At 40.4% G+C, this 60,797-nt stretch overlaps 1 protein-coding gene across 2 annotated transcripts; it reads left to right on the top strand.

Annotated features, from left to right (window-relative positions):
* Nucleotides 1-25,690: 25,690 nt before the first annotated feature.
* Nucleotides 25,691-47,539, top strand: kita (KIT proto-oncogene, receptor tyrosine kinase a). Of its 2 annotated transcripts, none has more exons than XM_069699251.1 (21): nucleotides 25,691-25,948; nucleotides 29,769-30,023; nucleotides 30,949-31,233; nucleotides 31,392-31,531; nucleotides 32,080-32,251; nucleotides 34,333-34,519; nucleotides 35,246-35,361; nucleotides 35,615-35,729; nucleotides 37,463-37,647; nucleotides 39,045-39,151; nucleotides 39,316-39,442; nucleotides 39,984-40,088; nucleotides 40,432-40,542; nucleotides 40,711-40,852; nucleotides 41,018-41,112; nucleotides 41,219-41,349; nucleotides 41,730-41,852; nucleotides 43,969-44,080; nucleotides 44,174-44,273; nucleotides 44,492-44,597; nucleotides 46,787-47,539. In XM_069699251.1, the coding sequence occupies exons 1-21, from the start codon at nucleotides 25,894-25,896 to the stop codon at nucleotides 46,967-46,969; spliced, it is 2,952 nt and encodes a 983-aa protein (XP_069555352.1). In that variant the 5' UTR covers nucleotides 25,691-25,893; the 3' UTR covers nucleotides 46,970-47,539. The 2 variants fall into 2 exon arrangements, with proteins under 2 accessions (XP_069555352.1, XP_069555351.1); XM_069699250.1 differs by having other exon boundaries at nucleotides 32,059-32,251.
* Nucleotides 47,540-60,797: the final 13,258 nt, after the last annotated feature.

The raw sequence follows: 60,797 nt of genomic DNA, 5'->3' as shown, positions 1-60,797 counted from the left end.
ACATGCCCTCCTGAGGTTTACCACTGTGTGTCCTGAGGAAGATAGATAGATAGATACATACATACATACATACATACATACATACATACATACATACATACATACATACATACATACATAGATAGATAGAGGAAAAGCAATAAAACAACAGAGTAAAAAATATAAAATATAAAAATGCATAATATATACAATAAAATAGAATAATATTAAATTAAATTAGGTGATAAATTGTATAGTCTTATTGCAGTGGGCAGGAATGATCTCCTGTATCTGTCCTTGTGACAGCAGAGCTGGAGGAATCTTTTGGAGAAAGTGCTCCGCTGTCCCTGCAGCAGGTGGTGGAGAGGGTGGACCGGATTATCCAATATGGATAATAGTTTCCTCAGCGTCCTCCTCTCCACCACCTTTTCCAGACTGTCCAGTTCGCAGCCAATGATGGAGCCGGCCTTCTTCACCAGTTTGTTAAGTCTGTTAGTGTCTCCGGCTCCAATGCTGCTCCCCCAGCAGACCACAGTGAAGTACAGTTCACTGGCCACAACAGATGGTAGAACATCTCCAACATCTCGCTGCACACGTTGAAGGATCGAAGTTTCCTCAAGAAAAAGAGTCGACTCATCACCTTCTTGTAGACAGCGTTGATGTTGGTCTTCCAGTTCAGTCTGTTGTCGATGGACGCACCAGGTACTTGTACTCCTCCACCATGTCCACCTCCTCTCCCAGAACTCTCAGCGGTTGTGGAGCCGTCGTCTTCCTCCTGAACTCCACCCCCGTCTCTCTGGTCTTCACGTTCAGAAGCAGCTGATTCCTACATGCTCACTCCACAAGGTCCTCCACTACTGCCCTGTACTCCTCCTCCCGTCCATCCCTTATACACCCGACCACTCAGAGAACTTCTGCAGGTGGCATGACTCCAAGTTGTACTGGAAGTCAGTGGTGTACAAGGTGAACAGGAAGGGAGACAGAACAGTTCCCTGTGGAGCTCCAGCACCACTGACCACCGCATCAGACAGCACACCGCCCAGACGGACAAAGTGTGGTCTACCTTTTAGGTAGTCAGTGATGATGCATGAGGAGGGTGCAGCTGTCTGTGGCATCAGTGCACAGCTAAGATACACATGCAATTTATTTAAAATCATGTCATAAGACCAACCTTTCAACAGCTTTAACTTAATAAATTCTGTTCGCAGACATGCTGCTTTACAGCAACTTTATTTTTTATAAAGCAATAAATTACATCATGTTAATAAAAAAAAATTATTTTATAACTTTCCCCACATCTGCACACTTATAAGGCATTAACAACAACAAAAACAACAAAATGTTCCCCTTGTTTGACCAACAAATGCAGCCTTGTTTTGCTGGTTTTGCTTTGTTCCTCTGCTCAAACTGTCAAACCCTGAAGGCAGAGCTGTGCTAGTACACAACAGGGTCAATATCGGTTCCAAACCACAGCTGCAACGTCAAGAGGAGTTTGCAAAGGAGCTTCTACTGGATGGACAAATGGTGATACTCAGAAGAGCTGTGCTTCGGGCTGTCAGGAAAGGTGCTTTTCGAGCTAAGGACCAACAGTTTGTTTGCATGCAGATTTCATGCTGCAGAAGTAAACTAGTGCAGGAAACAGGGATATTTTTTTTAAATGTATTTATGACAAGCACACCTGTCCCAAAAATAATGAAAAGAACCTTCACATCTTGCATTCAGTGATATAACTGAGGGAGTCTGTAAATGTTAGACATGAACTGCTTTCTCTCAGCAGGGGTTTGCCAAAAGAAATAGTACATTTTCATTAAAACCACTTAAATTCAAATAACGTCAGGATTCTAATATATTCTAAGATAGTATTCTAAGTTATACTCTTATTTGAAGAGAAGTAACTGTGCCCTGATCTCCATGTGGCTTGTTTCCTCACTTGCTCTCTGCTAGGATGGTACAAGATTGGATCAGTGGGAGGGACGCTCTTCCTGTGATTGGTTGTTACATTGCAGCAGGGTCAAGGTTATGGCTAGGATTAGGGAGAGGGTTCGGGACCAGTTAAATAACCCATCACAGTGAGTGGTAGCTAGCTGGGTCAACTGATCCAAACAAGAGACTGACAAGGTCACAGAGCTATTCCACTAGTGTGTCTAAAAACTGTGAATTTGTGGAAAGGAAAACCATTTATTTTAGACCCTTGGTGATACCAGCTACAACACCCAACAAAAACACACATAGTCATCTCTCCCTCAGAGGACATTATATTTTCATTTATCTCCTGGGGATGTACCCCAACAATAACCACAGCCTTCCTGACCATAACACTAATTCTGATGTACAAAGCGATGATGTACCTTGTGGGGATTTGCTTTTGTCCCTAAAAGGGAGGAGAGTTCCCACAAGGCTGCAGATTTATGTCCTCACAACATGAGTATTACTCATTACACATACAGACACATGCAGTATACTTGCAGTTAATGTGAAGATAATCTACCAAACAATCTCACGTAACAGATGTACAAATGTGAAATGATAAACATCTTGCTGAGGGAACGACCCAAAGACACACATTATTGATTGTGTCAACACTTGCTTATTTATGAAGTGATGTGACGTGCTGCTGATATCTTTCACACTGTTTTTCTTGCATTCAAAGAGACACTCGGAAGAGTTGGCGACCTGCCAAAATGTGTCGGAGGGGGTACACTCAAACTCATACCATAAAAATAAAAAAAACTACTTTTGGGCAAGTTAGCGTGCAGCAATATGTAACAAATCATTTGACAGTTGTCGACCATATACCTCTCCATACGAACAATTCATCACTTTGAGTTGGTAAAGCAGGACTGAAAAGCACATTCAGTGCGTCGTAAACAAGCCAATAACATGTGGTGGCGGTGCATCGACCAAATGCTTTAAAAACCAAATGACACTAGATTTGATTTAGAATGACAAATAAAGATCTCTTTTAACAATAGGGAGAGACTCAGTGAGACCTTACCAGATCATAAGTCATGAAAGAGATTGAGGGAAATTTGATTGTATCGTGTTTTACTGTGCGAGAGTGAGAGGGAATCTGATTTTGATATATTTGGCTGCGTGAGTGAGTGTGAGACAATTAGATTAGTAATCTCTTTGGTTTGTTTGATATGTAACATCAGTCTCCTTGGTGAAATCCGACGCCTTGTTGCCGTCCGTGCGGTCTCCATCCTCCGCTCCTAGGGGAGAGCTGGTCTACGAGCGATTCAGGGTTTGGACAGATATGTTGTAAAACTGAATTGTCTCTTGGCAGCCTTGTGTCCCCTCGGCCGGTGTCTCGTTTCAAGGTTTTACTCGGAGGGACCTGCCCTGTATGTGCTTCCCAGGCTTTTTGTTTAACAAGAGGGGGCATCATATCTAGATTAAAACACCATCCCTGTAAGAGATATTGCCATTGATTTGTCACACTAGGATGGGAAAATAAACAGCAATCATTTTACATAAACAGTACTTTTAGCATAAGCTCCTAAAAAGACCCCCACAAACTGAATACAGTTGCTGTATATGCTGTAAAGACCAAAGAAAAACATTGATCGAAATCTCTAATTTATAGCTGTAATAACATTGGCCCGGTTGTTGGGAACTTGCTGCAAGCCAGGAAAACATGCTAACTCATGACTATGAGAGTTTGTTTTCCGGAATCATATGAGAAGGCTCCAGGCTGGCACAGCACAGGACTCCAAACAACACTTTTACAATTTATTTTTATACTTATTATCCAACTTTTGTTTGGTCACATATTTATCTTTGACTACTTACTACAAGACAATTAATTCAAATAGAAAAGTTCTTTTTTTAATATTTATCTATCGAATATCATCTCTTGTTTAACGTTCAAGAGAGTTCAAAATAAAATGTTGTCATTGGTTAACAAGTGAAACTTAACAATACAGACACTTTCTCTGTCTGATTAGTAGCATGTCCATGTTGGGTCAGCAGCCAGTGACAGCAGACTATAATTTAGTATTTGTCTATTGTGTCATAAATATGTTTATTTATTTCCATTTCATCAATTACACATTATGGTTGAGCTATTTCTGTTTATTATTCAGTCATTTTCCACAACTAACCTCTGACTCAGCGTCTCAAGATATAATGTCCTGGCTTTATTTTGTTGTTTTTCAGATTTTAAAGCCTGTAATTGAGCTGAGGAACAAACAACCCATTCTTATCCTAGTACACACAGGTGCCATTGATTTAGGCAACAAAAAAAAACCCCACATGGTTAGATTAGGAAAAGATTGAGGTTTGCGTTAAATTATGTTTTTACTTAAGTTCAGTAAGTAACATCTGTAACTTCACATTATGGTTTATAGATGAATTAATCCTGCTGTGCTATCTTCTGCGTCTCTTTTGCTTTCTCACGCTGTCAAATCACTCATTCATAATCTTGTCGTCACCATATTTTTCCAATAATCTCAGTGCTTTTGAGTCAATCAGTTTCTCATCTCTGTTCTGTAAATATCATTGTAATTGTGTTATTCTGCCTTTCAGACCTCCTGATACACAATCCTCCTCCTTCCTATCAACATCTCATCCATCTGTTTTTTCCAGGGAATCTCCACTAAAGTTTCCATCAGTCCCCTCCGATCTCCCCTCTCCCCAACTGGTCGAGGCAGATGACCGCTCACGTCTGAGCCTGGTTCTGTCAGAGGTTTTTTCCTGTTACAAGGGAATATTTTCCTTCCAGTTGTCGCTCATGTGGGATTTGTTGGGTTCCTGTCTTAAGTGCCCTGAAATGTCTTATGTTTTGGCGCTACATAAACACTCATTTCGAAATCAGCATACCCCACTTCACCACTTTTTGTTTGTATAGTCTGTGTGTATTTTTTAATTGTTCTTATTTTCTTTTCTAAAATAATAAAAAAATGTCTATCTCATTTCTTATATGTTATCTGTGTTTGCACATTTTTTTCATATTGTGTGTGTGGTTTTTCTTTGCTGCTGTGACGACCGAATTTCCTCACTGTGGGATTAATAAAATAAAATCTAATCTAGGCTCCGAGGATTCCTGTTTTATCACCTAAATCCATCTGGGACATTGCTCTAAGAAGCGACCTCTAATCGTCGGAGTCCAACTGCCAAAATCTATAACTCAAACTGTCATTAATGTCACTTACAATACATTATTTTCCATCTCTCCTTGTTCAAATGTGACATGGTCACAATTTAGAGTTACACACCAAAACTACTGAGTTAGGGTGAGGAAAAGCTCGTAGTTTGTATAGTTTGGGTTGAAATTAGTAATATTGAACTCCAATGATATTATTTTAGCCACCGTTCTTTATTAACTCCAGTTTTACTGGTCAACGTATATGCCCCCAATTTTGATGATGTCAACTTTGCCCAAACTTTATTCAGCAACCTTCCTTTTCTAAATACCCACCTGCTCATATTGGAAGGGGGCTTAAATTGTGTTATTATACCTGCCTTCGCAACTTCTCTCAATTTAACATGTCTAAAGCTTTCTCTGATTTTATGAATCACATAAAGGATTTATTGTTCCTTGGAGATTCTGTAATCCCACAGCTAAAGTATTTTACTTCCTCTCTGAAGTACACCATCCTTACCATAGAATTGATGATTTTTTTTTCCGTAGACAATTCACTAAATTCATGTGTGAGTTCTGCTAAGTATTTAAGCATTATTATTTCAGATTACGCCCCCTTGTACTTAGATATCAACTTTCCCGGTAATACTAGAAGCCCTCTTCTTTGGAGATTCAACCCCCTCCTGCTATCTGACAATAATTTTTGGGAGCTCGTCTCAAATTCTAGTGACAATTTTCTCACTCTAAATCAGAAAGATTCCATGTCTTATTCCATACTACGGGAGAAACTTAAAGCATATATCAGAGGGAAAATGATTTCCTATCCAGGGCAGTTAAATAAAACACCCAAAGCGAAGCTTCATGAGGTCACATCTAAGATACTTCAGCTCGAGCAAAAGTATGCTTCAAACCCCTCGCCTGAAGTATTTAAAAAGCAACTGGACCTGCAGGCTGAATTTGACCTCATCTCTACCTGCAATGCAGAGCAGATTCTGTTAAAATATCGTAGCACTTATTACGGACATGGTGACAAGCCGGGACATTTGTTAGCCCACCAATTAAAATGACGTGCTGCATCTCATCTGATTCATCAAATTAAAGATCCTTCTAATAATCTAATCTCTGATCCCATACAAATTAATAATATTTTCAAGTCATTTGATGCAATGTATTTCTTTATTGTAATTTTGACTTGTTTATGTTGTTGTTATCTATGGTACTTCAATTATTACTACTTTTCATTATCTCTATCATATGTATGTACCATTTTCTGTAAGTTTGAAAATATTAAAAAAGACTTATCAAAGGGCACCTTCTGCGTATGTCTCTGACGGCTTTGACAAAATGGCAATATTTGGCATCTTGGGAATGAGAATGGACTCGTATAAATCAGTTTATTCAATGCTAATATACTGTTGCTCAGTCGACTGTAGCCAATGTATAAATGAGAAGCAGGTTTTAACATGATGTTAATTATCCATGTAAGGTAAGTTCATGTGAAATTTTGACAGCTCTGCTTTTCAGCACTTGGCATTCGACTGTAATGGTGATTGCTGAGGACACAAGACACGCTTTAGCCGCACGGTATACATCGTTAAACATTAATGCAGCCAAGCTGCCTCACGTTACAGTATTTGCTGAGTGATAACTCGGACTGATTCTACTCATTTGATGTAAACGGAAAATGTTTTTACCAAAAATGTTTCTTCACACAGAAAAATCTTCAGTAAACTCAGTAGCTGCTCTGACCGGTTCTTTGCCTTGTGTGCCCCGAAGCTACATGTAGAGAAACAAGCAGACTGTTGCTTCCAAACAAAGCAACAAGGCCCATAGCATCTGTATCACTGCCACCCCCAGCCCTCCCCCTCCAAACACTCACAAGCGTCTTGGTAATTCTGGACAGAGTGATGATTGTTTTCAGTTTATTTCATTTTTGTACTTAACCCCCTCCCCATCTCTATTTTATGGCGTTCCATCTGGAACACTGCACCTCTTGCTGCTTAGGGCTCTGACCTGGATACAACAATGTTGACTCAGCCATTGTGCATGTGACTTGTTTTTCAACTTCTGAGGGCTTTTCATTTTGTATAAAACTGTTTTTGTGTTTTACAGTATCTTTAGTCTCTTCGTCTTTGCTCTGGTGTGTCTGCTTTTCTTTGCGGACGAATGTGGAATCACTCGCTGCCAAGTCAATGTAGTAGTCATGTGCTTACTGACTTGTGCCCTTGGCCTGGGGTTGAGACCCTTCCATTCATGTGATCAGTGACAGTGGGCTGTAGGAGCCTCAGGCTTAACTGACATCCTCCTCTCATATGCCAGACTGAAAGTAATAAACTCTATCAAGTCACCAAGAGTGTATCTTCCAAAAATGTGGCAAAATCTTTTTATTAGCCAGACTAACTACATATTCTTATGTTGTTAGTCTGCAGTTTTCAAGTGATCTTTAGCCCATTTTCAACTGCCAGCACCAACTCCGAACAATTCAACTTAACTCTACTAGCTTTTTTGTTTTTCTGTTGGGCCAAAGTTGTGGTTAGTACCTGGTATCTGGTACAATGTCAACATAGAATGCTTACAATGCAACACGGTATCACACCAAAGAGCGTAATACGCTTGTCAATCCACTTCAGGATTCTGTATCAGTGTCTAGTTTTGCCTTACCTGGGTTTGAAAAGTAAGACCCCTAAGATTTAGCTACCAAGGTAGGAAAAACATAGTTGTTTCAGGTTTGAAAAAGTTTTTCTTTAAGAAATCCACATCACTTTCTAATGGACTCTTCTAATGTTTTGTACCCAATCTAACTCCCTGCTTGGACTTGACTGCTTTGGTAAATGACCTCCATCACATGACCTCCGTCTTCGACCCTGGTCACACAAGTGTCTTCTTTTCACGCCTTGGAGAGGCTGAAAGTCACACTGACAAGGTAACCTCTTGTGGTTTGACGAGTATATTCACCCTTTGGCCTGTCTAAGCGTGACAGTTACACGTTTTCCTGTCATGGACGAAAATGAAATCTACTGCATGCGTAGAGCCATGTGATTTACATGTGGTTGGGGTTAATAAATAAGCACATGGTTGGAGGCACCAAAAACATTTTGGTGTTGTGGACAAGCATGTCTATTTCACGTTTTGCCGTGATTGCACTATGACTTCACACGTGATGCTGGACATTCTGCACAAACCCGCCATTGTTAACTAGCCAAACAACTATAGCGTCTGCAATTTTTATTATTTACTAGACTACTCAATGGCAATTTGCAACCTGCTGTGACAAACAGCTACATAATGAGAATCAAGAACAGCATCCCTTCTGTGTGATTGTCTTGTTGAAGATGACGTCAGGGTATTTTCAGGCGGCGTTGCTGTAGTAACAACTCAACACTGAGGGTGTATAATCTGCAGTGGAAATCCAGAAAAGTACCTGCTATAGTCCGCAGTGAAAATGGGCTCTAGTGAAAGTGGTTTTAATCCTGCAGTGATTGAGGACAGCTATAGCTGCAGCTTCTGTGATTCACCACAGACAACACTCACATTGATTTTTAACAAACAGAGAACACTGCCAAGGAAAACTTGACATGAACTTTATCTGAACTCCTAGTGACAGGACGGTGACACTGTCTTTAATGGGATTACTTGATTCCCATCCTTATCAATTTGAAGTTGATGTAAAAAAAACAGAACTGGTTGCCTGAGTTACACAAAATATTTTCTGTGATAATTCTAAAAGAGTCAATTCATACTCATAAAATGGTTAAAAAAGATCATGTCATAATGAAGAATGTATAAAATGTGTTCAAAAAGGGTTTTAAAACAGCAAGAACTCGTAGTGTGCTAAAATAGGTTGAAATATAGAGAAACTGTGATTTATTCATTGTTTATTTCATTCATTTTTGTTCAAAGTTGATACACCATTGCCTTATCAATCATCTGCTATGTATCCTGATCAGCTATTCTGAGATCGATTGTTTTTGTCTTCGCCTGCATACCCGGGGAATTCGCAGTGTTTTCCTCATTCCAGTAAATTCTGTTTCACTTAGGAAACATCACCACATCACTCGCGTGATTATTTCTCCCTGTTTTCAGGGGCATAACACCTGCAGATATCGTCTATCTCTCACATACTCCCCACAGGATACTGCTGTGCCCATGAGATTTTTTGTGAAACTTTGCTGTCAGTTTGCTTGAAATGGTAAATAGCATGGCTCTGAGAGCTCAACACACTGTAACGTAGAAAACATGCAAGTAGACCAGGTAAAAGCACATAGGAAATAGGAACAGGAAACATCATTTGACAAGACATGAGAAGCACTTTGCTTTGTGTTGTCTTTATTTGTACCTTCACTATTTCCATGTTTTCACCACAAACACCTTAAGTTTGAAAAAAAAAAATACCTTGAGTCATTCAGTGTCACAATAGATCACTGAAACGATTGGCATTAGTGATTAGCAGGTTATTGTTGATTCCTTCTCACAGCTGCTGAAGTGGGTTTTTTTTTACACGTGACACTGTCTTTGCATCAAAAGTGTCTCATTGTCCACATTAACAGTGACTCTGTACGGGAAGAAAAACATTTTTCACAGAGGAGCATCTGAGGCGCTGCAGCTGCCCAAAGCAATCATAATGGTTCAGCTACAGTGGAAAAATCCATGAAATTGTTCAGATTTCCATGTTATGATTGTCTTTTAGCTACAGTTGAGGTTAATTAATAACTTTTTCTTCATTCATTCATTCATTCATTCATTCATTCATTCAATTCAATTTTATTTATATAGCGCCAAATCACAACACAGGTTGTTTCATGGCACTTAACACATTAAAGTCCTTACAGTGGAACTTTACAACATTATACAGAGAAACCCAACAATACAGCAATTCCCACATAAGCTAGGAGGGAAAGAACTCATCTTTAAGGGAGGAAAACCTCCAACAGAGGGAAGGAAAAACTCCCTCTTAACAGGAAAAAACCTCCGACAGAACCAGGCTCAGAGGTGGGCGGCCATCTGCCTCGACTGGTTGGGGTGAGAGGAGAGCAGAGAGAGAAAAGGACAGCATAGGGATACAAGAGAAGAACTGTTGGTGGAGATGACAAGCGCAGGGCAGAGACATGCAGCTCCATGACGGGACATCTGCAAAAGAAAGAACAGAAACTACGTGAGCGAGGGAACTGAATGGAGACAACAGATAATAAGCAAAAACTATGGGAGAGAAAAAGATGGTGAGGTATGAGTCTATAGAGAGTTAAAGAGGAGGAGAGGAGGAAAGGAAAGAAGCTCAGCGTGTAACGAGGTCCCCCAGCAGCCTCGGCCTATAACAGCATAACTAAGGGTTGGTTCAGGTCTACCTGAGCCAGCCCTAACTATAGGCTTTATCAAAAAGGAACGTTTTGAGTCTAATCTTAAAGCTAGAGAGGGTTTCTGCCCCTCAAACACAAACTGGGAGCTGGTTGGTTCCACAGGGGAGGAGCCTGAAAACTGAAGGCTCTGCCTCCCATTCTACTTCTGTAAACTCTAGGAACCACAAGTAGACCAGCGTACTGAGAGAGAAGTGCTCTGCTAGGATTATATGGTTCTATAAGATCTCTGAGATATGATGGAGCCTGGTCATGTAGAGCTTTGTAAGTCATCAAGAGAATTTTAAATTCTATTCTTGATTTAACAGGAAGCCAGTGAAGAGAAGCTAAAACTGGAGAAATATGATCTCTCTTGCTAAATTCCGTCAGTACTCTTGCTGCAGCATTTTGGATCAGCTGCAGGGTTTTTAATGAGTAATTTGGACATCTTAACAGCAAGGAATTACAATAATTTAGCCTAGAAGTAACAAATACATGAATGAGTTTTTCCTGCATCACGCTGAGGAAGGATTTTCCTGATTTGCCTTCTTTCATCTATGGAATATTAATTCCATAGATGAAAGAAGGCAGTCCTGGAGACTTGCTTTATATGGTGGCTAAAGGACAAGTCCTCATCAAAGATGACTCCAAGATTCCTCACAGTTTTGCTGGAGGCCAAGACAACATCATCTTGAGTAACTAAGTGATTAGAGAAAGAGTTTCTGAGGTGTTTAGGACCAAATACAATAACTTCCATTTTGTCTGAATTTAGAAGCAGGAAGTTTTTGTTCAGCCAGGCCTTTATGTCTTTTAGACAGGCTTCAAGTTTTACTAACTGATTAGTTTCATCTGGTTTTATAGAAAGATATAGCTGAGTGTCATCTGCATAACAATGGAAGTTGACGCAGTGCTTCCTGATGATATCTCCTAATGGAAGCATGTACAAAGTAAAAAGTATTGGGCCTAACACTGAGCCTTGTGGAACTCCATAACTAACTCTTGTTTGTCTGGAAGACTCATTGTTGACATGGACAAACTGGAATCTATCTGATAAGTAGGATTTGAACCAGTCTAATTCAGTTCCTTTAATCCTCGTAACATCTTCTAATCTCTGTAATAAAATCGTATGATCAATCGTATCAAAAGCAGCACTGAGGTCCAGAAGAACAAGTACAGAGATGAGTCCATTATCTGAGGCTAATAAAAGGTCGTTAGTAACTTTCACCAGTGCTGTCTCTGTGCTATGATGAACTCTAAAATCTGACTGAAAATCTTCAAACAGATCATTCCTTTGTAAATAATCAAAAAGTTGATTTGAAACAACTTTTTCAAGGATTTTAGAAATAAACGTCAGGTTAGAAATTGGTCTGTCGTTTCCTAAAACAGCTGGATCAAGAGTCAACTTTTTAAATAAAGGTTTAATTACAGCCACTTTAAAAGCCTGCGGTACATAGCCGGTTACAATAGATAGGTTGATCTGATCTAATATGGAAGTACTAATTAAAGGGAAGACTTCCTTAAAAAGTTTAGTTGGGATTCATGCATTAATCATTTCATTTTGACTGATTGTGTTGCATTTCTGACTGGTTGAAATGATTAAAGGTGTTCAGAATGATAAAAGAACAGCTTTTCACGATGCAGGTTAAATTCACAATTTATATTCTGATTTGAGAGAGAATATTTGAAAATCTCTCAGTAAATAAATCTCTGCTATATAGATCACTGTATGCTACTTGCATGCAGATCTAGTTTAAGATCATGCATAGAGGGTAGGAAGAAGTGCGGGCAACACTGTGGGAACAAATTACACTCAACTAAACTGTAAGAACATTGGAAATGATCTGGTAAATATTCAATAAAAACGTTTTTATAATATCCATGACATGAAAACTACTTTTGGCATGTTAACTACAGTTGATTACTACAGAAACAACCTAAATATAAACTTTAATATACCCTATAACTGCACTATAATTACAGTGAAAAGGTACCATTCGGTTTTACAAACCTGCATACCTACTGCCATTTCCCACAGACCAATTAACCCCCTTCCTGAACACACCCTGTTATCTTCATGCACAAGCCAGACTACATTACTTGATATACTCCAGGAAAAATTCCTCTACATTGACATGCAAAATGTATCTTAGCTCACATTACCCTTGAGCTCTAGGGACCCTGGACAACACATCCTTCAAACTCCTGCGAGTGATATGGTCAGTGGTAAGAGCGGTATGAGATCATGAAGCCTTTGTCCTGGTTCTGATTATATACGTAACAGATGGGTAATTATAATGGACTTTATTGCCTCTCATCCAAAATATATTAACTTTCAGCAATGATTATATAGAAGAGAATATTATCCTTTATGTCTATGGGCAAAATTACTACTTTTCTGTCTTGGTCCTGAATGTGATTTAGATCATCCGTAATTGAACCCACAATATGTCATTTGTTAGTCTTAATATTAAGTTTCACAATGATATATTGTTCCAAAAGAGGTTGCTACTTTGTATTTCTATACCTGGGATGTTACACATTTGCATTCCATGGCTATGCAAATATTGATATGGATCAACGGCACCTGTAGGCAATGCTACAGAAGGCTGCTGAAGCTTATTCCAACATGCTTTTTTTTTTTTTTTTTTTTTAACCTGTCCATAGCTGAGAACATTTGAAACAAAAGAAAAAAGGCAGTAGAGGTAATTACAGAGCTGCCTGATTTTGATTAATGTCCAAGCAAGCTTTCTTGCAAACCCGCCTTATAGAAAACTGCCAAACTGTCTCTTCTCTCAAAGCTGCAATTTTCAGTTATGTCTACATCGTAAATATGTCTGAAGTCTACAAACCAAACAAACAGCCTTCCCTCTCTGGGAAACAGTTTTTTTTAACATCCACAGGTTGATGTATAAGCGGCAGCTGCACCTCCCCATAGTGCAAGTGTGGTGGAGACAATATGAAAGTATAGTTGTGTCAAACGGGCTACTTCCTCTCTTGTAACCCTCAGAGGTTCATTGCAGTCTGTTAGTCTCATACTGATAGCTTTATGGCCCATAACAAACAAAGCATTATATTTGGAAGAGATTACAGCAAGTTCATGTGACACATAAAAATGAAGGAAGGGCAAAGTTGACAATTCACATCAAAGGGTGCTACAAGTGACAAGTGCTCATTTTTCATTCTGGGGCCTTTTTAATGGCAGCAGTCAGTCTGTCCTGGGAAACATAAGGGGGCCACTGAGGAGATCACTAGCAAAATAAAAATTATATTTCCTAACGATTGCATTTGTGAGATGTTCTATGTATATGGACATCTTGAAAGTTGTCAAATATTTCACTGACCTTTACGCTCTTACTTCAACTGACAGGTTGTTAAATTTGTTGTTGTGTGTGGAGGTACGGGGGAAGTTTTTACCTTACCTATTAGAGGTATGTTATTTTCAGTGGTGTTTGTATTTGTTTAATTACTTTTACATAAATATATGGTCTTGGACAGTAACATTAGGTCCCTCTTGAAATGTGATTCCCAATCAAAACACCACTCCAGGCTCATTGCCCAAGGCTTTTGAAGCATTTCAAGGGTCTTCAATACTGATTTCCCAAGTTTGACAGAAATGTTGTTATGCGGTCTCGTCTCATATCCATGGTGACACAGCAAATGTGCACATGCCAGGTGTCACAAAAATAATGCTAAGTTGGAATGAGATGGAACTTGGAATACTTACTCACAGAGGTCGTAGCTTTCCCCTTCTCCGTTCACGTCATGGTGCTGCATGCATACAACAGGAGCAGTCTCTGAACTTTTTGATCCACCCTCATAATTAGGAAAAAAAAAGGAGGAAGACTTGAAACAAAAGTTGAGTCTGTCCAGTAATTGTCACATCAATTGTTAATCAGATAACAATTCTGCCTTGATTCCTCTTCCTAATTGTCTTTTGTATCAAAGGAGACCAAGTAATAAACCCAAACCGGGAATATTTTTGGTCTGCTGCTTCCCTGGATCTTTGTAGTTACAAAGGAAGCCTCACTTAAAAGTTTCTATTGTTTATGAAGAGTATAATATTGCTAATTGCATCTCTGGAAATCTTACCATATTTTCTTTATTAATAGTCAAGTGTTGTATAAACATAATTACATCATCAGCATATAGTGAGAGCCTGCATCTCTACAACAGTGCGATGTCGAGCTTTAACAAAAAGGTTGAAACCCGAAAGTGAACAATGACTGAGAAAGAGAACATTAACAGTGTTTGTGTTATTGGCATTTCTGTTGTAAGATTGGTATATCCAGTATCTATAATCAGAACCCATTTGCGAATGATGGTACTGAAGTCATCCAAAGTATCATACTCCATCTCCACCTTCCAAAGGGTGAGGCTAGAGATCCTTAAAATTGTACATGGAAGTACAGGTATAAGCGATGGTGAAGCAGCAGCATGGGCTCAATATACAGTAAGCGAGCCATTAGGAAGATTAGTTGTGCAATGCTCTAAAAAACCAAGTCAATCGGAAACAAGTTTAAGATCCAGTTTTTCCGAATTCGTTCACTCTTTCTGTTGGGATCCAGGAGAAATAGTCTACTGCATGCCTACTGCACCACATCATATTTTTTCCAGGTATCCACTTCAAGTTCCACTTTGAGTTTGAGTCCAGGTTTTAGGAGAGGCGCACTTTCATTGGTGTCATAATGGTGCAAAGGGCAATAGCAAATGCCATGTGTAGAGGGACTGTCAGCAACAAATAACTGCGCCTATTGAGGAAGTCAATTACTTTTCATTGACTCAGCCGCACTCAAGTTCACTGAAGTGCACCTTAAAGGCTTCTCGCCACTGCTACAGAACGGCAGCTGTTTATTGTCTTAAGGAGTTCAAGTTCCCAGGCTCCATCCCAGAAACTACACTCAAGCCAGATATGGCCTTGGTGTCCAAAACAGAAAGGCAAGTGCCACTGCCATCCCTTGGCAGGAGGAGGCTATTTGGAGAAAAAGGGTCAAGTGTGCAGGACTGTGCTCTGACCTGATCAACCCTGGTTGGAGTTACCTTAATATGGGTGTCTGATCTTGAACAACCTAAAACACCTGGAGACTCAGGATACACGATTGATGATGTATCCAAGTGCATTGCAAGATGTGTGAAAGAACAAGCTAACATTACTTTGATATTGCTCAGTTACTGATTTCTTTTCACTGCCGTTATGATTCTTCTCCTCTTACGCTAGCTTTATGCTGAAAATGTCCCTCATGACCTCAGTGACCGTTCAAGAAAACTTCCCATGGCTTCCTTTAATAAACACTGATCAAAGAGACTCTCTGTAGTTCTATAGTTTCGTTGGTTTTATATTTATTATAATTAAAGCCCTGCTTGAGGAAAATCCTTCTAAAAAAAACTCAATGGTTTCAGATATCGGCCAAGATGTATTCACATCTTGAGGAGAAGTCATTCATAGTTTTTGTCCTCGTTAATATTGTCTCTGGTTTGTACTCCCAACCATCCTCCTTTGAGTCTCTATGTCAGTTTCTTTGTTTTCCCTCAACATTGTGCTTACCGAATGTTTAACTTTAATTTCTCTGTTTTTCATCTGTGTTTTTTTCTGAATGCCAAAGTGTTCTTCTGTTAACCAGGATGTGCCTGTGACCTAACAAAACACTTCCATGTTTTATTTTTGACCAAAAGTCAAATCATGGGCACTTCAGCAGCCCAAGTGAAAATTACCTTCTGGTCAGGCCAAATGCCCTGTTGTTGGCCGATGTGCAACTCTCCGAGAGCCTGTGGGAAAAATAAAACATAACTGTAAACATAATGCTTTGTACAATAGAAATGCCTTTTCTTTTTTTTGCTCCTGACCATGAAAGCATTTTCTTCTTTTTTATTCGCAGACTTCATAGTTCTATTAAATTATAGACTGAAATAAAGATGGCTGTAGCAAGATGTGATGCCACTAGGTGATTTACATTGAAGCTGTTTTGAAGAGTGAAGTTTTTCTGAGAGCTCCAAAAATTCCCCACAAGAAGTTGCAGGTGGATGTGGCACGGTGGTGTAGTTGTTAGCACTGTCGCCTCAGCCTGTGCCTACAATAGTTTTCTCCAGGTATTCCGGTTTCCTCCCACTGGCCTAAGAGGTTAATTAGTGGTTTTAAAATGGCTTTTCGGTGTTGGCCCTGTGACAGACTGGCGAACTGTTCATAGTAGCCTCGAGTTCGGGTTTTAGCAGTAACCATCTTGCTAGTTAGGAGCAGTTTAGAGCCAGAAGTGACCATAATTAGACGCGCTGGGGGTGATCGAGCAGGGGATCTGACTTGATCTGATTGGAATCCCAACTTTACTACGTCCCGTCCAGCGATGGTCGTGACGTGACTGCATCACAGTGCTGTCAATCAAAAGACACGCCCCAAAAATACAGCTTTTTGAGGCTTATTTTTGAATTATTGACGGGATTATTTGCAGTTCAGGTCGTTTGCACTGAATGTTTTCCCCCAGACACCCAAAACGTCAATTGGTTGCATGCCTGATGGAATGCACCTTTTTCAGTCTTGGACAGTGAAGGGCCAAGACCAAAGTGCGAATGCCTCTGAAAACCCCTTGCCCTCCTCATTGTTTCATTGCTTTCTGAAGCAATGGGTGCTTCAGCAATGGGTGCCTCTGTTGCTGATTTCCAGAGTTTGCTACAAACTTTAATGTGTGCCCTCCTGAGCAGGGAGAAAATCGCGCAGACACATCCAGAACAATGCTCACAAAAACACGTGTAACTCAGGTGCAGATGTTGATCACAAAACTTGGAATATTTACACATGAAGGTTGTAACTTCCTCCTGCCCCGTGTACATCATTGTGCTGCAGACCGTTCATGTGCAACGGGAGCACTCTCTGAACATTCTTTCATCTGTCTCTTGGGAAAACAGAATCGTCTTTCACATCCTAAAACAAATCACTGTCTACTACAGAAAATGTGATTAAAATCAAATCTTTCACTTTAACAATTATCCCACTTTGAGAGAACAGAAAATACAACAGAAAAATAGCACTAACTTGCTGGTGCTTTCTTCAATGTTTTATTTAGCTTTCTAGGCAGCTCTATATTCAAACCTATGTGTCTTGCTGGTATCACAGACATGCCTTCGCTAACCGCAGCCCCTCCACTCGCCCACAGACTTGCCTTTTCTGTCAAGCGTGATGTTTAGCCTGAAGTTTAGACCTTAAAGAAACATATTGTTAGATTCATATATGAATATATAATGTGAGCCACATGACATGCTGTTGAGAAAGTCCCTGTTCCAAGGCTTTCAGTTAACACAAATGTCAAGGAAATTCTAATGTTTTCCAACATCTGAAACAACATTTCAGTATTTTAAAGTTTCTCAGGAAAGTTTTCCAGTTTTCTGGAAAATTCCCAAAAAGTTCTCTAAGAAAGTGTCCTTGCTTACTAAAAAAATGTCCCCACTTTCGCTGTTCCCTGGAAAGTTAGAGAAAAGTTCCCTCGTTTCCTCGAGCATGTTGGAACGCTTCCATGTTCCTGCAAAGTTTCCCTGTTTCCTCGAAAGTTGCCTGGGTCATCCAGTGGAAAGTTACAGGTTTCTGGAGAGTCTCCTGGCATGTTTTAAGTTTCCTGCAAGCTTTCTGGTTTCTGAAATACTGAAGCTATAAATGTGCGTTAAATGGTAGATAAACAAAACGGAATCATTTCGATTTTTTGTTCGCAACCTTTCATTTCTACAAAGTGTGCAAAATAATTTCTAACAAGTATTTATATTCTATAGAATTCCCATGTACCATTATAGCTCTTTTATAAGTTAGTACCATAATTATTTTTCATGAGGCCATCTGTGAGTCACACAAGACAGCCATCACACTGCAGTGCTCCTCGAACTCTATAAGTAGGAACTAATACTTTTGCAGGAAATTGGTAGAATATTTCCCCCCTGCAATCTACCTCAACAGAAACAATTTTTTATAACATAAACTGCCACAGCCGCTGGAATATGTAATCATAGTTAATAGGGTTATAGTGGCTCTTTGCCGTTTCCAGCAGCCAACAACCAAGACATTATATCAGATTCAATACTGCATTGATAATAATAAAGGGGATCCTATTGTTAACCTCCAGGAGTTGTGGCTTTGGGTTTTACCCTTATACAACTCTTACCATTGATTAACAGATCTAACAGACCTCCCTTGCAATGTCGTAATAAATTAAGTAAGAAGTTTTTCAACAGTGTGTTTCTTCTTCCTTGAAGGACTGACAAAAACTAAGATTCGGTGATTTGATTGTATAACTGAAACCATGAGTGAAAACTAATTTTATCCTTCACAAAGCATGCACACATCCACATTTATACAGCAATTAGCATGATCGATAGAAAATGAGGCCAAAATACTGCCAGAAGTCAATGGGTATGAATCAAGGGGGCACTGAAAAAAGACTTATTGTGAGGAAGCTGCAGGCATGTGATGTGCCATGCCAGAGGTAAAACAAAAAAAATGATTTAACTGAATGTCACTTTGAAATATAGATGGAGATGCATCATCCCCTTTAAACACAGGCAGACATTGTACGCATCTGCTTAACTGGAAATGAAATTGGTTGCATGCAGTGCTAAAGAGACAACTTTGGGTTGCCTCCTACTTTGACCACTGGTGAACATGGAGTATAACAAAACAGAGATGATGCTTCCGATGCGGCTTTTGCTCTGGAAGTGCATGAAAATTTGTTTTCACACTTGTATAGCAATGCATGAATGTAAATTGGAGATCATTTTATCTGAATTTCAGGAGCAGGACCACACCTCAAACGCTCCCCTTCCGGACATGCGCCTATAAATACCTGCCCATCCGGCACTTCTATCTGCTCCCGATGTACGTGCGCTGCTCCCGTTGTTCATGCCCCATCCACCCTCCCTCTCGTCCTTCTATTTTCTCTCCATGATTCTCATAGGTACCAAGGGGATCTGCGAGGCCCGAGAGCCTGTGGATTCTCAGCTGAGCCTTCCCCAAACCACATGTCTTGCCCAGCTCCAGTGCATTCCACCATATCATAATTGTGGAAGAGATGGAGGTCCTTGCTAGTGAATTGCAGCATAGAGACGAGCATCAGTGTTTGTGTCCTGTCAACTTATGTCGACTCCTCTATTGAGTTGTACACTACACTAACAGCGAGTGATTACAGACCACAATGTAGATGATTACAGATACTCAAGTGACAGAAAGTTGGCGCCTGCCGGAGCTGGTTGTGGTGAAAGCAGATATACAGTGGGTACGGAAAGTATTCAGACCCCTTTACATTTTTCACTCTTTGTTTCATTGCAGCCATTTGCTAAAATCAAAAAAGTTCATTTTTATTTCTCATTAATGTACACTCAGCACCCCATCTTGACAGAAAAAAACAGAAATGTAGAAATTTGTGCAAATTTATTAAAAAAGAAAAACTGAAATATCACATGGTCATAAGTATTCAGACCCTTTGCTCAGTATTGAGTAGAAGCACCCTTTTGAGCTAGTACAGCCAAGAGTCTTCTTGGGAATGATGCAACAAGCTTTTCACACCTGAATTTGGGGATCCTCTGCCATTCTTCCTTGCAGATCCTCTCCAGTTCCATCAGGTTGGATGGTGAACGTTGGTGGACAGCCATTTTCAGGTCTCTCCAGAGATGCTCAATTGGGTTTAGGTCAGGGCTCTGGCTGGGCCAGTCAAGAATGGTCACAGAGTTGTTCGAAGCCACTCCTTTGTTATTTTAGCTGTGTGCTTAGGATCATTGTCTTGTTGGAAGGTGAACCTTCGGCCCAGTCTGAGGTCCAGAGCACTCTGGAAGAGGTTTTCTTCCAGGATATCTCTGTACTTGGCCGCATTCATCTTTCCTTCAATTGCAACCAGTCGTCCTGTCCCTGCAGCTGAAAAACACCCCCATAGCATGATGCTGCCACCACCATGTTTCACTGTTGGGATTGTATTGGGCAGGTGATGAGCAGTGCCTGGTTTTCTCCACACATACCGCTTAGAATTAACGCCAAAAAGTTCCATCTTGGTCTCATCAGACCAGAGAATCTTATTTCTCATAGTCTGGGAGTCCTTCATGTGTTTTTTGGCAAACTCTATGCGGGCTTTCATATGTCTTGCACTGAGGAGAGGCTTCCGTCGGGCCACTCTGCCATAAAGCCCCGACTGGTGGAGGGCTGCAGTGATAGTTGACTTTGTGGAACTTTCTCCCGTCTCCCTACTGCATCTCTGGAGCTCAGCCACAGTGATCTTTGGGTTCTTCTTTACCTCTCTCACCAAGGCTCTTCTCCCACGATTGCTCAGTTTGGCTGGACGGCCAGGTCTAGGAAGAGTTCTGGTCGTCCCAAACTTCTTCCATTTAAGGATTATGGAGGCCACTGTGCTCTCAGGAACCTTGAGTGCTGCAGAAATTATTTTGTAACCTTGGCCAGATCTGTGCCTTGCCACAATTGTGTCTCTGAGCTCCTTGGACAGTTCCTTCGACCTCATGATTCTCATTTGCTCTGACATGCACTGTGAGCTGTAAGGTCTTATATAGACAGCTGTGTGCCTTTCCTAATCAAGTCCAATCAGTTTAATTAAACACAGCTGGACTCCAATGAAGGAGTAGAACCATCTCAAGGAGGATCAGAAGAAATGGACAGCATGTGAGTTAAATATGAGTGTCACAGCAAAGGGTCTGAATACTTATGACCATGTGATATTTCAGTTTTTCTTTTTTAATAAATTTGCACAAATTTCTACATTTCTGTTTTTTTCTGTCAACATGGGGTGCTGAGTGTACATTAATGAGAAATAAAATGAACTTTTTTGATTTTACCAAATGGCTGCAATGAAACAAAGAGTGAAACATTTGAAGGGGTCTGAATACTTTCCGTACCCACTGTATACCTGGCTGCAAGAACAAATATAATAAAACAGTAAACACGACTGTGAAAGAGATTCATGGATTTCAGGATACTTCTAATAAAGGGCAGCAAAAGGGATTGAGAAAAATTACAACAACAGGGATTTATTACCCAATAGTCCATCTCATTCAGCCCCTGCAACATTATGATATACGTTAGGCCTTTCTGACCCCTATTTTATTTTGTTTATTATTTCAACAGGTCTTGGTGAAATATGTCTTCATAAGAACTCACGAGAGGAGGAGTAAAAGAAAAATGATGCATGTGAGGGAGGGTGGAGGTTTTCTGTTATAGGCAGGATTATCCTCCAAACAAGAAACAAAGAGCAGTTGTTCTGATATCAGATTGTGTGAGGGGTTGTTGACGAAGTCACACGCACAAGTTCTGACAAGCCTTTGATCCCTGACAGAGACCCTCTCCCATGCATTATCCTTTCATCTGCATATTTCCACATGTTGCTTGTAGATATGCCTGTATGCGCCTTCATGTCACCAACGCTAGTCACAGAACTGGTAGCGACGACTCCTGACCGAGCACTTGACGCCGGTTGCTAATAGATGGGAGGGTAACATGCGTGCACAAACATTATGTGGCATGATGACAAGTGTCTTTTTCCTGATTTTCTTCTCCAGTGTTTCTGTGCCTCCCCTGCTCTTTTATTGCCTGCTTATTACAGGAAATATTTTGGACTCAGAGACAGTGAAAACTTTGGTTTAGAGGTTTAGCAGGGAAACTGATGCCTCCTTTATCTGACCACAGAATAGTAAAAAAATTATACTTTTACAATCATGAGTTTGCGGGTGGAAAAGGAGTTCTGGTTCAAGAGAAATAAACAAATTGTAGGTTTGTGCATTACCTATGTTAAGACCTTTATTAATGAGATAGTGGTCTATGTCTTTTTTACAGTTATCATTACAAATGCATTTAACAGTCTCTTGTATATGTGAAAAAGGTCCGCAGTGTTACATTACTTTAACATCACCCATTAATCTAAATTGTGAGATTAATGGATACCGTGAAAGCAATGGGTCCACAGGAAGCTGGTCCTGCATCAATAATGTTTGGGCTATGCTTCAAAAAAGAATGTGTGAGCTATTACGTTATTTTTCCAGGTCAAATTCAATAACATGCTTGAAAGATACACGCAAAGTATTTTCTGAATTACAAAAGAATGGACTGATGAGTAATTTCCAAATAAATACCAAAAGAAAATCTCCGATTTGACAACAAGCTAGTTTATTTTCTAATGTTGATCAGACAAAAATCGTTTTCTGTTACCCTAACAGACATTTATGTAAATGAAAAAATCAATGTGTGATCATTGATGGGTCTTTTACAGGAAGTAACAGGAAGTTAAATTAGAGATTTGGTTTCAGCGCGTGAGCAATTTGAGCCTTTAAGAGTGGTCTGCACTACTCATGTTATGAGAAATGATTATGGAAGCTATGAAATGACAAAGGAAATCTATTAAGGCTTGAATTTATGATTCATACCTTTTGTGGTGTTTAGACATGTTTGCATGTACATTTCTCACTTAAGTACTGATTTTTGGGACTGCTCACAAGTTGAAAACAGGAGCACATGCAGTTTGATTTCTCCACATCAGTTAAAACAATGTGCCGCTGCATACTCAGCGTTTATATGTTGTACCATTTAATTTGCTTGTTATTTCAAACGTTCCTCTTGGGAATCATGACAGTTGGCAGAAATCTAGTTTTATTAACACAGAGATTTTCTGGTTGATGCCAATAAACACACAACTGCATGGGCAGCTACTGCACCACTGTGAATACAGAGATTTTCTGGTTGATGCCAATAAACACACAACTGCATGGGCAGCTACTGCACCACTGTGAACACAGAGGTTCAGTCGATAGACACAACTTTAGTCAAAATACCATGTGAAGTTACATAAATACATCAACCATGTCACTTCAGTCACATTTGTGTATTACTTGCTTCCGAAGCTTGTGTATCCGTCTTCTGGAGAGTTGCTTGAAGGGGTTAGCAGGGACATTTATGGCCCCCAGCCTGCGTGAATACATTCACCAAATGAATCGTACAGTGTTTGTGGGGTTTGGGTTATGTGAAGAGGAACTTTGTTAGTTGTTGTATGGAGTGGCATGAATTGGCCAATAAACTCTCATGCAGTGGTAGGTGGGTGAGGGAAATGCATGCAGGAAAGAGTCTGCTATCCACACATCAACTTTCCATCTGTGTTCAGAAACCTGTAAGTATAACTGTGTGAAGAATACTTCTGTATTTCAAATGTGTATTGGTGATTTAAATATGTTTAGTTTGGCATCACACTGTGTTAGCTTAAAGTCCACTAGCTGTAAGCTGACACTAGCCACATGCAAACACTGACAAAAGTGTTGTTAAATCAGCAGGTGTATGTGCCAATATCATTCTCTACAGTGACAATGATTTTCAACTAATGTTTATTTTGTCTTGTAATAATTATGAATGGACGGTCGTCCAGAGTTATGAAGCATGCAATTAGTAGGCTTTTTGTGAGCATTAGCTCTACTCCCTGTTTCTGATCAGTAGGTTATTGCCACTGTGTGCTCATGTTTTTCTTTCTGTTTCTGTTTTATTATAAAACCATACAGACACGCACACACACAATAAACAACATTGGAGGTAACATCCTTGCATTCTTGCGGTGACACATCTCCAGCTGGCAATAAACATCGAGTTGTCAATCTTTCATTACAGGTTATTTCCATGCGGGAACCATATTTTTTAGAAAATGTGAAGGTACGACTAATTATGCAAATAAATTTTTTTTTTTTAAAATACATAAATAGAACAGGGAACAAATAATGTAAGCTTTTAAATCAGACTAATGTTCAACTTTTCTTTCTTTTCAATCTATTAAACAGATTTTTAAAATCATGATGAATTACATCAGCATGAAATACATTTTTTGTTTGGTTTCTTAAGGGAGGGGTGTAAATCAAATCCTACAGCTTTGATTGGATTGCTCAAAAGGGGGCGTGGCCTAGCAAAAATAATGCGCTAAAATCATGGGGACTTTCATTTCTTTCTTTCAAGTTATGTGGAAGCAAGCTGCTGAAAATAATGTTACATTTTGACGAAGGAGAAAGGCAATTGGTCTTTAAAAAATAGGTTACAAAAAGTTGTTTTTATTGACACTTATATTTTTAACATTTATTAAAAAGGATAAGAATTTATTATTGTATATATTATATAACAATATTATTTTTCTCTTCCATTTTACTGTGTTAAGAAGGACACTCCATCAGTTTTACACGTCAGTGTCAGTTTATTCATCAAGGAGTGCACTCCTCAGTGTCTTCAATGGCTCCAGAGGAAGCTTCATAAATAACCCTGATCGTGACGTTAGGGTTATCTTAAGTTACGACTCCAGGTAGCTGTTTGACAGAAACTCCAGGGCAGGAACTTGGGTCATGGAGACTGAAACATTAGGGAATTAACAGGCTAGAAGGGTCCTCAAAACTTCAAAGATTATATAAAGGTGCTTCATGGGATATGTTGGAGCCAGTGTTTTTGGAGATGTATTTTCCCCCAACTTTAAAGGAGTGCAAAACTAAATCCTTGCAGAAGCTCTTTAAAGTGTTTTTGACCATTAATTACAGTGATAACATCAGAAGGAAGGGTGTTTTGGTCTATTGGTCCAAGAATTAACTTTCAGGGTAAAGTTGATGAGGATCAATAGTGGATCATAAAGAAGTCCAAATATAATCGGTACTTACTTTCAAAATATCAGAAAGCAGTCATCATACCTGTTTGACAGCCAATGGAAAACTTGGCTACCATGGGAGCAGTGTGGCCTGCGTTTAAAAACATGTCATGTGATCTATGTCGAAATGCCAGGTCGCTATGTGGACCTCAAAAATATATAAAACAACAATAAAATAAACAAAGAAAGATCATTTTAAAAAAGAAGGCCTTCTAAGTGAACTCTGTTATGATTGTATCCCGGGAGATTAAATTGATGGGATTTCAATGATGCGTGAGGCTTCAAGTTAAACCAGTGATAAAAAAAAACATGTGGAGCAGTTTTCACTGGGCTTCATTCATTTGTAAAAAAAAAAATAAAGTTATCTCCAGCAGGATGGTGCTGGCTGCGTAATTGATATTTTGTTATAATGAGTGATTGACCAGAGAGGATCAAACAGGCTTGTAAAAACCGAACTGGCTTTGTGAATCTTTTTATTGATCTGCCTCGTTTTTTTTTCTGTTTTTTTTTTTTTTTGTCGGGAAGCAGACGACAGGTCCCAGACGCCTCCCTCTCCTCAGTGCGCCGTGCATGTGAGAAATAGGCTCCACCACTGGCTCCTATAAACATGTTGTTGACGCCACAGCCAGTCAGAGCTACCTGGTCGGCCTGCACCTTCCCCTCTGACGCGCTCCAGGAGAACAGCATGTTTGCAGATAGGCGACGGCCGCTGCTGTTGCGAGCTGAACTGAGCATCTGTGCCTTTAACGAGTTGTAAGTGCGTCCCTGTCGGAGCCCGCAATCAACTTCCCACAACTCCGACGCGCCCGGCGAGTAGAGTAGAGCTATCTTCACCATAAAGGCACTGGCTCACCTGCACAGCTAGACCCATGGAATAATAACTATGGAATACCACTGGATACTGCTGTCTGTCTTTTTACAGCTAACCTTCCATCCAGGTAAGGCAGCGCTTTTTGCACTTGATGCGCCAATTTACACAGGCAACTTGTTGCTGTTCTCTTTGGAACAACGACAAGCTCGATTGTATTTTATTGACCATTCAGCCACCTTTAGTCCAATAATATAAAGATAATCCACATATTGCGGACTGAATTGCTCCGCATCGCCCTCGTGATGCATTGTACTTTTTCTTTGTTCTGGGAACTGGAGCGGTCCGATCTGAAGGCTGCTGATTAAAGACAACCTGAAGTCACAGAAACCTAATGAGGAAAGTGGATACTCTGGATACTGAGCCCTTTTAATAATGTATGTTTTACTAAAAAAGCAGGGCGGCATTAACACACACACACACACAAAAAAAGTAATCAAACAGTGATGCTGAATGATATCCATGGGGTGATGTAAAGAGAGTTCTTGATCGTGTTATGCTCGATAAAGACGAGGTTCGAGCGGTTTTCCTGCTGCACGAGCGGCACATAACCGTCAAACTCCTGATTCCTTGGAAGTATGCAAACGAGCCGCTGCAACGTTATATCCAGGAGTGTTCAGCAGACTTGCGTAATTTCTCATTTTTTTGGATAAAAGTTGTCAAGTGTGACTTCAACACGAAACTGTTTAAAACAGTTCTCCCACACCTAGTTAATTTCCTGTGCTTTGCTCTGGGGATGAATTTCGAAAACACATTGCAACTATTATGGCTTGGCATCCTCTTCAGACTCTAAATTGCAGAGGTCAAGGACCATAAACACCTCATAATAATTTCACTCCCTTTTTTTTATACACATCTCTGCCTGTTCTTTTCTATTTGAGATGTCAATAGTAAAGAGGCATTAAGTCGGTTAATAAGGGAGTTTATCACTGAAAGTCAGCTGGGTTTTTTTTTTTTTTTTTTAATCTTGTGTGGAAACAGTTTGTGATGTGCGCCTGCACGCAGCCTCATGGCTGTCAGGAGGTGGAGGGAATCAGGTGGCCTTCGTTTTCTGCCACTATTTCCGTCTGAGCGACAGCTTGACAACATGTAAAGCGCCCACGGGAGGCCGTTGATCTTCACGTCATATTGATATCATCAGGGAATTTGAATGACTGCCACTTTCGCAGGCAGTGTGCTCAGGCTTACCTGTCATGTGATGCAATATAAGGCACGCCATGAAGTTTGCGCATGGTGCAGACCTGATCAACTGTTTTCATGTGCCCTTTGATGATTTAATGAATTAACAAACATAATTCATTAAACAATACAACACATGCACGTTTAGTAGAGCCTCTTTTTATGTGCTGGTCACCAAAGCTTTCCGTTAAATTCCACAGTTGTTCGTCAAATATTTAAGCATGGACGCACGGACTGCGCAAACACTGTGCAATAAGCCCCATGAAAAGTGTCCAAACAGAGCTGTCTTTGTAAAAAGAAACATTGCTGTTTGCTGCTCTGTGATTTGACCAATTTCAGCATTTCTTTCAAGTCTTTTATGTCACCACACCCTTTTCACAACAGCGTCTCCCTTCATGGCCGATCTGTCTTGTCAATGGCACACTGAAGTTGATTTCTTTTTAGCAGTGTGGATTGGATGGTGAAGAGAGTATCTCTCTCACCATCACCCTGTTTGACACACTCCCAGTGTTTTTGCAATGAAAGCTGCAGCCACACTACTGCACTGTTTACCACAAATGGCTTCAATATAGAAAGTGATGTTTTCTCATGGTATCCAAACATCATTACTCATTCACTCTCCTCACCTGTTTTCAGTTGGTGCAGCAGATTAGATATTTGGGTTACCTCCCCCGTTTAGAAAACAGCTACACCCATTTTACTTTATACCATGACTGCTAAAATACAGGAGGAATTTCATGTTTACATTTAGCAGGAAGTGGTATATTTCCTTTGTCTTGTATTTACAGGAGTGGAGGAAGAAGCTCTCAGGTCATTTCCTTTAATAAAAGTAGCAATAATAAGTTGTAAACACTCCGCTACAAGTAAAAGTCTTGCATTACTTGCACCTTATTTAAGTAAAAGTATGTACGTATTATTAGCCAAATTTACTTTGTAACTAAAGTAAAACTAGTAAAAGCTCCATGTCATTGGTTTCATATCATATATCATGTTTTTAGATCAATATTGCAAGTGTAGTTGTATACAATTGTGCAGATTTTGTTCTGTTGGCTAGTTTAATCTCGAGTAATGCATTATATTCTATGGGATCATCATGTGTTTTTCGCGCTGCTGTCCTGTAAAAACTAAATATCTCGAAAAAGTCAACAGTGTCAGAAAAACAGTCCCGTTTTCTGCTTTGTGATTATGCATTTTCCAGCTGATTCAAGTGCGATTTTAAATATTTTATTCGGCTTGAAAAGTAGGAGAATTTTCTCAACCCATTAAAGAACACTTAATCCTTCAGTTTATCAGAAAATTTCACAACTGTATTTTGAAAAGTAAGTAAAGCTGTCAGACATATATAGTGGAGCAAAAACTACTGTATTAGCTTCCGAAAAGTAGTAGTGTAAGTATACCGTTGCATGAAATGGAACTACTGAATTAAATTACAAATACGTAAAAGTTGCACACTTGAGTAAGACCACAGCAGAAAAGGAGATTTAATCTCTAGGGTATTACCGGGTAATATTATAGACTGTGTGAAGTAAAGTTGTAGAAAAGTACACAAGACGTACAACTGCTACAACTGTTTTTTCCGCAACGTCATATCATAAATTGAATCCTAGAGAACGACCCAAATCAAGACTACTTGTATTCCTTTTTATGCATTTGATCTGTTTCTTATGCTTTGTATCTGTTTCTTATGCACATACATTATCTGTTTTATCTTATTTCTTTTCTATATTTTGAAATGTTCCTTTATATCTGTTTTTATGTGAAACACTGCATGGAATTATTTTGCTAAGAAGCACTTTGAGCTGCATTTATTGTATGAAAGGTGCTATACAAATAAAGTTTATTATTATTATTATTATTATTATTATTATTATTATTATTATTATTATTGAGTAAATGTACTTAGTTACATTCCACCACTGATTTCCAGACCTCTGCTCAAATGTCAAGAGGTTGAGGGTGCAATGCCTGTTGTCACACCAGGCCTCTTTCCACAGTGGTCTGCATTATCAAGGCAGAAATGAAAGGTAGAATCTGTTTTATTTGAACAGTCAAACTGAATTGTATAGTTATGTTTGATAACAGTTGTTTTACTAACATCACAAGTATGTGGATGAGAACCAACTCTTCCCTTGAACCACTGATAGTTGGCCTTTTACATTTGCAACCTGTGCCAAGGAGTCACGAGTAGAGGTTGCTTTGTTTTAGGTGATCACAAGAAATACATGTTGAGATCCACTGTTTTAACCGTTTATGTAGGTGTTGTCAATTGTCCTGTGAATCAAAAAGCTGGTTAATCAAGTTGTTTGCAGGGAGGCTACAAATCCTGTTTTGAAGTTTGACAAGAGTGATCCGCTTGTTTACATTTGCATCAGGGATTTTACCTTTAAGCTGTTGTAATGCAGAGGGATCCTGTAGGGTTGTATATGTTAAGACGTGGACTTCACAGGGGTCAGAACATTTTACTCCTGTCACAAAACTCACCTTTAAAGTCCAATAATTATTTTAAATATTCGTAAAAATGTTAAGTCTTTAAAAGACTGTTGTCTGTTAAGCCTTTGAATTTACATCAGTGTTTCAACAAAGTCAAGCCATGATTATTTACACTCTCCCAAGAATGTGTGGTAAAATGAGGCTATTCGGCAACATATTTGGCTATTTGTAAATTTGATATGTTTGATATGCAGTTGAATTCCTTCTCTATCCCACTATAGGCAACACCAAGCCAACTATAACCCCTGGTGAGCCCTACCTTGTCGTTCAGCTCAACCGACCCTTCGACCTGCGTTGTCAGGGGGAGACCAAGACGCAGTGGAGGCGGGAGGACAGGCTGAAGACGCTGAGAGCGAAAGACATCGATGGGATGTGGACATTTCACATCTCCAAGGCTCTGCCCCTTCACATGGGCCGTTACATCTGCCTGGAGGAGGGCTCCGAGGAGCAAGCGTCCATCTATGTCTACGTAAAAGGTAATTTGGATTTATTACATGTATGTGAGATTGTTGGTTTAAAAAGAGGACTGAAATGTGGAGAAGGTGGAAACAGACTGTAAGGAAGAGCAGACACAATCTTTTGGCATTTCTCACTTCCCTGACAGGAAGCACAATGTGTGGGTGTGTTTGTAGAAGAAGGTGTTTGTAATTATGCCCAGACAGGTACAGTAGATGCTGAAGCTATTTATTGAGAGCATGACTGAGTTTTATTGTATTTCCTCCTCTATGCGACCCCACATCCTCTAGGCCCCCTGCCATCCCTGCAGGCTGAAATCATCTGTTGATCATTCACCCCAGGATGCCCCATCTACCTTAAATCCAACAAGCAGTGACCGCTTCTTGGGAAGCCCATTAAATACTACATTTTGATGATGAACTCTACAGAAGTCTTTTACAAGTATACTTGAACCTTATGGTTGAGGTTCAAGCTGTCACAGTTATTTTACCACTGTAAGGTAGATACCTCTGTTGTTAACTAAACCTGAAAAACACAATCGCAGGCATTCATCATGTTGGCAGATCAACCCATGTTCTAGGGAATTGTGCTTGTTTAAAAAAAAAAAAAAAAACTTGATTTAATTGGTACAACTTGATTTATATCTGTAATCTTTAATAAGATTTGAGTGATTTTTGATTTGGCAACATCTATGGTCACCATGATGACAGAGAGTGTATTTTAATACTACAGATCCCAATATTCACAAGGCAGGTAACACTCCATGCACATCCCGTGTTTTGCCAGTTAAACACTTTTAATGATTAACAGCAACAGTTGTTCAGCAACAACAGTCGACTGGCAACAAGAGAGCAAGACAAAATGTTGCTATGAAGCTTCAAAAACTCGGTGTGCAGCCCCGCTTACAAGCCCTGACACCACCTGTGCAATCTAATTTTTTGGCAGATCCTGAAAATCCCTTCAGAAAATCAATGGTGTTCAACATTCTCACTCGTGAGGGAGACTCTGTTTCCATCCCCTGCCTGGCAACCGATCCAAGTCTGGACAATCTGCGCTTGGAAACATGTTCCAGCAGAGCTCTGGCCTCTGGTCTCCAGTTTTCTGCAAGCCTGGAGCAAGGCATCATCATCCACAACACAAAAAAGGCCTACGAAGGTTGCTACGTGTGCACAGGAACACTTGTGAAAGAGGTGGTCAGGTCAAATAACTACTCCCTGATAGTGAAACCAGGTAAAATGGTGTGCCTGTGTGCAGTGCATGGTTGAGTTTGGATGCCTAAAATCAAATCTTTTGGGTCGTATTTTTTTTTATTAATTTTTTTTATTTTGTGCAGCATTTCTACTAAAGTCAAGAATCTGACATGCACATGTATGTTTATTTCCTCCCAGTACCGATTGCTCCTCCTATCATCGAGATGCACCCTTCTGGAAGAGTGATTCTTACCCGCGATGAGAGTCTATTCCTCATCTGCAACACCACCAACATTAACGGAGATATCACCGTGAAGTGGGTCACCCCGCCTGGCTCGGTGAGACCCCTCTGCCTTGTCTTTTCTGTGTTCTGTGCTGTCTGTGGAAGATTCAACTTGTGGAGTCAGTTTTGTGTATAGACTTGTTGAAAGTGTTGTGTATTGGTCCCAAATTAGCTGCTTGACCTTTAGTGTCCCAAACACAAAAACAAACCTGAGTAAAAGTAAATCGTAGATTTTGGTTTACTTTTTACTCAAGAGTTTTCTCTCTGTGTCTACCTGTTCTCTGATTTAATGAACAAGAGTGAAAGGGGTCAAAGTTTATGCTTTCTAAGCCTCAGGATCTTAGCTGGGTGTGTACGTTGCAGACTACCGTAAGTGTGTGTGTGTGTGTGTGTGTGTGTGTGTGTGTGTGTGTGTGTGTGTGTGTGTGTGTGTGTGTGTGTGTGTGTGTGTGTGTGTGTGTGTGTGTGTGTGTGTGTGTGTGCGTGCTCACGTGCAGGCGGTTGTGTGTCTGTGTCATTGTTTGCTTGGCAAGGATAGAGATGCAGACGGGGTTAATCTCTAGAGATCTCTGGCGTTGACAGGGTGCCGTCTGGTATCCACAGCAACCAGCAAAGGTTGACGGTGCTTCACACATCCTGACGGAGCACTTCGTCCACATGCGCAGCGCCGCATTGCAAATCGCAGCGGTGCAGCCACAAGACGCTGGGAGTTACAAATGTGAGGCCAGGAATGAGAAAGGGACCAGTACCAAGTCAGTGTGGGTCGATGTTTACGGTGAGTAAATGATCGGATTTGCTTGTAGTTTAAGCTGCGCTCGGAAATTTAACTGGCTTTCAAAGTTAAAAAGACATGTGATCATCAAATTCAACCAATCACAGGCTCTCATATGTGGCAGTCAAGGCATATAATTATTGTGTTGAATGACAATCTTGCAGACAGCTGCTCTAAGTTTACCAACTTTTAAAAATAAATACATACATTAGGAATTGTATGACATTTTAGGAAATAAGCTCATCTGTGGTCTTCTCGAGCTCAATGGGAAGATTTTTCACTCTTGTGTCTGAACAATGAAAAAAATAAAGAAGTTAGTTAGCTTAGCTTGGCTTAGCTTGTCCTACTGTGGCTGGAAATTAAACAGAAATATGCAGCATTTTAATGTCGTCACTTCAGCTTTCTTTTGCCACTTTTAAGCTCCTTTTCCACTGACAGTAACTGCTCGGCCTGACTCTACTTGCTTATTATTGGTTTTTCCATTGTCCGTGGATGGTATACCTGGCCCTACCTTTAGTGAGCTGAGCTGACATTTAAAAGTGGCATGAAAACACTGCACGGCACAAGCTGCCACAGTGCGATGGACTTTCTCTCTCTCTTTGGTGGGGCACGCTCGCGGAAGTTTGTGTTCCGTCTCTGCATCACTGGAAGCTGTTTTTTTTACAGACTGAGTGTTATTAGTAGCTGCTCTTGTGTTAATCTCTGTTCCCCCAATCAATGTGTTCCCCCCAGCCCCGCCCACCAAAAAAACAATAAAGTGGACTTGAGTTTAGAGCAAAGCTCGGCCCTGAGATGTTGTGCTTGTTCGACTGAAGTCCTACGGAGAGACACGAAGCCCAAACTTTATTCATAGTTTTTGTCTGTGGAATGGTCTTGTAGAAGTGAAAAGCGATTTTGTTGTTTTGAGGAAAATAGTGGAGTTGGAGTGAAGAAGTCAAAGAGGAACACCTTAGGTGGCAAAACAGCGACGTTCAATCGAGGAGAGACAGAGTGACAAATTAAAATTTGTTTAGTCAACTCATCTCTGAGTTCCTACAGTCCCCGGTCCAGTTAACATTGTCCCTCATGTTTTATATTTGAAGACAGGGAGAGGCGTCTCCCTCATCCTTACTTGGTTAACCTTGGAACACTAAACTGTCTCCGTCTACAGCTGTGACAGTTCTGCTTTATGGCAAGACAAAGTCCGGGAGGACATAATGACCTCATGAGACAAAGAGACCTGATTGATGAGACAGGGAGACCCAATAATCAATCAAAAATCCTTCACAATTGTTGAATTTGAAGATGACAGAAGTTTCATGAGGTGTTGGCTACTATCTGCAGTGTTAAACAAAAACCAGGAAAAGCAAGTAGAGCTGGTAGCATCAGTGGAAATACGGGTTTAATGACCGAATTAAATCAATGACAGCGACCACTTGCACAAAGTAACATCCATGCAACAGCGCCACCTATCGTCCCACTTTACGGTGGTTACAGAATAACTGATCATTCCTGAACGTGCTGCTAGTTACCTGGCATGTTGTAACAATGATATACATATGAAAAAAGCAGAATGGTCATTTTAATCCTTAGGTTTATGTGTGAGATAACATTGATCACAGCCAAGCCAACTAAGATAAACCTACTGGCCATCTGTATATATTATAAATTATATTCATTGTTAGCTTTATATTCAGACCACAGACAGATTGATATTAACCTTCTCATTTAAGAGAACAAGAAAGCAAATAAGCGCAGTTTACCGTCAGCCTTTATGCTAAGCTAAGTTAACTGGCTGCTTCTTTAAGTCATAAATTTAACTTCCATATATTGAGTGATATCAAACTACTGCATTAACGACCAGTCAAAGTAAACAAAAATGCTTCCTAAAATGTCAGACTCCTGATATAAATATACACACAGAATGTGGAGTGATTCAGTCTGTTTTGTCTTGCCCTGTCTCTCTCCACTGTGAAGTCCTCAAATGCACGTGTTGGTTTACTCTGATTTACCAGTTAGTCTCAAGACCAGCACCAGTTCAATCATTCTCTAATGAATATAGTTTTCCATCTGCAAATTCTGCAACATTATCTTCTATTTTTCAGAAAGAGGATTCATCATCTTGACGCCCACAAACAACAGAACCATCCACGTCCGCTCAGGTGATAGTTTGTCCCTGAAAGTTCACATGGAGGCTCATCCAAAGCCGCACACCTTCTCCTGGAGCTTCATGGCCCACAAGCTGAGAAACAACAGCGACCATGTCATTACCACGCACAGTAATGAATACAGGTGCGACAACACACACATGCTTTACGCTACCCCGGTCTCACCCTGCAGATAAAAATGTTCATTACACTCACTGAGTTGAATTTAGCACCTTTGGGTTGGCTACAGGTCACAGCTCTCTGTGAAAGGCAGCTGAAATGCTGAACCCCGCCCAGAGGTTTCTAGAGAAATGAAAACTGTCAGATTATAAATGGCTTTCACAGGAACTCAAACCATGATATCTGCAGTGTGCAGCAGATGTATACAGTGTAATCCAGGCCTGCATGTTTCCCACCCTCAATGTTTTTGTTAATGTGGGAAGAATAGGATGTGACCTTCAAGTCTTACTTGTGATTCACTTAAACAAATGTTATATGGGGGGACACATTTGTTGAAAACTTTTTGATTGTGGTAATCAATAAATCCACATCAATAACTAGAAAATAATTGATTGAGGTGATTGATTAAAGATTGCTGTAGCTTTATAGTTTGATTTTTTAAAAAAATTGACCGATAAGAGATATTAGTCTATTCATCTGTTGCATATGTATATTATATTATATCTATATAATAATATCTATACAATATTAGGCTGCACTGAGTGTGACTAAATGATCATTGTCATTGTAAGATTGTAGATTTTCTCTTTTGGCACAATTAAAGCATGAGCAAAAATTATTTTCACTATAGATTCTGAAAAATCCATGGAGGCATTCATGCTAAAAAAAAAAGTTATTATTTCATGTTTAGTTACAGCAGCGAGCTGAGGCTGGTGCGACTGAAAATGTCAGAGGGCGGAGTTTACACATTTCAAGCCTCCAACGGTGACGCATCAGTAAATCAGACATTCACCATCTTCGTGCTCAGTAAGTTGTCTCAGATTTCTTTCTGTTCCCTTAAGACACATAATGAATTTCATTACCCCACTTTGCATTAATCTTCAGTATGTGGGGGAATTTACCTTTTCTTTGTATGGAATGAGCTCTCCACCCTCACCACTATCTGCACCTGTATCTCACTGAGGTTTATTGCAAATGGATAAAATAATAGAATAATCTCTCTGCTGCTTTTTATTCAATTCTTACCTGACATATTGTGACATTAACTTTTGTTTACCAGGTAAACCTGAGATTGTGTCTCATGAGGGCCCAATAGACGGACAGGTACGCTGTGTGGCTGAGGGGTTTCCCGCCCCCCAGATCACCTGGTACTACTGTGAGCAGCCGTATGTCAGGTCAGATGTTTACAGCTTCTGAAAAACTTCAGCTTTTGTTATCTACTGTACATGAAAGCAGTATGTTTTGCCAAAGTTATAACCATTTTGTCTGTTTTGCATGAAAGATTTTTCCATATCTGTTTTTGTTTTTGATTTTCCTACAGTTTCTTGTGGGTGGAGCTAAATTTTAAAATATATTAACGACAAGCTAATAAGCTGCCAGAGAACTGTCATTCAAATCTAACCTAACCACACTCTCATACTCCTGATGATTATTAACCAATAAACGGGATATTTTCCTGATTGTTTTCCAACATTAATGCTGATTGACACAATTTATTAAGGCTTTAATTTGAATAGACTTTTCAAAGGCTTTAGGAGCAACACAGGAATGAGCGATACAATGCATAAAGTGAACCAATGACAAACCTTATTCACATTTATCAATATGATAAATAAGTGAAATGTTTCCTTAATTTTTAACCCAGTTGTAAAGAAAAAAACCTCATTACCAGAGAGAAAACAAAGTAGCCTGGTTATTATGTAATAACTGTGCTGAACCTTTGAACTTCAGCTTCAAGTGATCACATTGGCTGGAAACTGCCTTCAGCCAGATTGGTCATCTGTTTTACAAACTGACTAAGTTAAAGAAACACTGCCAAACCAAAATTGAAAGTAGCTCTGTTGTGTCTTATATTACAAACAAAATGCTCTGAAGCAATCCAATTATCATGTTTATGCCTGCAAACAAATGTCCCTTGCGATGGCAGTGCGGCATGCATATCTGAGTGTTCAGCTGCAGATTAAAGTTGTCTTTCACTAATGCTTGATTAATTAATTTTACCGCAGCTCCGGAAATGTCTTGGTTCTTTGTTCTGCCTCTGTTTGCACGCAGCACTGCCTATTTATTTCAAGGCCTCTGCCCAGTTTCAGATCCATACTTTATTCTTAGTTTAATTTCTACATTCATACTTCCACAAAACTCACAAGGTGCAACTCGAGGGTCTTTAAGGTCACACTAAAGACATATTGGATCGAGTCAGGAATGATGATGACGGTGGAATGTGGGATTGTGGGATTTGATGGGGGTGACTTGTGATTGGTTAACAGTGATAAGATGAACCCTCCATGTGACAGGCAATTGGAAGGAGTTGACTTGTGATTGGTAGGGGACTGGGACATCTGCCCGAAAACAACTAAACGCAGCTCATCTCTTGTCAAACGTAAAGTGTGCCTGAAGGTGGAGCACCTGGTTGCCGTAGCAACACCAATCCCGAGCGGCACAGCCATTGAATCATAAGTGACAATCCAAACTTTATCCAGTCACTTTATAATTCTGATCACGTCCACTTAATACCTGTTACATGCACACGCATTAAAGGCACGAAAATGTATATACACACACAGGAAGTATTGTGCCCTAAATTAGCCTATGACTCGAGAGCAGAACAGCTGCTCTTTATGGTTTCTTCTTTGTTTCATGAGCGCAGAAGGAATTTTCCGCTATTATTTTGACATATGGCAAAACCAACTGCCGGCAGTATACTGAAATATGAGGACGTGTTTCTGTGGTTCCGCATATTCTGTGAATTTGTGTTGCTCACAAGCTATTTTCATGGCTTAGGTGAGGAATGTGTTTCTTGCAGAGACACAGGGAGGAGATGCTCAGGTGTCCTGACCAGAGACAATTGCTGAATATCTCGGTGATCCCTTCAACCCTTTGTCAACAATGAATAATCTTCTGCCTTCAGGTGCTCCCAGCAGGTGAATGCCACCCAGGAGGAGCGCAATGTCCTCACCATCACATTATTCAGCCCCATGTTCGGGAAGACAGAGGTGGAGAGTCGGGTGAACGTCAGCAGGGGACGGTTCACTACTCTGGAGTGCGTGGCTACGGTGGAGGGAGAGCAAGCCTACACACTCTTCTCCATTAGGGGTGAGCTGAAATCACATACGTACGTACACACATACGGGCAGTCTGGATAGGAGTCACGTGGAATTAAGGGAGGTGTTGGTGCCTGTCGGTCGCATGTTTTGCTGCTGAATTGATGTAATCCTCTGCGTGCTCTCACCTTCAGATTAGATTTAAGTACAGCAGGGTCAACAACACAAGAGTACAAACATGTAAAAATCTCTACTTTTAGATTGCAAATCTTTTCCCACCTATATTTATTCTCATTAAAACTATTTACAATAATCCCAGTGATGTTAAAATCTCTGCCTGTGACTCCCTGCTCTAGTTGTCTTAATGGTTGTGCCCCTCAGTAAACCCCACTTGGGATAATTCCTCAAGGATTAACCCATAAATGTGCTCCTACTACTCAATGTTGGTCGTCTATAATCTTTTAGGTAAACATGAGGGAAGAGATGCTATCTCAAACACTATTGGCTACGATACGATGTTGTCACTTACAGATAGGAATTAGCTCTAGTCCATTGTTTACTTTATGACTCCAAATCCGCCCTCTTGTAACGGCCTCCCCATCTGCTCTACAATGTTTTCAAAGTGGTGCGAGTGCAGGAACTGAAAGTACAGCAGCATTGTCCCTGCCTGAGCCTGGAGGCCCAGGTTTATGCGGGACACGGGGTGCTAACTGTGGCTACAGCGGGTATGTGGGCGAGCATTATGAGGAAGGAGAGTGTTTGCAGGACAGGCCTTTGGGAGCGTGTGCCCGGGGATTCTTTCGTGCTTCACAGAGTAACGGCAGACCAGGCGGAGGCGCTGAGAGTGTGGAGCGCAGTAGGAGTCCTGGCGGTGTCGGGCCTGGTGGGGCTGTGGGAGGCTTGGAGGTGTCAGTGAGCTGCAGCAGAGAATACACAGAGCTTTAGAAACCACTGACAGGTTTACAGGGGATTAGTTCCTGCAGACTCTGCATTCTCAGATTTGAAGTGGAGAGAAAGCTTCTTATCTCTAAAGAGCTTATTACACCCCACAGTACAGAGGAGCAAAACAATAAGGCATCACAAGCAGCCAGACACAAAGGAACAGGACATTGACATGTAATTACTCACCAACACAGCTGTAAAAACAACAACAGTACAGTAAAAACAAATATACTCTAAAGGGATTTAAGTAGTTAACAAAACAAAGTACAAAATTTGCAAAGAAAGAATACAATCAAAGAAGTCTGCAGTATGAATACATTTATAATTGGATTAGTTTGCTGTTATTTGATCAAAGTGAGTTTCACTGTGACTTAGCCCTCCCTGGCTTACCTTAATGCGCATTTCCTTTGTCATTTAGAGTGTAAACATGACAAATCATTAAAAGAGTCTCCGATTGGCTCGATCACCGCACTAGTATCAAACATGATCTTCTCTATCTGCCTGCAGAGAGAAGAGTTCCCCATGATCTGTTCACCCCTCTGCTAATTGGCTCCGTGTCAGCGGCAGGCATCCTCTGTCTCATCCTCATCATGCTGTTCTACAAATACATGCAGGTAAAACAGCGCTGCCCTTTCCTTGCGTGGCACACCTTCTTTGATCACATTTTGAGACAAGACAAGAGTCACAGCTGAGCGTGCAGAAACCCCAGGAGTTAATTTGTAACCGTGTAATTCATGTTTTGGTTTCTTTTTTGTTGTTGTCTCTCTCTTCATACCAGAAGCCCAAATACCAGATTCAGTGGAAAGTTATTGAGGCGATCCATGGAAACAACTATGTGTACATTGACCCCTCCCAGCTACCATACGATCACCAGTGGGAGTTTCCTCGAAACAACTTGCGTTTCGGTGAGCATGCTGCACTCTCAATTTATCAAAATGATCAGCAGCGTGCGGTCTGTCGATGTTCCCGTGATTCCATTAATCCGTCATTCCTGACACACTGCGGCACTAAAGTGCCCTGGTTGTCATGTCTGAGGTGTAACTCACTGTTGGAGCAGCATGATGCAGAGATAAATGGGGTTTGTTTCAGTAATAGTCCCTCTAATAAAGCCAGTCAGTATGACATCATCGCTGCCACCCCGAGGCGACTTCACGCTGATTGACAGGCGCTCTGTTTTCCGTGTCTGTGGTCATTACTGACGAACCAGTTCCACAGCTCATTAATGATGAAACCCCACTCCCTCACTGCAAACACAATATTATTGACATATTCTGGGTGTTGTTTTTAACAAACCTCCTTAAACAGGATCCTGCATGTCCTGGTGCCTATGTACACAGCCTGGGGGCTCAAAACAGGTGTTAACCTAGGAACACTGGCATGGGGCCGACTTGTGGGAGGGAAACAGGATGGGGAATAACTGTTTTGCTTCTGTCTCCTTGTCTTCAGGAAAGACACTCGGATCTGGCGCATTTGGGAAAGTGGTGGAAGCCACCGCATATGGACTCTCAAAAGCAGATTCAGTCATGACGGTGGCTGTGAAAATGCTCAAATGTAAGCACTGTTGACACATGCAAATATAGGAGGGAGAGCAGTGTGTGGCTATTTTGACAATGTAATAAAAGTTAGAGTGAATAACTAATTTGCCTGTAGTTGTTCAGAAACAGGCAGCTATTATGTGGATATTTTTATAAGGAGGTTTGCACTCTGCTGCTAGAGCAACATATTTAACGGTTACCTTTTATTTGAATTAACCTACGGCAACAACCTACTTTTGAACCCACTCTTTAATTCAGCAAATACCTAATCGCAGTATGTAATCATAGTTCTAAACATGAGCTCACATTTCGCCTCATCCTTTTTTTAAAAACTGGTTGTGTACCTTTTTTTTCCACAGCAAGCGCTCATGCCACAGAGAAGGAGGCACTGATGTCAGAACTGAAAGTCCTCAGTTACTTGGGAAACCACATGAATATTGTCAACCTGCTGGGAGCCTGCACGGTTGGAGGTGCGGCAGCGTTAGCAACGAAACTGCAAACTTCAGAGATTGTTTATCGAATTTTCAGAGATTGATTTTGTTGTGACTGTGGATGTCACTTTCCTCATCTCAGCTTTTTACTGAAGTGTTATGTGTCTGGAAAAATGACTCTCATGAGGCATGTTTCGTTGTCTGCAGGCCCCACTCTGATGATCACAGAGTACTGCTGCTTTGGAGACCTTCTAAACTTTCTGCGCAGAAAGAGAGAGTCCTACATCTGCTTTAAGCTCGAGGAAGACTACTACTACCGCAACGTCATGCAACAGAGAGTCACAGACGGGTCAGGTTCTTTTTTATGTGTAAAGAGTTGTTGATTGTGTGAAGAAAAGAAAACAGAGTACTATTTACTATACAGAACGTGCGTAGGAGGAGGGTATTTGGACAGCAGTGTGCTTATGTGTGGCAGTGCTCAGCTGAGACCAGACTGCTCCTTTCCTCTTCACAGTGACAGCTTGAACGGCTACATGACCATGAGGCCTTCTGCTGCTAGCAATCCGCCGCTCAGCTCATCCTCTGAGAAGAGACGCTCGCTACGCAAAGGCAAGCCGGCCAGCCATTCATCGAATTTATTCTGTCTTAAAATACACAAAGAAGCAGTTGAAATAACGAGTCAGAAAACTAACCTTCGCCCTGATTGTCTTCTCAGATGGCTCCTACGTTGAAGCAGATGCGGAGAGCGAGATGTTTGTCGAGGACGGTCTGTCTCTAGACAACGAAGACCTTCTCAGCTTCTCATACCAAGTGGCTAAAGGCATGGAGTTCTTAGCCTCCAAAAATGTGAGCATCTGCCTGAATGTGCAGATTTCATGTCACTAGCTCTTCTGCTTGATTTTTGGATAAAACTAATGTTTGATGATGTGACTTTTTTTTGTTAAACGTAGAGCACGGTTCATGTTTCCACAGCTAGTAAACGGATCTAAAACGCATGTTGGAGCATGCTGCTGAAAAATTTATCAGTTGCGAAGGCAAAGTTACTTGGGCCAGTGAGCTCATGTATCAGTGTCAGTGGTTGCATGTCACAGACTCAAGTGTGGAAATTCAGTACCAAAGTGCAACAGAAAAAGCACCTCATTCATGACCGTTACATAACTCATTGGTCCTTTATATAACATGTATCATCAGATTTGATAGGTGACGGTGCATTTATTTTTCTCCAGTGTATTCACAGAGACGTGGCTGCCAGAAATATCCTGCTGACTCAAGGAAGAGTGGCAAAAATCTGTGATTTTGGCCTGGCCCGCGACATCACCACAGACTCCAACTACATAGTCAAAGGCAACGTAAGTCTGCACTGACTATGTGACAGAGATGAGATGCAGGATGCATCCTTCAGTCTTCTGCTTTTGAACTGTCTAAATCAATTTGTGAAGTAATGAATTAGTTTATTGGACGTATCCTGCTTAGCCCATCACTACTTTTTTTTTTTTTTGCAGAGCTGCTGTTTAAGAAACTCTCTTCTCTTTTTCAAACTGTTGCAGTTCACTAGAAATATATATATATTTTTATCTACATGTGTGTTAATAATTCAGGGAATATACAGTCATATTTTGAAGTAGTGAGTCAAAGGCACACAGTTTAGTCTTAATAATGTTTCAGAAGCCAGTCCTTATTTAGAGAACATTTGTCACTAAACATTTACACCTACTACGTTACATCACTAACTGACCCAACTGACAAAACTAATGTTAGCTTGCTGATGTGAAGAATAAAGTAGAGAGTAAAATAAATAATGGTTGACACGTGACATGGCATGTGGAAGCTACATGATCAAAACAAAACACAATGTGCATATTATTATGCTAATTTTAGGTCAGCAAAATTAGCTCCACTTACTAAGCTATATATGCTGCAGTGTGGAACTTTTGTCTCCTCCTTCTGCCACTGGGAGTAATTATCAAAAACGCTTGAAATATGCCTATGTGATAGTCTCTGCCAAAGGATGATTTGTTTTGTGTGTCATAACCAGAATTAAAAAATGTGATCCATTTGGTCTGGTACCATTTGAAAAGTTCAGAAGAGCCACACTAATTAAATATTTTATCCAAATTCAAGCTAACATGGAACTTAACTAGAGCATAAGTCTAGCGTAAGTCTCTGGTGCACAGACTCTAGCCATAGAGCATGTCCAGTATACACCGGCCAGTGTGGGAATGTTTCACCAGACATCAAATTTTAAAACTCTGTATATGGTGAAATACAGAGATTTACCTATAGACTCTATACAAAACTTACCGTAGCTTCCGTGTCTGACAAGTTCGGCCAATGTAGATGTGCCATAAAGTGCAATACCACCGGGGGACCCTAGGGGTTGGCTCCAATAAGGCTCCGTCTCCATAGACTCCCATTGAACTTCTCTCATTAAATACAAAGTAAATCATTTTTTTTAATGAGTAAATTTGGTTTAATTCGCTAAAGTTTCTCCTTCTTAGTAGTTTTATAGTTTTATAACCTTCATTTATATGTAAAATAATCAGTTAATAATATACGAAACAAAGCAATGCCTTCATTTACAAAGGATTTGCTCCATTTAAAGTCTAACCTCTTAAACTGGTATTGCTGGCATTTATGTGGCAGTTTGTGATGCTGGAGTGACTTTCTGTTTACATAGTGTCATAGTTCATTTGATCAATGTTTCAGCCAAGATGCACAGTTTTTGTAGTGCAACCCAATTGAATAAATTACGAGGTTTAAACTAACTTTTAATAAAGAGCTTCTTAACAAACTTTGCAATGAATTTGAAAACCTGGTGCAACCTAATCCAGAGGTGTGTATTTAACCAGCAATTCCCTTTACTATACCTTTGTTTTTTCCTGGTGCAAATTTCCAGTTGCGTAACTCCAGTTATCTGATGCATCTGTCAGGATGACAAACTTCATGTTGTTTACAGTATAGCTTACCTTAAAGGTGCACTTCTCCAAAAGCTAGTTCTTATATCAACACCTTCATTAAGATATTGTGTCAAGATGTTTTAGTTTTTGTTGTGGTTTGTGTCAAAATGTTTTAGTTTTTGTTGTGGTTTGTGGTTTGTGGTATTGCTGGCATTTATGTGACAGTTTGTGATGCTAGAGTGACAAGTATTTCTGAATTCCCTCTAACCCGTTGACACGTGTGTGTGTGTGTGCGTGCGTGCGTGCGTGTGTGCGTGCGTGCGTACGTGCGTGCGTGCGTGCGTGTGTGTGTGTGGTGGGGGGGGACAGCTGACTGTGAGCTTTCAAATTCGTGAGATGTGTGTCTTGGCATTTTTTCCTACTTTGCACATACCTGATATTCAGTACAGTCTGTTCATCCAGCAGTCCTCATGATTTCCTTTGTACCTAAACAACAGTAAAAACAAATGGGTTTCAAATTGAGATTTATTGCACCTTTCTGTCTATTCACTTAGTGCTTTTCTTTCAGGCTCGTCTACCAGTGAAGTGGATGTCTCCAGAGAGCATCTTTGAGTGTGTGTATACGTTTGAGAGTGACATGTGGTCCTATGGCATCTTGCTTTGGGAGATCTTCTCACTCGGTATGTTTCTCCATCCACTATGTGTGTGTTTGTCTGGCTCTCTGTGTGTTTTCAGAAGTGCACAGTGTAACTGAATATTTCTTCTGAACGTAGGAAACAGTCCTTATCCCGGTATGCCCGTGGATGCCAAGTTCTACAAACTGATAAAAGAAGGATACAGAATGGATGCTCCAGAGTTTGCACCCAGTGAAATGTGAGTTGTGCAAAAGGTGTTGATGTGAAATGTGAGTGTGTGCGGGGGATCTGAATAGCAGCCCGCTTTCATCCTGTTGCATTTGGCTCTTTACTAAAGATTTTAAAAAACTTTTTGGTAGAACTTACAACAGAAAAACAACCTACACACAAAAAGAAACGACATGCAGTGACCATAGACAAATGAGAGTGTTTGCGTGTTTGTGTGCTGCTGTGCAGGTATCAGATCATGAGGTCCTGCTGGGATGCTGACCCGTTCAACCGACCCCCCTTCGGGAAGGTCGTGGAGAGGATTGAACAACAGCTGTCAGATGCCACTAAGCATGTAGGTTGCCACACTTAAATGTTGTTTTCTTTCAATATACAAAGTTCAAAATTACATACCAAGAGAATTATGTACCAAAAAGACATCACTGGCCATTCAGCGGCATTATGAGGTAGTGAAATAGAAGCTGATCCAGGGTCCTTAAGCGGAAAAAGATGAAGTCCAGGAGATACCTTTGACACTGTTTTTAAGCCCCCATTAAGCTCTTGCGAGAGAAAGAAACTTCTTCAAAAGAATCTTGCTCAGAATCACAATTTATATTCATTTTTGTTTTACTGAATATTTCTAATGTTTTGGTCCTTCTAGACCATAATAAAGAGTATTTTCTACAATTCCTAGAACAATGATCATAAATATACCATGCTCCACCCATGTCTTGTGCACAGGTGTAGTAAAATTATTCTCATGTGGGAATGTTTCTCAGTAGTTTTGTGCTGCATTTGTATAATCTGTCATATTATATTCCACAAAAAAAAAGAGAAACAGGAAAAACAGAAACAAGTTTAACATCATAACATATATTTATGTCTATCAACAAAATAAATTGACAGAAGTTGCATATCCAATGAATAAAAACGTCAGGCTTCCAGCTTTCAGAAGTCCTTTAAAGCTGTGCAATCTTATGAAATACAGTACCAGTCAAAAGTTTGGACACACCTTCTCATTCAATGGTTTTTCTTTATTTGTATTTTTTTCTACATTTTAGATTAATATTGAAGACATCCAAACTATGAAGGAACTCATGGAATTATGTGGTAAACAAAAAAATGCTCAACAAACCAGAATATGCTTTATATTTTAGATGCTTCAAAGTAGCCACCTTTTGCTTTGATGACAGCTTTGCACACTCTTGGCATTCTTTCAATCAGCTTCATGAGGTCGTCACCTGGAATGGTTTCCCAACAGTCTTGAAGGAGTTCCCAGAGGTGCTGAGCACTTGTTGGCTGCTTTGCCTTCACTCTGCGGTCCAACTCATCCCAGACCATCTCAATTGGGTTTAGGTCGGGTGATTGTGGAGGCCAGGTCATCAATATTTATCTGCAATGTAGAAAAAAAAACATTGAAGGAGAAGGTGTGTCCAAACTTTTGACTGGTAGTGTATGTTATATCTTGAGTGTTCCATAAATAAGTGATTCCTACAGGCTTTTTTACAGCATGACATGCTGATTCAAATGTTTATAAATGGAGCAACATGTCAAGCAACAAGACGTTGACCAGTCCCATATGCTATCCGCTAAACCAAAAGTAATTAACACCATCCTTATTTTGCTCCTTTTTTATGCTGTCTGATTTGAGATAATCACAGCACTGTAGATCAAATCTGAGGCTCACACAATCCATGTGTGATCGTGACATTTTCTGAATCACTTCTTGTGGGAAAACTTCCAAATGTTAAGACAAAACTTGTGCTGCCTTAAAGTGAGTTTATTGTGTTCATGAGAAGAGTCCATATGAATACCCCTTTTGTGGTATTCATGACCTCAGACCTTGACATTTTCGGAAAACTCTGAGTTTATGAGTTGTGAAATGCTTGCTGATGTTTTCAGAAATAGCGGCTGTCATGGAAGTTATTTTTCATTGTTTAAATATTGTATTTTAGACGTGTAGTTTTTTTTCTTCCTAATTTAATAATACATCTGAGGACATGTTTCCTCATCTTCTCCCCCCGCTACACCTTTGTATTTCCTGCATTACGTTACCTCCCTGCTTGTTTGCTAAATTGTTAGCCTTTGTGGCCCGTAGATGCCGTCCATTTTGCTGTTGCCTGGCAGCGGTCCTCTAACAACTTAATTACTTGAACGCAGAGCATACCGTGCACACGACTTCGTATGTTGGAACCACAAGCTAACAAATTACATTTTAAGTCAGCATTTTAAGTATAGCTAAACTGGACTATTTACCTGTGCTTCTACTCTTCATGCTAAGTTTGCTAAATGTCTCCTGCTTTTCTCTGGCTTAATAATTTACAATAATTATGTACAAAATTTATTTTTCAAAAAAAACCTCTTTTATTTTATATGCATGATGTAATGACATCCAGAAATAATAAAACAAGTTAGGAGAGACAAATAGCACCAAGAGATGATCCCTGACGTTGTAGTGATGTACTTGAAGCTGCAGGACTAGAACAGTGTACGATATCAACCCTCATAGATTTTGCTCTCTCTTTCATTTTCCTTATCTTCTAGATTTATCTGAACTTCAGCTCCAAGCTTCCAGTGACACCCAGAGCCAGGGAGGAGCCCAGCTCTCAGAGCACGGCGTTTTACCGTCTCAACTCAGCATGCAATAACAGCGCTCCGACCCAGCCCTTAATGGTCCAGCACGAGGTCTTCCTTGAGGGGACAACCCTAAGAGCGCAACGGGTGTAAGGACCCACAGCTCGTCTGGCTGCCTCATAAAGTGCCTGTAACCTTCCGCCACAAACCGCCCAACCAGTACACCCGCCCACCGCCCCGGTACCAGCAACGTTTGTTGTGTCGCAGACGGATTGGTATTTGCCATCTTCAAACAGAAAGAACGGACTAAAGGCTCTTACCTTCGCTATCACTGTTACTGCCTGGTGATTACAGGGAGGACAGTCGGACTAATGCACCCCTGCTCACAGCAAAGAACTGCCCTGGTGCCACAGAAGGTGGAGGGACATCAACCGTTACTTTAAAGCTGTCATTAAGTACATTATTACACTGTTATCTGTTTTATTATTTTCCATTTGTTTCAGTTTTTCCTACACATTTCATAAAGTTTTTTTTTTTTTTTTTTTTTTTGGACAATCCATATATAATTGATACTTTCTTCTTTTTTTTTTCTTTTTACATTTTGTGTTTTGTTATTCTTTGTTGTTTTTCTGTCATGGAAATGTATGTAGCATTTCTATTTTGATTGGCTGTTGCAATTGATGGAGGAAAAAAAAAAAAAAAAAAGCACTTGAGGCACTTGAACTTCACATCAGTCCATACACCACATAATGCAGCTCGGGTTTCTTTCTGTTTTCTTCTTTTTTTACTCTTTTATTGTCAGTATTATTTCCAACTGTTCACATCTATGTTATATGAAGGAGTTACTTTTCGGGGGCCAATTTAAACAGAGATATCGAGACACTGATATATAAGCTATTAGACAGCATGGTCTGCCATGCTTAGAGTCCATAAGTGCTTCAAGTTGTTTAGGAGATACATTTCTGCTCTTTGTATGTCGGATGTCACTACCTAGAGAGCAAATAACGTTACTGGACCTTATTAACACACACCATGAATCATGATTACTCTACACACACAGATGTCTTCAGATATGGTACGCTGGCTTTTCGTTTATGTGCTTGTTGACTGTATATGTGTACATATCTGTAGGTGATGATACTAGTCATTGCTCTACGACAAGATGTAAAATCAAAGACTAAAGGCTGTAAGTCTTAGTGTTCGTCTTAGCTTTGTTCCTTAAACAGGTCATTTCTGACAGCTGGACGGCTGCAGAGAGCTCACTTGTAAAGATGTAAATTACTCTTCAGGTTGCTTCCTCTCCGGCCACATCCAGTGTATGATATTTGTTTACAAGCATGAGACAGGTACTGCCATTTCTGAGGTGTGTTTTCTCTGCTTTTCACTTTCTGTCCCTTCACAAAGGACCAGGAAATGGGAATCTTTCTGTTTTGGCTGGCAGGTAATTGGTGCGTTTTCACCCAACCATACTTGCGCTGTAGTTCTCTTTTGTACAGTACATACCATGGATAAAGTCGAGGCTTACGTGAAATGCCATTAAGTGGACTGCAGTGTTCCTTTGAGGTGACGAGCCAGAGGAAAACAGAGGGTCTCCGTGTGCTCTCGGTTCAGATGTTGACTCTGGGTACAGAGCTTGGTGTGTCGGTCATCTCATTGTTCTCCGGCCAGTAGCTGGTTTCCCAGCAGTCCCTCTCTTCTTTGTGTCCAGATGTTTCCTCCATCAGAAATGGGACTTTCAGCACCTCTCAGCCAGTAGTCTGTATCAGTCCAGACCTTTTACGAATCCTCTCTTCCCACCGGTGGGTGTTGTTCTGAAGAGCACCAGGAAAGTGGCCTGTTTGTGTGGATGAACATGTGTGTGTGTGTGTGTGTGTGTGTGTGTGTGTGTGTGTGTGTGTGTGTGTGTGTGTGTGTGTGTGTGTGTGTGAGAGCATGCACGTCTTTCATGTGCATGTCTGTGTGATTGCATACTTAAAAGAATTACTATCAAGAGGTGCCACTACTAAAGATTCATCAAGTCGTTTAGGCTCCACAGTCTTACTGCTGTCTTTTTGTAAATATAAATGTGCGTATATTGTAAAGTAACGTCGATGCTTTCAAAGATGTTTATCTTAATGAAGATAAGGTACATTAATGCAGAATTTTATTATGCTGTATTTTCTTATGTGTGCACAAATTTCCTATTGTAGATTCAGCTGGAGAAAAGCTGCTTGTGACTCTGTCACCATGGTAACATTTATCAAGAGAGTCACTTTGGCTAATGTTTTTTATTTTGGCTAATCTTTCATTTCAACCAGATTTGCCAGTTCGCTTGGTAACTGCCAGAGCTGAACGGCTCCTAATGGTCCTGTTAATCATCAGTATTCGAGGAAATATCAGGAAATATGAAACCACCAAATTCTACCACCAAGGAGACATCTCAAACTGATGGAGATTATTTGTCATTTCATTGCTCCCATCACATTTAAAGACTTTCCTGCATTTTGCTGCATATTTATTAAAAGCATTAGAGTTCTTCTGTAAATTTGATGTGTTGCTATTACATGTGTCAATGTAAATAAAATTGTGTATATTGAATTCCCAATTCAACTTTTTTAGCCCCTTTTTCATGGCATCTTTGGTCCTACAAATGTTCGATACACTGTGCAAGTATGGTGATGGTCAATCTCTTGAATTTTGCATGGAAACCTTTATAATAAGTCATTATTACATTTTTCCAGGTGCAGTGCAAGCTACCTGGGTACGAATGCTTGTGGTAGGTTTTCCCCTCTGGCAGCTGTCACAAATGATTCAGATCAACTCTTTTGGCAGTGAAATGAAGGTTACTCTCAGATTTGTAAAATACGTTTATGGGTAACGCACTATCTGATCTTTTTAGCCATTCTTCCTGTTAACTCTTAATCCTTTGGCCCCAGCCCAGAAAAGAACATCTGGTCGTGAGGGGAAAGCCACAAGGAGGACTGCAGCACTCGAAGCAGCCTTCAGTCAGAAAGTTGCGGGGGTTGAGACCATTGTTTCAGGATCTAACTGATAAGAGACGGGCAGGAAATCCCACCATTGAAGCAGAGATGTTTGTTAGTCAGACTTGAGGAAGTTTTAGGAGTAAAGGATAAAAAGGCTGAGATGAATCTGTGTCGTATTATAGTAATTAGGCCACTAGTACACTCCCATAATATACCATTTTAATTTCAACGAATTACACATTTATTGACCATTTGTGTTTTATATTTTACCTTCGAGACTGGCTGGCAGGATCGTTCGAATTAAAATTGCAATGCAGAGTCATCGTGGCCTGTAAATGTGCATGACAATCATTGTTTTATTAAAACAACACTAATCTGACTTTGATGCTCCACGTTTCCTCGAGGGCTAACAGGTGCATACTGTTCTGAAAGTTCTTGTAATTATGACAGTAAAAATGTTCCTGTTGAAGCAAACATACCAGATAGTCATTAACAATGACATTTGCACTTAAGCCACCATTCGGCTCTTGAAAATCCTCTTTTTATTGTTTTCCTCAGAAAAACTGGGATGTGATCTGGCTCCAAACAAGCAGACTCTCTTGGATCGTATTTAATCAGAAAATAGAAAAAAAAGAAAAAATTTAGAACACATGGATGTAACCGCTGTGTTTTGTGCAACAAGTCCCCCATCAATATGGATCTACAGTTGCTCAACTCGCTGCGGTTCCTTGTCGGGGTTGTAAATTTGCTAAGCATGTCACTCTCCTTCGAACACTGTTTGCGGTAAATCTGGCAGTTTAATGTGAAACACCTCCTCTGTGTGTGTATGTACATGTGTTGTTTTTTTTTTTTTTTAAAGCTTATGGTAAGAAAGAAACAGAAAGAGGCTTGTGCATTGTGACCAGTACAGAGATTCGATGTCAGGGACATTTACAACACTCTTTCCTCTCTGGAGTTCGAGCCACAAAATACCTAGAAACAAACTCGCCTTCAGCTTTCTGTGAAACTGCCTAATCATAAATATATCGAGAGAAAAGAAACATTTAACAACATTTCTCTGGGCCCCTATTAAAAGATCTTCGTTGACCCCATCACAATGATGTTCCTCAGTATCATGTGACGCTTCAGGCCTTGCCATGTGATGCTCCATCTCCCAATGTTTTTTCAGCGAGCCACTATGTGACGGAGATAGCGATGGGTTACCCTGATGTACACTAGAGCACATTCAAATAGCCACTGGACTCCCATGCCTTTGGGGAGCTGAATGCCGGTATTGTCGCAGACTGGGTCCTTCTTTAGCCAACTTATTGAAAATGTCAAGTCGCTCCCTAAACGGTTCATTTATCTTGGAAGAAGATATATTTATGAAAAGTCTCTCAATTATTTTTTATTGCACATATTTAGCAATTAACGGATGTATTGGGGTGAAAAAGGAAGACTACATGGGTGCAACAGATGGGCTATTTTTCGGGTCACCACCACTTCCCATATTTGCTCAAGCTGCTCAGGAAACATGCACCCCTGTGTGCACACTGTCAGGGCTGAGGAGGGGGGCTGCTGCGGCCTGCCAGCCAGAAGCTCTGAGACACACAGACCACAGAGGGAACGGGCAGCGATGGTTGGGTGAGGATGAGTAGGTGTGTGTGTGTGTGTGTGTGTGTGTGTGTGTGTGTGTGTGTGTGTGTGTGTGTGTGTGTGTGTGTGTGTGTGTGTGTGTGTGTGTGTGTTTGTGTTTGTGTGTGTGTGCAGAAAGATGCTGAGGGCGTGCATGTGTTTGTGGGTATCGGTGCTGGGCGAGGTAAGTTTTATCTAAGGTACACCGCACTTCCTCATGTGTTAAGAGTGAACCGTCTGTTCCCGGCACTGTGTGTCAGATCATTAACAGGCTGGACTTATTCCCAGGCAGGCAGGGCTCAGGACTCCAGCAGATGGTTTCCATGTCTCTGTTGTGATTATAAAACCACTGAACAAACTTCACGGGCAACTTTGTTTGATTTGTAACATTTTATAGTTTCATCTCGTCATATCATAGCTATACTCGTCAATGAGTTTGACGAGGAGGTCAACCAAACCCATTACTTAAGTCTAATAGGTAAAGGTTGGAGTGAAGGCTGGTAGCAAAAAAAAAACAAAAAAAAACAACAAAAAAAAACCGTTTATCTCACTAATGAACATGTTCTGTTTCATTTGTTCATGAAAAATGAGAGACCGTTTCCTGGAACAGACAAAATAAAAAAAATCAAACAGCATGTTTCCCATATACAGAGCCTGACAAACCTTCAGACAATAGATATAATGTAATTTAATACAGATGTAATGAAAGAGGAAACCATTTCCACCTGCTTGAGTTCTTGAATATCTGACATGATAGGATCTGCTTTCACCAGAATCAACGTACCAAGAAGTTACATCAACTTCAGTGGTGGTTGCAGCTGAATGCAAATGTCAGCAGGCTAACATGCTCACAGTGAAAAATTCTGATATTTATCAGCCATAATGTATCCACTACCTGAAATTACATTTTTTGATCTTAAGGGCCTGAATATACTCCCTGGAAGGCGTGAACGTGGACAGGTTTGGACACCACAGACACATAGTAGTTCCACACATGCACAGTTGACCGATGTCCACAGGAAGTCGTATTCACAAACTCTGGACAATTTCCCTCCAGGAGTTTGTGTCCTGATTGTCTTTAAATTATTACAAACTGGAGGTACTCGGATGTCGGTACTGTAGCTGCATTTAAAATGGGGTCAATATGACCGCCACCCTCTTGTGGTATTCACAACCTCAGACCATGACATTTTCTGAGAGCTTCAAGAGAGTTCACGGGTTGTGATTTTTTCAGAAATGAAATGGTAGTTCATTTTTCGTACAATGGTAAGATAATTATTTGTAAGTTGTAGGTGTAGGCCTATCCACTTTTTTCTTCAAAATGAAATAATAGGATTAGGGTTAGAGTAAAATGTTAATGTTCCCAACAGCCTCATCTTTTCCCTCTGTCATTGTGCCTTTGCATTTCCTGCATCATTTTACCTGCCTGCCAGCTTGTTAAATTGTTAGCCCCTTCAGCTTCGAAGACGTTGACAACAAAGGGTCTTTCGCCATCCGTGTTGCCGTTGCCGAACAGCATCGTTCTCAGCTTAAAACCACATATGTGTTTAGAAGAGAATGTTAGAGGCTCGATTGTTTGTTTACCTCCATCAAAGGTGACTAGAGATGTCAACATCTTCATGCAGGTAGGCCAAATCATTGATCGGACTTGTCACTGTTCACCTCGGGCTTGATGCCACATTGTTTGTGTCAGATCACCACAGAGCACCATGGCAATCTCGCTGCCTTCTTTTGTTTTTACCGGACCATATATCAGGATCTGAGCCAAGATTTTCTGACAGTTTTCACACACCAAGGTGAGTCACAGGTGAGTCACAGGAATACAGCATCTACAATCACCTCAGAATGTCCAATTTGAAAGAATTATGCCTGCTTACTTTGATTAACTTTTCCCTATTAAGGGGCTTTAACAATATCATTTTGATGTCAAACTTTTATTTGTATGAGAATAATCTACATATACGGCACCTTTCAGCTGGTCCGGTTTCTTCCGTGAAGCCTTTTTTTTAAAACCTTTCTGTGTGTCAGTACATTCCATCGGGCAAGAGGCTATCACCTTTCTGCTCATCAAATATTTAGCTGGTGCTGCAAGGCTGACAAAAGCAAGGTATTGAGTTCATTTTAATCTCCAATTTCCTTGGATCTAGCACATGGATCGTGATGTTTACGCAGAGCTGACTGCCAAACATGCCATTCATTGCATTTCATACCATTGTTCGCTCTACAGCTATGTCTTATCTTGACTTGGGAGACAATGTGACTCCTCGCTTCAGTTAAGCCCATTTGGTCATCGTACACTGTACTATATCGCCTATGGTAAACTTTATACACTTAATTGCTCTCTTTTTTGGACAGGTTGAATGGCCTTCCTCATTGAAATAAGGGATATAGTTTTCCTGATGTTCATCTATAAAGCTCAACTGTCAATTCCTCCAGAGGAGCTCTCATCTCCCCTCTCTGTCTGTAAAAGTTGATCTCATTGAGATTAAATGATTAGACATAGGAAAGGCACTATTCATAGCCATAGGTTTATAACACAAATTTGAGCAATGATTGATTGAAACATTTTTTTAAAGCACTTGTATATTATGTATGTTATGTACGCAACAGTATGGTGCCATATGCTCAGGTGATGTGTGCACTGGACTGTGGAATTGCTCTTCATAGGAAGCAGCTTCTCTTAGTCCCTAAATCCCTTCACATATGGTATAAATGAGAGAGGAAATCTCAGAGTATTTATGATCAACGGCAAGAAACTGGAGCATGAATGTTCTCAGTTAGATAAGACATGCGAGCTGCTCCGTGCCTCAAACCCGGCCGACTCCATTGTAAACTTATGAAACTGTTTCAAGGATTGACTGAGTAATTCTACTCTTTACCTTACAATGCAAAATATAAAATAACTGCAGCTGCGATAACTTGCCAGTGTGCAGTGTTTTGTGTCCGACCGACCTTCAGATTCACAGATGTGTCACTTAAACTTGTCTTCCTAGATTGTGTTTCATTGTCTCACTGGTACCTGGAGGAACACACAACTCAGACACTTGGCATTGTTAACGCAGGGTTTTTGGTTCTAAACACTTGCAGTGCCTCCCAGTCATGAGGCTGCATTAGTGTACAACGGTGCTTTGATCAACTGCTAACATGTTGATAAACACATATTTTTCTAAACCTAACCAAGAATCATTTTCCTAAACCTAAACATGTTGTGTTTGGTGGCTAAACCTGTTTTTATGGCTCTCTGTGTTATTCCAGAGAAAGGTGGTGGACTGATACATACTCTGGATCACATCCCCCATAACTGCTGGTTTGTATCATAGCGCAGACGACACTATGGTGCAGCAAAACAGACTAACCTTTTGTAGACCTTTTAGCTCTGTATTTTGTGACTTTACATAACAGACATATATGTGTAAGTCTCGCAAGGGGAATTCTGTGTGTTTTGGTTCAGAGGTCACTCGAGTGCATTTTTTATTTACTGCAGCACTTGTAGGTGAAGCAGACGCAGCCATTTGAGCAGGTTAAAACAAGGCGTCAGGCTGTTTCTCTTGTCCTGGTGTTGTTTGAGAAGTGGATGTTGACAGACACTTACAGACTTCTGTTATCACAGCTTCTATGTCTGTCCACATCTGCACTTAACCACAAGCAATACAAACAGCAAACAATGAGGTTGGCTTTAACGTGGATATCACCAACTTTTTAGGCAACTCAAATCGATTACTGTGGTTTTGAAAAATTTGTGAGTTGAGTTCTGTCAAAATCCAGAACAAGCATGTTGAGGAATTTCTCTACATAACAAGCAAGTGCATGTACGACCAGTTAAAAATGGAGGATTATGGGCCGTAGCCCATGAAAGAAAAGAATGGATTCAGGCCCCTTTAGTATGTAATAAGCCTTTTAGTAACTACACTATGGCCCTGGTTAAACTCTCGAACAAAAACAAAACTTTATTTTTAGATACTTATTATGTATTGAATAAAATGTAATTACTTTCCATGTCAAAATCTTCTTTCGATTAGATTACACTTTAAATCCCACAGTGGCGAAATTTAGTCGTCACAGTAGGATGTACACAGTATGAACAAATTTACAAAATACGTATGAAATAAGATACATAAAAAATTATTATTTTAGAAAAAAACAAGAGCAATAAAAGAATAAATACACACACAGAGAGTATACACACAAAAGTCACTGCTATTTTAGGCATCCATGCCTAATTAAAGCTGTCTGAAACTCCAGATGTTTGGAGTTCGCTGACCTGAAGAGGCAGCTTTACATTAAATTGGGCACTGTTTACGAGTTTTGTCTTGACTTTGTTTCATTTAATGAAATTTGATTTTGGAAACTCAAAAAAAAAAAATGGTATATTTAAATATTCTATCGAAAGTCATTTTTACTGATACACCAATCATAATTGGTGATTCTTGTCAAGGGAGAAAAATATGAATGTAATACAAAATCCTTTTTTTTTTTCTTTTCTTTTTTTCGTGTAAATCGTCTTGCAACATGTTTGTTTTTCTTAGTTTTACTTTAGCTTTACAGTATATATAACTCTGATAATGATAAATTGGTCGGTTTTTAGAAAGCATTCCTGAACATTATGTATAGAGTGAAGTTGCTTTATTCAAATCTGTCATAGTTTTCGTATCATTTCACAACTGGCAGTGTGCCTAAACGCCTTCAGATGAGGGTTTGTCTTTTGCAGCTCTCCTATACTGACCATACTGTACACAGTGTCTTTATCTCTTCACCTTGTGTAGAAAACACAAAACATCCTGTTTCTGCTTGCAGTATTTTGAGAGTAAGGATATCAGTCTTCCTTCCCCTCCCATCAGGGATGTTTACAGCTAAATAAACATCCATATGCAGACGCACACTCTCAACAGTTTTACGTCGCTGATCTTTCAGATATCAGTGCACCACATTCATTGTCCGTCAGCTCCATCCTCCTGATATTTAAGACCAATTCAAACCGTGCCAATGATCAGGTGAATAAGCATATTTTACAAAATGATAAACTGTTTCTTTAAAGGGGCAACATGTACAAATTTAATTCAATCTTGTAAAACCACTTTGCATCTTCAGAGAGGCGATAGTGAGTCAGAGTTTCAGCAATTTGGTCTAATTTTGAGTATTCTTACACCCGTTATTTTGTAGTTTCATTTTTGTAGTTGCTAATTGTGAAATTAGATTGTATGGACCCAGTTGTTGCTCGACAAAAACAAAAAGTGATCGGTTTCGTTTATAATTTACATTCATGGCTTTGTTTTCTACATTTTTAAGCAGGACCAAAAGTAGCAAGAAAACAGCCACAAAACCATAAATTTATACTGATACTGACCTTTGTGTTGTCATTCGCTGCACTAAAGATCTGTTTGGAGTTGTCCAAACATGGTCAGTTCTTTCTTTGCTATGTAACGTTGCCTCAGTTTGGTAGATAGCTGGACGACGAGACTAACTGAGGGAGTCACATAAAATGATTCTAACTGGTCTGAATATAATTAAACAAACAGCAAAGTAAATATATTAACTCCGTTAGTGAAGTCATACAGAATTGTATCGTGTACAGAAATTCAGTCCTGGACTTATCAGCTGGGACTGGACCACCCTCTCATGCTCACCCTAAATAACACAGAGAAGGCTAGTGAAGAGATGGACAGGGTTAAGGATTGTTTTTCCAAGTATGACCGACGGCCAGTATATCAAGCACATTATACATTTAGTTACCTTTTATAAGCCTTCACCTTAAAGCAAGCGGCAACCAACTGTGTTGTCACCAATTGGTTTGTGAACTGCAATTTTGAAGCCTCAAGTTTGGCATTTTTAGCCATTGCGATATTGTGTTTTTTGGAGCCAGACGTGACCGTATTAGGACGAGCAGTGGATCTGACTGAGAACCCAGGGACAGTATGCCCGCCAGCCTACAGCGGAAACTTAACTGCACCCCAGGCCTGTCAATCAAACCTGACTTGCCGCCAAATGTAGCGCTTCTTGAGGCCTAATATGTAATTATTTTAAGGACCATCAGTGCACTGATCAGGAGTGAAGTTAGCAAATGAAATCATACTAACTTGTGGAAAAAAAGTTATTGACTTTGTATTTCATGAGATAAATTACATTTTTAATCAAAAACAAAAAATCTTAGATATTACCACATTTAACTTCATCTAACTCTGGGAATATATTTGCAACGTATCAGAGGAGCAGTGAGACTGTGTGACATCTGGCTATATGACCTCCCATATGTTAAAGAAGCCTGTCCCTTTGATGAAAATAGTTTACCTTAATGCCACACTGTTTGTGTGAGCCCATCATTATATGATTGTGGAGAGGAGGGTGTGGTTAGCGTTTCGAGGACATTAACCAGTAGTATTAGTAAGAGCACTAAAACAACACCTTAGGAATTTCACCTAAAGAATAGGTTTTTCCCACGCAGTATCAAGAACTCAGAAGGCACTCAGGTTCGTTATACTGAGCAGGAGATGTGGTTCCATTACAAACAATTATTCTTTATTACAACATTCAATATTCAAAACGGTGATTCAAGCAAATATCTTTTTAAACACCAACTACTAATAAAAGAGCCCTATACAGTTATTTAGAAGACATGTTCAGGGCTGCGGCTTACCAGTGGAGGGGTGGACCACTAAAGGTGACTATCCCAAAAAGAGGAGGCACCCCGATAACACGTGGGCACAGAATCACGCACACAAGCACACGTGAGGGTTCAGAACCAGGGGTTCACCAAACCACACGAAGGGAGGCACCAACACCAGGAGGCACCAACCCCACCAACTTAGGCCTTGCAGCTCCTACAGAGACAGGGAGCAGAAAGAAAATTAACGAAATAGAAAACCAAACAAACTAAATAACTTAGCTGATCATCCAGGAGGGATGATCAGATACACAATGTAATTAAACAAAATCCCACGGTGAACCTAAACATCCTCTGTCAAAATACACGCACAGTAAAATGGCTCAAGCTAAAAGGAGTTGTCTCCATTAAAACAACAGTGCGAGCTGAAATGACACAGCACTAAGCAGGGGCGCAGTGCTGACAAGAACAAGCAAGCCCGGTAGTTGAGCAGCGTCAGGCACTGTAGACAAAAGCAGTGCAGGGTAAGGCGAAGCCCGACAGGCGACGTAGTGCAGGGTAAGGCGAAGCCCGACAGGCGACGTAGTGCAGGGTAAGGCGAAGCCCGGCAGGCAAAACCCGGCAGGCAAAACAGCAGCGTTCTTAAACGTGAGCAGGGTTAGCTGTAGCCACTTTCTGGCAAAGTTATATGCCAACCCGCTAAAAGTCACCTGTGATACAGGATGAACATCAAATTAATAAAATAAAAAATAAAAAAAATAAAAATAATAATAACAACAATAACAATCATCATCATCATCACCAAAATATATGAACTAGCACCATAAAATCACCTACCGATCAGGCAACGTTTGCCCGCTCCAGCCGAGGAGAGGAGGGCATGTAGCTGCTCCCGGCAGCTGTGTAAACAAGACTCGGTTACGAACTTGACACTATAACAAAATAAAATCAGAGAGTAATCGAGACCTACCGACAATGATCCGCAGGTGAGTCACCTGTGCAGGATGAGGAGAGCCCAAGAGATTGTCTACAAAAAGCACAGACAGCCAATGTAACATCAGAAACGCACGACTTTACTAAAACAATGCGGCAGCACCCTCGCATACCTGCAATAGCGGTGGAAGCCAGGCAGACCGGAAGCGGGACACGCGTTTGACGTCAGGTGGAATCCCCACTGCGTTTATATAATGCCCCACCGTGATTGGCTAATGATGGCCTTGTAATTAAGGGACGACAAGAAGGCCCAGAGAGGGATAAACGCTCCCTTATGCCATACATATTTTGTTCCAACTGGCCTTTTTTCAGTCAAACACATCACAGCAGACAGCTGTAACTAAAAGCATGATAATGGCTCTACTTTATTAGGTACCCTGATGAGCTTTGCCAGTTAGCTAGCAGGCATATTTCAGGGTAAATCATTAAGGTTTGTTTTGAATACGCCCCCTGACGGGTCACTGTCAACAAATTTAAAAGAGGCTGGCAAAGTAAATTCACACTGTTACCTGATAAAAGCACATTTAAAAAACACAAATTAACAGAATTAATCCAACATCCCTATCATCACTAAACTGGATTAAAAAAAATGACTGTTGCATGTGCCCACAGTTTATTGCAACAACACAGCTGCAGTCAATTTATTCCACTTTTTTTTCTGGGATAAACATCTCACAGTATAATTTTGCCTCCAGATACTTAAAGTGTAAAACCTAAACAACTTGTAGACAGTTTGTCAAATGAGAGTGTGTGGATGGAGGTGTGTCAGCAGCAGACTTTACCAAGCAATACATGCAATTCAACACCTCACCTACCTCCTGTTGAAGTACAATGCAAGCTTCGTAAAATAAAAAAATATTGGAATTTTTAATGTTGACTGTATATAAAAGAGGGGGCACAGTGGTGCAGTGGTTAGCATTGTCGCCTCACAGCAAAAATGTTCTGGGTTCCGGGCCTGGGACTTTCTGTGCGGAGTTTGCATGTTCTCCCCATGCCTGCATGGTTCCCACCATCTAAAAACATGCACCTCAGGTTAATTGGTGGTTCTACAATTTGCCCTTAGGTGTGAATGGTCTTTGTTTCCGTCTGTCTCTACGTGTTGGCCCTGTGATGGACTTGTGACCTGTCCAGGGTACCCTGCCTTCACCCAAAGTGAGCTGGGATAGGCTCCAGCCCCCCCGTGACCCTGCTCAGGATAAAGCAGGTATAGACAATGTGACGTATATAAAAGTAGACGTGGCTTCCAGGTCTGAAAAATAAGGCAGATGTGGCCTTTAACTGCAATACCACCGAGGGCCACTAGGGGTTGGCTCCAAAAAGGCTCTGGCTACGTAGAATCACATGCAACTTCTCTTATGAAATAGAAAGTCAATACGATTTTTCCACAAGTCATAATGCAGTCATTCACTAAAGTCACTCCTTATTAGTTTTACGGCAGTCCATCTGAAAAATTATCTCATCATTAATTAGATGTTATGCCTCAAAAAGCTGTATTTCTCTCTCTCTCTCTCTCTCTCTCTCTCTCTCTCTCTCTCTCTCTCTCTCTCTCTCTCTCTCTCTCTCTCTCTCTCTCTCTCTCTCTCTCTCTCTCTCTCTCTCTCTCTCTCTCTCTCTCTCTCTCTCTCTCTCTCTCTCTCTCTCTCTCTCTCTCTCTCTCTCTCTCTCTCTCTCTCTCTCTCTCTCTCTCTCTCTCTCTCTCTCTCTCTCTCTCTCTCTCTCTCTCTCTCTCTCTCTCTCTCTCTCTCTCTCTCTCTCTCTCTCTCTCTCTCTCTCTCTCTCTCTCTCTCTCTCTCTCTCTCTCTCTCTCTCTCTC

Source organism: Brachyistius frenatus, unplaced genomic scaffold, assembly GCF_029030835.1.
Source record: "Brachyistius frenatus isolate BFR_SWC_R1_liver_20210118 unplaced genomic scaffold, ASM2903083v1 Contig_29, whole genome shotgun sequence".
NCBI classification, from domain to species: domain Eukaryota; kingdom Metazoa; phylum Chordata; class Actinopteri; family Embiotocidae; genus Brachyistius; species Brachyistius frenatus.
This window is presented reverse-complemented; position numbering and strand designations above follow the sequence as displayed.

What these genes read in the sequence shown, in the direction of transcription:
- kita (XM_069699250.1), top strand. Translation starts at nt 25,894, where the DNA reads ATGGAATACCACTGGATACTGCTGTCTGTCTTTTTACAGCTAACCTTC. An exon ending in GGCTGTGAAAATGCTCAAAT is followed by an intron (nt 40,089 to 40,431) that starts GTAAGCACTGTT and finishes TTTTTTCCACAG; the next exon opens with CAAGCGCTCATGCCACAGAG. An exon ending in AGTTCTTAGCCTCCAAAAAT is followed by an intron (nt 41,350 to 41,729) that starts GTGAGCATCTGC and finishes ATTTTTCTCCAG; the next exon opens with TGTATTCACAGAGACGTGGC.